This window comes from Petaurus breviceps, unplaced genomic scaffold, assembly GCF_028583685.1.
Source record: "Petaurus breviceps papuanus isolate PSGF00001 unplaced genomic scaffold, PetGlider_PUasm1.0 37, whole genome shotgun sequence".
Taxonomy (NCBI): domain Eukaryota; kingdom Metazoa; phylum Chordata; class Mammalia; order Diprotodontia; family Petauridae; genus Petaurus; species Petaurus breviceps.
In genome coordinates, this window is record NW_027186296.1 from 87,384,132 (window position 1) to 87,456,220 (window position 72,089).

Sequence of the window (72,089 nt, forward strand, 5' to 3'; positions counted from 1 at the left end):
ATAGCATTATATTTTAAAACCAAGTCATTCTGATGCTGCAGGATCCTTATGTACCAATCCCAGATGATTTTTGAGTTGGACATCAATGCTGTAATACCCTGGGGGGCATTGTGATACTCTTGAATGGTGTTTGAGCTGGAATGCACAGGTTTTCCCCTCTACCAAAGCACTGGAGATGATTTGGCTTCTGGAGAAACAAAACTTTTCTGAATCATTAATGCTTTGGTAGGTGGCACCATGTACCTCAGAGGGTCCCAGTTGCCTCCTGAGAAGTCTAGGCTCAGTTTGGTACTAAATCTTCAATTTAAAAACATTCCTTAAGTACTTACTATGTACCAGGCATTGTACTGGAAATAAAATGAAAAGTTTAAAAATCCTAATTTTAAAAAGTCACTATTCTTAAGGAGCTCATATTCTAATTGGGGAAAATAACATTTTAATAACGAGGCAATCATAGGTCAATTACTAGGCATATACACAATGCCTATACAGTAGATGGGATGTAATCTTAGAGAGGAAGCCACTAGAATCTGGGGGGACATGGAAAGGCCTCCTCCAGGCCTCCTGTGGTATTTGAATCAAAATTTGAAGGTAGCCAAGGAAATAAAGAGGCAGTGGTGAGGAGGTGGAACATTCTAGGCATGGGGGTCTGCCACTGCAAAGACACAGAGATGGGAGGTAGAGTATCATGCCAAAAGAATGTGGCATCTTTTTTGAGTTGGACATCAATGCTGTAATACCCTGGGGGGAATTGTGATTCTCTTGAATGGAAGAAATTTTTTTTCCAGGAAGAAAAGATATGGGCACATCCTGTGAGCTCTAAATTCACAAATTTCACACATACACACACACAGAAGCTTTTAAGACTAAAAACCAGTGATTTCCAGGTTATTAGATTAGTTAGGAGATGCCATGAGGTGTTGGCAGAAAATAGCTTTCTGCCTATAGTGCCATCCTTTCCCCAACTCTCCAAAACCAACCCAATCTTTAAGGCCTTGCTTGTCTCACCTTTTCCATAAAGTCTTCTCTGGTTGTATCATCCTTCAGTGGTCTCTCTCTCTTCTCTGAACTCCAACGATACAAATATATAAAAGCTAAGAACTTAATTATATTGTCTGATATTGTTCTCTCTTGTTTCATAAGTGTATGCCATGTAACTAGACTTTAATTCCTAGAAGGAGGGGATCAAGATGTAAACTTCTGTTTGCCTATCATATTTAGCAAAGACCTCGAGATATAATAAGTCCTTGACCTATTTTCTTAAGTAGAAATAGCCCTCCAATAAATTGTGAGGCAGGTTAAGTTGTCTTGTACTTTTACCTCACCAACAGGCTCCTGTTTCTGCACCTCTGACTCCCTACAGATCTTATTAGCGAATAATTAATTTCCCAGTAGATTTGTTATCTGTTCAATCAAGTAACTTTGGAAATTGAGCCAGACGTTCCATAAGCTTATAGAAACTGTATCAGTGAAGGGGAAAGAAGATCTCATGGAGGACGCATGAGGATGGGCCAGTATTCTGGTCCCCTTCCAGTGGACCGCAGCTGTTCTTGCTCCCTCACTAATGAATGTACTTAACCAATGGTTAATTGGTACCCATGACACAAGACCCACCCACTTTGTGGGCTCTGCAGAGTGAGGAAAGACAAAGCTCATGTGGCCCACTAGAAGAGGCCAGCTCCATCCCTGCACATGTTCCTTGCGATGGCTCCCTCTACATTATGCATAAAGTCCTCTTCCCCAACAGAGGCAAGGACCAGAGCTCTCTCCACCTTGTGGGACTACACAGCTATGAAGGATCCTAGATAGGGAAGTAAATTGATTTGTGGCAAAGATGGCCAGTGGAGACCAGAGTAGAGAGGAGAGCATGAGAGGCATAAGGAGACACTGATTTTATCCCTAGTACCTAGAGTTGGAAGGGGCCTTAAAAATCATATAGACCAATCTCCTCATTTTGCACAGTAGGAAACTGGAGTCCAGAGAAGGTAAACTACTTGTCTAAGGTCATACACCAAGATCCACTAACTCAAAACCAACTCTCTTTCCATTCTACCACACTGCCTTTGGACACCTGGGTCAACTTTAAAGAACCCTGGTAGCCCAGGGCAGGACAATGTGTCTGTCTCTTGGAACAATGATATGGACAATGGGTGTGAGTGCTCAGAGCAGACCAAAGTAGGGGCTCTCAGCAAGGTGTTTTGGTGCCCTCTAGCGGGAAAAGGGGAAGAGTTTCGAATTCCCGGCAGAACCAGAGCTGCTGGGACCACTTTCTTGACTTGGACATTATGTTGAGCTTTGCTTGAGCAGAAGGGACTCTCCATTAAATTGTGAAGCACATGAAGTCGTCTTGTCCTTCTACTTCACCCACAAGCTCCCATTTTTGCACCTTTTTTCCCCTACAGGGACCACCCTTCCAGCATCAAACCCCAGAAAGAATCAATACTCTTAACCTCTTCATAGTTTTAAGCTTAAATTTCTACATCTGCAAAACTGAAGAATCCAAAAGACAGATAAATCTCCCCAAAAAGTCTGATTTAGGCAAAGTCTAAGGTACCTCCAAGTTCTAAGGACCACACGTGACTCATGCTTGCTCCCCCCACCCACCTCCACTGCCTCACTTGTTCTCAGAAAAAGATCTACACTTACTCAATCACACTAATATGTGAACAACTGAGAAGGCTTAATGTGTATTCTCCCTTAGGGTGCCTGTATTTAGGTAACAGAATTAGCTTTTGTTTTGATCTAAATCAAAAGAAAAAACCTCTAAAGGGAAAACTTCCGGCATCATTCAGGAAAGAGAAGGTAGGAGGTTTCAAAATCTTCCAAAGGCCTCTGAAGTCATGCCACTCAAATACCTGCCATGGACAGCACTAATCCCAAAGTACCAACCCAACATCAACACTGGAAGTCAGCTGGGTGATCTTGAACAAGTCCCAGCTTTGATCTAGACCTCATTTTTTTTAATCTGCAAAATAAAGGTCCTAGATCACATTATCTCTGAGGTTCCCACCAGCTCTGACATTCTCTGAGATTCTAAAGGGAAAAATAAAACCTCTTTCCATCCAGAAAAAGAAGAATCCTTAAATGGGAAAAGTCAAGATAAATCACAATAAATTGGCTGAAAGTCAGAGGTTCCTGACATTTTTTTCCATAGCAGCTGCTTCCTCCCTCGCTGCTGGGCCCCCAAACTCTCCTCAGAATTCAGCTGACTGGATGCAACTGGATGCTGCACTTGATAAAAAAAAATGCCCATAATTTTAAATACCATAGAAGAATTAAATATCCAAGGTATTTTAAATGTCTAGAAAAATTGGTTACTTAATAGAACAGTCATGTAAATTCGATTTTTCATAAATACGATTCCTTGCATGTGTCTTATGATTGCTGCTTTCCAAAACATCATTTCCATTTTTTCCTTTGAGTCTCAAAAACAACCCTGTGAGTTAAATATGTTAAATAACATTCTCTCCCATTTGACAGATGCATAAACTGAGACCAAGTGCAGTAAAATAACACCTATGGGCAAAGGTCTCCTGTTTCTCAATTCAGCATTCTGGCTACTATGAAATACTGCCAATTTATTGCTAAATAAAAGTTTTTATACATACATATGTGTGTAATCAGCTCCTATCCCATCCCTAGTAAAATGTAAGTTACATTTTTTTGTTTGTGTCCCTTTTTACCTAGCACAATGCTTGGTAGAGAGTACTTGCTTAATAAATGTTTATTTTACTGTGTTCTTTTGATCCTTGCCTCCATTTTCCAGCTTCTACCACAGATAGGTAAAACTTGTACTGATAGTCCCATTCTCTACTGGATCAGGTCCCCTCCATGCACTTCTCAACCATGAAATGAAACCCCATAGAAATCCAGAGAGAGGCTTTTATTTGAGTTCATGTCAGATCCAGAGCAAATAAGCATTCTATGGGGGGACAGAGGTAGGTTAGGCAAGGAATTGGTGCTGGCTACTTAAGCAAGATTAGTGAGACCCTCCTGGGTTAGCATTTCCCTCAGAATGCAGCATAATCATTGCTGTAAGAGAGAAACTCAAACTCAATTCTCTGCAACCCATTTCTAAAGGGCATTTTCAAACACCAAGACCACCCACTGCATGGAAACACTTCCTGGAGGACCTTGTTCCCATTATCCCCACAGCCTCACATTGTGTCCCTCCCTCAGCAGCATGGTGAAGCTTGAACCTGTGCCCTGGGCATTTTCCTGGGTCTCCAGCAGCACTTTGACTTTCCCTTGGCAAGGGCTGAGAGCTAGTGAGGGAATCTTAACCCCATCAAGTGGCCTTAAGGACTGAACATAGGCTCCAAAGAATACCATTACATCACTTGGACGGAATATTAACCTTTATCAAGTAATCTACACCTTAAGGCTCCCAGTGGTTGCATTTAACACTCAACATGTCTCACTGTTCCCTGACATAAGTCATTACTACTCTAGCATATCTGTTTTGCCACAATGTGATTCACTTGTATACTATTCACACGCAGGCACACTATTTTATTCCATTTTCCTATTTCTGCAATTCACCAGAGACTCCTTCATCCTCAGTGCTGATTCATATCCCTTTCTTTCTTTCAAAACTCAGCTTCCCTACTTACTTCACTCTTTTAAACTGAAGCAACTGGAAGATGAAATCCTAGGTCTTATTTTAGATTTGGAATGTCAGAGGAATCATCATCTAGTACAACCTTCTCATTTTTACAGAGTAGGAATCAGAGAGTTCAAATGACTTACCCAAGGTCACCCATTCAAATCAGTAGCTGAACCAGGGCATCTAGACTTCTTGTCCCGTAGTCTAGGGAGCTCTGGGCTCCACTGTATTCAAACAGGCAATAAATAAGTAGCATTATTAAGATTAATATCAACTGCCATTAAAGTCAATCTATGACCCGGCTGGCTGAGTCAGCCTCACAACGTCCAGTCACCCAGGGAAACATTTGATTTCTTGGATAGTTTTACACTGTAATACCATCTGCCTGGTTTGTGCCAGAAAATAATGTGAAGTGACAGCACCACCTTGTGGACAACAGAGGAATATGTATTCCTGCCTCATCAATAGTTACCACTATAGATGCACTTTCCTTCCATACCAGGTTTGCTTTAAAAAATAATTAAAAATCATATTTTAAAGACACATTAGACAGTTATTTGTTTTGCAAATGGAATCAGTAGGATTGTAAAGGCTCCTCTAGTGTAGCTGAGAAAGCATTCAATTTGCACATGACTTCTCAAGAAAGTTCTCTAGAAGTGATATCTTTATTAAGCCGAGGTGCTTAAATCCGAGCTTTGCTGGGTGTCCTTGTGATATCTGCTCCACCTCTGTGACCTCAGTTTCCTCATCTGTACAACAAAGAGGCTGAACTGCGTGATCTCTAAGGCCCTTCCTAACTCAATATGGAATTATTTCCTTGTGCCTTGCACACACAGTTACTATTGAATGAATGAGTGATGAATGAAGCCATTCCTATAACACTGAGGACAATGTTCACTTGCAGATGAGCTGACTTTGAAAATAACTAGAGAATTACTTAGGTATGTTTGCTTGTTTGTTTGTTTTTGAGTTATTGGCTTTAGATACTTAGATTTTTTTTGTGGATACGTGCTTTCCATGGGCACTGCTTCCATGGGTTTAAATAACAGTATATCTGTGTATTCTTATTCTGTAGCAGTCTTGTCCATATCTGTTCATTAATTTCTCATAGAAGATACCTGGGACATCCACCCAACTGCATATCATGATCAGAGCATCATACATTCTTCATCCATTTTGTTTTTCCTGTGTGGATCAGTTGATTTATTTCAAGTGGCCAAGGATCTCCTAGAGAACCCATGGTATTACATGACTTAATACAGTCGACACAAACTCACACCCAAACTAAAGGATCTACTTCCCGCCTACAAAAAAAGTATATATCTGAATTTTCCACAGAATACATTCTGTGATGCTAGTGAATGTGTTTGAGCATGTCTCACTGTCTTATAACTTACTGAACATTAGTAATCCAATGGTCATTGAACAGAGTTATTTCAGTTATCTCTCCTATCAAGAAATCACATGTGACTATAATGCCATGCTAGAAGAGAGTATTTAAGACTGTATTTTCTTCATCAAATTGTTTCCATATAAACACAGGGGAATCCGGTTTTCTCTACACCTTTCAGGCAAATGCATGCATAACTGTTAAGAATCATCTACAAAAGTCTGCCTGCTCCCTTCCCATTTTTTTCATCAGTAAGAAAAAAATCCTCAAAGATTTTCAAGCAATGGAGAAGTAATCATAGGAGTCAATATTTGCTGATTTCTTCTCAGTTCATACAATCATAGGATCTAGGTTGGTGGTAATATGAGGTGTTCCAAAAGCCTCGTTGCAGTTTTAAAAGCTGCACTGACACCCTGTATTATCTGTGACCCGTTCTATTCTTTTGGAAGCTTACTGTCTAAGAGATATCTTGAAAACCAATCTTTGAGCACCTTGATAACCATATCAGCACCTGAATTGATTTTTCCTATGTGTATCTGGTCAAATACATGTCATCCCCATCCTCCTATCCGCTACTGAAATGGCCCTGAAAACACTTTTAATGAGCCAATAGAAGATGAAATCACATCCTCATGAATGCTTCCATTACAAAAAGCAATTATTGTATCCACCTATGAATAATCTTCAGACTATCATACTAAGATCACTTCAACTTAAACTCCACTGAAAAACATCAGAATTAGACAAATAATAAAATGACATCTGAAACACATGTAGCTTTGAGGTTTTCAGAGCACTCCAAACATTTCTCTTTTTGATTCTTGACCTCTAAGAAGCAGTTTGGTAGGGCCAACTCAAATTGGCCAATTGTTAAAATTTTAATTTAAGCATTTAAGCCTCAGATATCAAGCAAACACAAATGAGGGTTTGATTTATTGTTCTATTGATTTCTAAACTAGAAAGTGATGGAGAAATTGTTAATAAAGCAGATTAAACTTAAATCGTATGTGCATTTTTCCCCCTCTTCTGAGTCAGTTGTGACACTTGCCAGCATACCCCTGCCTCTAAGGTTCTTTTTCAACTCTTACGATATCCAGCTCTAAATCAGAAGTAACAGGACATTTCCACTGCTAATCACTAGCTTAAGAAGACAGCTTGAAGGCTGGCACCAAGACAACTTTGTGAGATAGCTAACTTGATTGAAGCATTTATTAAGTATTTACTATATGACAGTTACTATGCTTAGTCCTGGGAATACAAATACAAAAAAAAAAAAAAAACCAAGGTAGTTCCTACCCTCAAGGAGATTACATTCTAATGGAATAGCAAAACTCATATGATAGGGATTGGTGAGTAAGGAAACGTGGAATACAAATACAAAAAAAATGTAGCTCCTACCCTCAAGGAGCTTACTTCCTAATAAGAGAAGAAAATATGTACAGATAGGGATTGATGAGTAGAGAAAGGTGTTTTGGTCTGTAAGGTCACAAAGATGCTTAATTGAGCCATAGAACAATTGATTGAAAGGTCCTTTCTAGGCATGGGAGTATGGGTTTGATTACTATTCCCAGAAGCTAGAAATGGAGAATCCTCACTGATCTGGAGGCCCAACGCCCTAGGGTAGGAGGTAGGTTCTAGTCCTCGGTCCAAGACAGAAGGTAGGATAATGAATTATGACATAAAGATGAACAGATTGGTATATACACGTATTTACATCCTTGTTTTATGAATAAAGAAGTGGAGGATGTGAGGGTTTAAGGGATTTGCTCATGCTCACATAGCTAGTAAGCATTTGAAACTGGATTCACACCCAGGTTGCCTGATTCCAAGCCCAGGACTCTTTTTCCTTTGTATCATCAGTACATGGATGGATTTAGGAACATGGCCTCAACATTATTACACTAAATCCAGGAGCAAAGAGATTACCACTCCAATGATATTGGAGCTAGTCCTTGTTTCCCTTCCAGGTATGAATATTGTCAGATTTGCCTTGAGAAAACTTGGGATTCTGATCTTATATAAGCCTCACTACAGTGATACCTGCAGTTATGCTAGAGACAAGGAAGTAAAAAAGGAGGTACATGTGGAAATTTTTCTCAGATTATCAGGACCAGAAGAGACCTTTAAGTTCATGTAGTCACATTCACTATTTTATAGAAGAGGAAACTGAGGCCCAAGAAGTGACCTTGCTCAAGGTTTTACAACTAAGGAATGGCAAAGCTGGGATTTGCACCATGGTCTTCACTACAAGACCAGTGAGTGGTCTCTTCACTACATGGGAGTGCTACAAAAACTGATGTGTTCCATGTGTCCATTGGGTTTACTCATTCCTTGGAATCCTGTCCCCAGAGCAGCCTCACATACCCATGGGAGCTGCTCTCAAGGTAATTCTCCTAGCTCAGAACCATATGGATGGTTGATAGTAACACTCTATCAGTGCTCTGGAAAAGTATTGATGATGATAATGATGAGGATGATGATGATGATGATGATATTGATCATAATATCTCAGATGATAGAGGTCTGGGCCTCAAATCTGAAAGTTGTTGTTCAGTCATTTCAGTAATGTCCAAGTTGTCCTAACCCCATTTGAGATTTTCTTGGCACAGATACTACAGTGGTTTGCCATTTCCTTCTCCAGTTCATTTTACAGATGAGAAAACTGAGGCAAACAGGGTTAAGTGACTTGCCCAGGGTTCTATAACTAGTAAGTATTTGAGGCAGGATTCAAATTTAGATCTTTTCCAAATCTAGCATTCTTTACACTTCACCACTAGCTTCCTCTGTATTAAAATTCAAAATGGAACACATGATAGTCTGGCCAACCGAAGATAAATTTTTTTTGGCCACAACAATCTGATATGTAATTTGCTGTTGTTCAGTCACATCCAACTCTTTGTGACCTCATTTGAGGTTTTCTTGGCAAAGATATGGGAGTGGCTTGCCATTTCCTTTGCCAGCTCATTTTACAGACAAGGAAACTGAGGCAAATAGGGTTTAAGTGACTTGCCCAAGGTCACACAGCTAATAAGTCTGAGACCAGATTTTAATTCAGGAAGATGAGTCTTCCTGACTCCAAGCCCAGCACTCTATCCACTGTGCTATCTAGTTGCCCCTCTAATATGTAATATCATATAGTAAATTCACAGTAAAGTAGTATTTAGTATTTGTACACATATATGTGTGTGTATGTTTGTGTGCATGTGTATATATGTATATGCATATATATACAAATATATCTTTTTAAAGTTGCCTACATAATAACTCCAAATCAGAATGTAGAATCATAAAGATGAAAAGGAAAAGTCATTCCCAAAGGCAGAAGGAGAAAGTCTCCGAGCACATCAGAGAGGAAGTCTCATTTGAGATGGACCTTGAAAAATTCCAACAGGCAGATATTGATTAGGAACACATTCCAAATCATTAAATATATATTAAGTGCCTATTATGTGCTGGGTGCTGTACTAAGCATAGGGAATGACATAATAAAAAGAAATAAAGATAAGAAAATGCTTTAATATATGCAAGGGGTTGGCAAACATTCTAGTTTAGCAAGAACATGATTTACATGGAGGGGAATTGTCTGAGATAATCACAGATCAGAGATTTAGAACTGAAGGGATTCTTAAAGATCATTTTGTCCAACTCCATTTTACAGATGAGTAAATTGAGACCAGGGGAGGTTAAAGGAGTTACCCAAGGTCACACATATAGTAAGCAACAGACCTGGAAAAGAGAAGTTAATTCAACAATCTATATTGGACAGTATGTTTCCAGAAACACTAATTTTATGGTACTCTTTTAAGCCAATTTCAAGTTAGGTATCAGACACTGGACCCCATTTTAACAAAACCTAATGTAAAAATATTAGGATAGGGATATGAACATAACCTTTAATTTCACTAGTGTAGGGAATTTCAAAGAAAAGTCCCAGTGAGGAGACTCCCTCCCCCAATGCAGATCAGCACCTTCTCTGTAACTTATGAAAAATAATTTTCCATTTTTCCATTCACACAATTGCTTTATGCTTTTCAAAACACATCCACACTTCTTGACTTACTTGATCTTCACAATAACCCTTGATTATAGTTGGACATTTGTCAGGGGTGAGATATAAACCCAAGTCTTAATGACTTCAATGAGTGACTCTCCTAGAGACTTGACATTTTATTCTTTATTTTCAAGACTTTGATTCACACATAGCTTTTCAGGAGTATTCTCACTTCACCAAATGAGATTCACTGGGAATTTTCAAAGGCTTTTACTGCTATACCCATACTGCCCTGCTATGTTCAATATATCCCAGTTCCTTCACGATGTAGGAAAACCTGATTTTCTTTTCTTTCTCAGTCTTTCCCCATAGTTTCTAAAAGATATATTTTGAATCACCAATGAGATTTTGTCATTGGTAAAATGGAACTGAAAAACAGCTAGGCCTTGTAGACTTATACCATGGATCTCAAAAACAGAAGCCACACAACGAACTATGTAGAGCAACCTGAACATGAAGCCATTGACACAAAAATAAGGTGTTTTTTTAAAATTCTGACCACTGCCAAGAATTACACTGAACTGCCTAACTTAGCCCAACTTCAAAATTAATTCATTCTGTATCTTGCCTTTAGGGAAGAGATATTATGCAGCGGGAAGTTAATGAAGCCAGAAGCCTCTTACAAAACCAATTTTAGGTAAAAACTCAGTAGCTTCTTCTATCTAGAATCTGAAACAAACTTTCCATTAAAAACCTTGCCTCTCATGGAGAACCGTAGCATCACGTCCAACCAGAATCTCATTAACAGGAGTCAGTGACAAACATGTTATTCAAATTTTTTTTTTCAAAAGAATTGAGCTCATCAAGGTCTCCAATGGAGGCAATAAAAGGATACTCTACAGGGTTCAGACAAACAGGCTGGACAGCAATCTGAATTGGCCTGATCTGGCCTGGGAGAAAAGGCCTCCAGCCACATCTCTTCCCTTTGCTCCAATAGACATTTTCCAACCCAGTAAACACAGTGATAGACTTCAAAGGGAGGCAGGATGTGTCCTGACTTGCATGGGCTTGATACATCTCCCAAGTTAATACCCTCCATTTTATTTAGGTGTCATTTGCTCACTCTTCCAGAAACTCAGTAGGATGAAACAAGGTAACAGGGCTCTTAGCACCTTTCTGGAAACCTCCACAATCTTTCTGGCAATTTTTAATTCTGAGAGTCTTTTCTAAATCAAATGAATTCTACAAATCCTAGGACTGGGCAGGGATTACAGCAAAACCCCTAATTTCCACACCTTAATGAGAACATTTACTTGAGAACCTTTATTTATAAGAGCCATCATTTGCATGCCTTTATGAAAATATATTCAATCCCACTGGATTTATTAAGCACCTTACTGTGTTCCAGGGGCTGGACTGGGCTCAAGTACAAAGGAGCCAACAATTCAAAAAGAAAACAAAGGTGTATACATTCAATTTTTTATCATAGTTAATTTGTGTAAATTCAAAGGAGAGGTCTAAATAAAATGAGTATTATAAGAGATTTGAAGAGAGAGTTCACTTCCTGAATTAAGGAAGTGAACTTAAGGAAGGCTGAATTAAAATTTCAAAAGATAGATTAAATCCTCTGCCCAAATGACATGGCCCTTCACAAACTGAACTATTGTGGCATCTGGATGAGATAAGAAAGATGTCCTAGCTCAGGCTTTGAGAGACAGAAAGATCCCAAGTATTCAGAAATGTTTAAAGCACTTTCTGCAGTAGCCAAACACTAGAAACAAAATGGGTGCCCATCATTTGGGGAATGCCTGAACATACATAATGGATTACCACTGGGCCTTAAAGAATAGTTTATGAAGAATTCAGAGAAATATAAGGTTTATATGCACTGGTACCGAGCAAAGTTAGCAGAACCAGAACATATTTGCACTAATGCAAACAAAAACAGCACTACAAGGTAAGTGAACTTGGGTTACTTTGGGCCCAGGGGAACAAATGGTGAAACTCTTCATGGTCAAGGTGAGAATCTATGAAAATGGGAACATTGCTTATGCTGTTATTTTGTTGATCAAGTTTAATTAAGTATTTTTATTTGTTACAATGGGGAAGTTTATGAGATGAAGAAAATGACTGTCGACTTTGTAAAGTACAAAAGGCATCACTAAAAAAATTTTTTAAGAAAATATGCTAGACCAGAAAATCAGGAGACAGGGCCCAAACTCTCCAACTTATCATGTTATTTTGCATAAAACCAATCTCTCCACATCTTGGTTTGTGGTAGAATGGAAAGATCACTAGTTTCAGAAACCTAAGAGAATAACTAGTAAGCATTGCCAAAGTGCAAAGCCAGAAATCCACAAAGGTCTGGGGGTTAGAAGGTTTCTGATCCAAATCTACAAACAAGGTTCAAAACGAGGTAGGGGGTGGATGAGAGAGGCAGGGAAAGGTCAGGAGGACACCAACACAGACAAACTACAGCACAAAGGACTTTGGCTACTGATGATTTGCCTCATACAAAGATTCAGCCCAAGGCTGTGATCTCTTTATGGTTGAAGCATGTTAGCCATACCCCTCTCCACTCAGCTGACGCCAACAGAGTTGAGAGCGGATGCAGCTATGAGAATCCTTTTCTCCCCTAATTCTGTACCTCTGTATTTGAGTCTTTGAACCTAAAACTAGTCCTCATCCCTCACTTCTGACAATTGCTAGGATGGGCATTGAAAAAAAAGGCAAAGACAACACTGATTACTTTCAAGAAAACAGTTTTGGTGGAAGCAACTGTGGCTAGGACATGAAAACATCAATTATGAAGCATATATACTTGACTTTAATGACAAAATGGAGAGATGGTGGGAACTAGAATGGAGGAAGTCAAGCAAAGGAGTTTTTTTGTTTGTTTTTTAAGATTAACCGTGTATGAACCTCACAAAGAGGGAAAGCAGAAAAATGCTAAGAAGGGAGGCCAGGTGGTACAATGAGTAAGAGCGCCGGCCCCGGCGTCAGGAGACCTGGGATTGGTTCTGACCTCAGATACTTGGCACCCACACAAAATTACTGGCCATGTAACCTTGAGCAAGTTACTTAATCCCAATTACTTTAGAAAAAAAAGAAAAGAAAAATGCTAAGAGATCAGGGATAACCCTGGGAGGTCACACAGGAGAAAGGAAATATGAAAGGTTTTCACCTTTGGTCTTCCCCATCTCTATATTTTAGCAGTTGTATAACACACTGAATGAGTAGGTCTCCCCCATCTCTATATCCTAGGAATTTCACCTAAGTTACATCACATACTGAACAATTGGGTTTCCCATATTTTAAGCATTTGACCTAGCAAAAACCAGTATATAACACTAAAAATTAAGAAATGCTAGCCTGACTTGTGTCCAAAACAGCATTCTCAAGATGAACTTTTCAGTGATCATTAATGTAATGCCAGCTGGATACCCAGGCAGATAAGACTCCACTGGCATTGATTGACCTTAGTTTCTCACAGCCCTAAAAAGAAACAGGACATTTACAAGCTCTATGAACTGAAAGCAAAAGCCTGGAAGATTATAAACTAGTTTGGTCTTTTAACCCTGATCAACCTGCCCATCCATAAACTGGAGCCCTCTAGCACCACAACACAGGGCTCCATGGTCAACAGTACCACAGTGGAAAAGATGCTAGGTCTCCTTGGGACAAGGTGGTATCACTTCAGGAAACAATCAAGTTGTTGATGACTTCACAGAAAGTGTCCCCAAAGCCTTTTCTTCCCTTTTCCCTGGTCTCTCAAAAATTAGCAGTCTATCCCAATATAAAGGAGGTTAATTTGTAATTTATCATTTAGTGGTGGTCAAAAGGACAGAGCATCAGTCTTGTGAAGGTTAATATCATAGAAGCTTGTTCCCATTTCTTACCTATACTCTGCAATGTCAATGTTTATATGAATTGGACTTTTTTTTTGAGAGTAATGATACCATTAAAAATGAAGTCATACAGGATAGATTATCTCACTCCATTTTTGATGGAAGTTTTTATTCAATGCCAATTGAACAACTGTTAGTAACCACTGGGGCTCCCAACACTTTAGCCTCCCTATCTTTCATATCTGTGTATTGTCTTTAAATATCAGCTCTTAAGTAGTCAAGAGGTACAAATTCAAAACAATCCTTTTGAAAAGCTGAAAATTCTCATTGTATCTTGAATCTTCTGACACTTTAATCTTCTAGGATTAGGACTAGGGCCTAGGCTATTGCATTTGACCAGGTCACTGGTACCCCTTCAAGAGTAGTTACACAAATAAAAGAAATGCACACGTATCAAAAGCTAAAACTTCATTGAAAATGCCTAGAGAGCTACTCCTCTCTATAGTGTGCATGCTACATTTATAAATATAAATAGGATTCGTTTCTGATAAGAGAAAATATATGGCACAATGGAGACATAGCCAGTCTTGGAATCAGGGAAAAAAGTCAAGCCATTTCTGATGCAATACTATATTTGACTATGGGTAAGTTACAACTTCTCAATGCCACAAGGCAACTTGCTGAGACTATAAGTTACAGAAATGCTGCCAATCTGTATTGGTGGAGAACATTGCACACTGGGAGTTTCCAGTGCCAATGAAATCAGACATCACTCAAAAAAAAGGTAACAATTTAATGATTTTCATAAAACCAGGGGAATATGAAGATTTCCAGTGATGTGCTTCCACTCCTCATCCTACCCACCTTGGAATTAAGTAATAGCTTCCCCCCTCTGCCTCTCAAAAATAAAGTGCAGAGTTCCGGCCTCAGACACAACACCCCACCCCCCCCACACACACACACACACACAAACAACTAGCCATGTAACCTTGGGCAAGTTACTTAACCCCAACTGCCCTCCAAAAGGCAATAAATAAATAAAGTGCAGAGACATGAAACACATTGAGATTTTGTAATTTATTATAATAAAACTACTTTTCTGTGCTTCTGACATGACATTTAACAGGCATAGAAATTAGATAACATTTCCAAAGTGGTTTAGTTCACAGACTCACAGTTATTTTTTACATTTTTCTATCAATATTTTTTACAGTATTAAGTTGTTGTTTTTATATACAGAAACAGGCAAGTAGTTTAAAAACTGCCATCAAGGCATTTCAGAGTTCAAGATATTAGAACAAGGTCAAAAATTTCTCTTTCAAAACGTAATGATTAGTTTCTATTAAACTAAACTGCAAGGTACCGAGTAGTCTCTAGCTCCTAAAAAGAACCAAATTGGTCTTTACATTCTAAATTTTCCAAACCAGAATCAATAAAAATCAATGGACAGGTTCCATCCTCTCCCAGTTCTAGAACTACATGTTCACATCAATCTGCATTCAGCCATGCCTACATTGACTTCTAGGTCCTCATTATGAATGTAACTATTTGCCCCAAATCAGAGCAATGGCTCTGTACTTTCAGTAGAGATCCAAAATCTTTGAGACAAACCAACATTGAGATTAACCCTCTAAAAGAAAGGCTTCTCATTTTAGCAACCCAACATCACAATAGTTTTCTGTGCTTATTAACTCCAGGGGAATATAAATTCGTGTGTGTGTATATGTGGGTGTGTGTACATGTGTACATGTGTACACACACCCACATATACACCCATTCTTTGCAACATGATCACATAAAATGCATGCATCACCTTTTGCTTCAGTGTGACTTCATCTTTTATCACTGATTTTTTTAGTGTCTAAAATACAATAAATCTTTTCCAAACTGCTCATAATCTAAATTCATAATAATCTAGATTTAGACTGACAGTATTCTCCTCACACATCTCAACTCTTTCATTCTCAAATCTATAAAGTACTTTCTGCTCTAGTTCAACAGATTTCATTCTATTGGAGGTTTTTGTTGCTGTTGTTTTTAAGAGGGGAAAAAAGTAATTCTTTCCCTCCAAGTGTGAATTACACAGGACACTGTCATTAAGAAGAGTGAAGTTTCATACTACTTGGTCTGTCCTTCACTCACAGTCTTCCCCTAGAGGACATGCACTTGGATTGACATAAGCGCATGCGGTATAGTAAACCATAATAAGGTATTTACAAGCACCTAGTTGGTTTAGCCTTAAATGGAAGCCACCAGCTTTAAGAAAAAAATTACACAGAAGATATCTCCGTTAGCAAAGAGTATGCTTTGGCTACAGTCAAGTGGGATAGAACTCTTGTCTTATGCAGTTTCACTACAAATGAACTAAATGTATTCCAGTAACTGAGGCACTGAATAGCGCATTATTCTAAAACTATCTCTGGTGTCAGAATCTCTGAATTAGTGTACTTTGGTTGAGATTTTTCTTCCTTAAAAAAAGTTTTCAAAGCACCTGTTAATAACAAAAAGCATGCATAATTATGTTCACAGTGAGTTAGTTAAGTGGTAATATCATTCACTTCACTTTCCAAAGCATATGACTGGACTTCTAGAAAAGTCATGGGGGGATGGGGGAGGAGAGTGGAGGAGATGGGACAGAAGGGATCAGAATGTATCAATGGGAAACAAAAAGAGAAGTTATTATTCATTACTCAAAGAAAGCTCAGGTTGTACACAGCAGATCCCTGCTTGAGTGATTGTGTAGTGAACCTTCCCACATAAGCTTACCAGCAAACTAACACAGAGCTAAGAAAGTCTTGAACTGACATTTGAGGAGTTAAAAAAAGGGTAGAGTTCACTGGATTTCCCCAAATCCCCTAAGATGAATTTTAAAAAAAAAGTCTGATTCCCAAGATAAAGCAAAACTAAGGGAAAAGGGAAGCTTTCCTAAGTATTTCTTCCTAACTAATGTAAAGGTGTTTATTCCTTGCTAGACTAGCTGATACTCTGGAAGGTTAAAACATGAATTTCATCATGATACCCCCCTCCCCACCAGAACAGTGGTTTGGAATAGAAAGAGCAGAAGGAGCAGAAAGGAGGTGCAAACCCTTCAGATTAGTTTACTATCAAAATAACCATTTGCTGAGTTTTCCAGAAAGCATTATTAAAGAATAAATTGTGATTTAACTTGGAATTTGACCCTTAAGAAGAATGATCACAAGATTACAGCATCACTGCTGGGCATTTTAAGTGAAAAGTTTTATGTGATGCCAGTTAGTAACATGTATCCAAAATTCCCTGATCTTTCAAGAGATACTATTAAATAGTGTTGAAAACCAAAGTTGTCAATATTAACAAGTCTTGGTAATTTTACATTAAATTTAAAGACAATACACTACATTCATTAGGAAAAAACTCTTAATTTCATAATACCATGGATGAGTAAGTAGCAAGCCATTACAAAATATTTTAATGTCACATTATCCTTAAGGGAACATCAACATTAGTGCAATTAACATACATTACGCTGTCTGCTAACAAATGGCACATGCCCATTACAAACAGACAACCTTTCATAATTATTTGCCACTGTGTGGTATATATAACATTTAACATGGTAGGTTTTGGCATGTAATTTCCCTGTAATTTTGAAGAACCATGCGTTTTTCACAAAGCCAAATGCTGTCCACCACACAGTAGCAGCCCTCCAGCCACAGCACTTTAGGCTCAGATCTCACCCCCTGACGAGAAGTCAAGCTAAGCTATCCACGGCTGGGTGGGAGTCTTCCAAGAAGCACCCAGATACTCCTGAAAGAAGTCCATTCTGGACAATCCAGAAGGTGGCAATTTCCTTCACACTTCAGAAAGAAGTAAAGAGACACAATGCTGTGAAAGGTGCATACCTCATGAAGAGGAATATAAAACAGGAGGTCCTGAACACTAGCTGAATGATCAGTTGTATACTATGGTCAATAAAAACTTAATGGCACTTTTTGCAAAAGTGAAAGATACTTGGCCAGGTCCTTTTGAACTCTGACTACTTGATTTATTATTCCCTGCTATGTTATTTATAGTGATTTTAACTTCTTGACCTAAGCTATAATTTCATTTCATGCAGCTCTAAAACGTCTTCTATAACAGACCCCAAAGAAAACAACACTGATCCCAGGCTACAATTTACATTAGCCCATCCAATTTTTAAAGAGCTTTCAAATAAAAGGTGCATATGTGAAAAATTATATTACTCTATTTTTTTTAAAGATAGTAAAAAAGTCAGTGAATTGGATGATTTTAACTTATTTTTAAAAGCACTAAAATCCTTCTGGATTTGCTAAAAGCACTAAGTTTGCTAAATAAGCTTGGGGCTTTTGTTTATCACTACATTTCTGCAAAAGTCAACAGTAATTAGACCTTAAAAGTAATTAAAATGTAGCTATTCGATAAAATCCAAAATAATTTACTGAGATTTCACTTTTAAATCTACTGATTTTGATTTGCAAATTGAGGCTAAATCCAAGTGTTAACTGTAGGTTATTGTATTACTGTGGTATTAGGATTATCACAAATCCGTGGAGGGAAGAAGGCACTTGTCTTCCAATGGATCCAGTCAGATAAGGTCCTACCACAAAATGGCACCTCAAACTGTTGGGCCAGTGAAATCCTGGAGACTGTGCTGGCCTCACCGCCCCCCACCCCTTGAATTTTTCTCTTTAGGCAAAGGTGCTACCATTCTTCTACAGTACAACAAAGCTTAAAATATATTCCAGTAGTTTCTGCCGGTTACACTGAGGTAGAAAAGTGTTGCTTAGTTCCAAAATTGATATTCTCTTCTGTTTTGTCTCCTTGAAAACCTAAGAGAAAAGGAAATAGATCATGTTATTTTCTCATTTTATATCTCTTTTCCACTCTGGCCTTCCACATACCCTGGGGGCTTGGTCACTTCAACAACCACAAAGCCACCAAAGGTAAAGGAGATGTGAATCTCTGCTTTGAACAATAACAGTTTTGTACCAGTCTGTTACTTTGATTAAATTCAAATGAATTTATGACATGTCAATTACGGTAAAATACTGTGCTAGGTGCTGGGGATAGGAAAATGGAAAATAACATATTCCCAAGAAATCTCCACTTCACCTGTACAAGTATAAAGCAGAATATAAAGCAGACTATGACAGGCAAAGAAGAGATTCGGAAAAAAATATTCCAAGAAAATTTGAGCAAACAGAGAACACTTTCAACTGTGGGTGAATAAACTTCAGGACATAGCCCTGAAAATAGTGGCTTAAAACTTCGGTAGATTCAAAGTTCCCATCATCAGTCAGTCCTACCATCCCTTACCCTTCACTGATTTTACACATAACACTGAATGGCAGCAAGTCTAAGGTAAGGCCACATGGTAATACTCACTTAATAGAAATAGTCATAATTGTACTTTAAGTCAATGTAAAAGCCAAATGTAATTGCTAATTTAGTCAATTTTTTGCATGGTGCTAAAGACACATGGACTTGTTATTTACAAAGATGCCTTAGAAAGAGCATATGAAAGGAGCAAGAATGTGGACCAAAAAAAAATATTCTATAAAATATTCCTTACCCACCACCACCACAAATGTCTTTGTCATCCTGAAAAAGCACATATACCCCCACCCCCAAGCACTGTAGGGGTAGCTTAAGTTATAGTTACACCTAAATACATATGGAATGAAACTGAAAGTAAATTTCCGCTATATCAGAAATGGATACCTACCCCAATATCCTTAAAGATTTTCACTGCATTCTTCACAAGACAATATGTAGCACTCTCAGCTGTGTGTGGAGGGGGAATGAAGACATTGATGAGAAACATGGCATCTATCAGCAGAAACTCAGTAAGGTGGAAGGGAAAGAGCCTTATGTCCTGAGGATCATACGGACTCTGTGCCTAATTCTGCCACTGTTGTCATCTTTCTTGAGCAATTCATGCCCCTTTCCTCTGGGATTCAAGTTTCTTATCTGTTAAATGTATGTGTTGGGGTAGATATCTCTAAGGTCCATCTCTAGCTCCAACAGCCTAAAATCATATTCATAAATCAAAGTATAAAAGTTCTTTTCCTCATTTCTACCACCAACTTCATTTCACAAAAAAATGAATTGACTCACCATATACAGCAACATTCCTTTCTGTTCTAGTTATTAAGTATTTGTGTAACTTCTGCAGATACTCTGGTTCTGAGACAGGGCCACTGAAGTTATGAATGAAGATGGCAGCTGAGCTATAGGCCTCTAACAAAGGCCCAAGGAGCTTTTGCAAGAAAGTAAGGAATTGCTGGTGTTCTTTGGACTGGCTCACCTGGAAAATATAACAGGAAAAATTATCATTTAACAAAAAGTAAACTGAATCTCAGAGGAACATTCTTTGGATAACCATTTAAGACAGCCACTCAAAAAACAGGCTGAATCTAAAAAGGACAAACCATAGTATCTGTCACTTTAAAAAAAAAAGGTAAGGTATTTCTGTACACACAGATACTTACTAGAAATAATCAGCCCTGAAGTAGGACACTCTAAAGATTAGTAACTATAAACAACAATATCTTTTAAGTCAAGTATCCAAAGAGTGCTGGCAGAGGTTATCCAATATGGCGCCCAAGCCAAATTCCAGGACCATGTGATACTTCCATTTCCTACCTCCCCATACTGACCCCTGGAGCCAGTCCTTCTGAGGTTCATGTAAGGGAAGAGATGTGAAATCAGTGACTTTCACAAGCAATAAAGAATGTGATACAAGGACAGGCTTAAATTCAACAGAAGGTAGTAAGCTCCTTGGGGGTGGCCATTTCATTTTTATTACAGAACCCATGCAAAGAAGAATGCCAAGTATATAACAAGTGCTTTAAGAATTGTTTAATGAAAAGAATTAAATTTGTTGCAATTTCATTTTTTGAGCACTAAGTCTGTGCAGGGCAATGTTCTAGAGGCTGAGGGGAAGTAAAATGACAATGATGTTGTCCTTGCCTTCAAAGAATTTATAATCTCTCTGGAAACAAATAAACAGAAAGCAGAGTATGGAAGTTCATATAAGATACAAAGTACTATGGGAATTCACAAAAGGATCATTTTATGCCTGGGGAATAAGGGAAAACTTCAGCACCTAACCTAGGCAGAAATCAAATACACACATGCATACACATACACACACATACACACACACACCAACCTATGTTTCATATTTGGCACATTTACAGTAAGTTGACAAACCCTATTATAAACTAAACCACACTGGCCAGCTGATGTTATGCATAGGGATCTTTCTCTCTCTCTCTCTCTCTCTCTCTCTCATACATACACACACACACACACACAACACACACACACAAAACCTTTCATCGACAAAAAGATTTTATGTACATATTAATCTTTCTGATTTTTCTAATTCTTTTTTCCTTTACACTGATAAACTGCATCACTATTTTTAATTGCACCAACATTACACTGCCACAGACTCCAAAATTTCACTCAAAAATACCTTTAGATAGCAATCTCTCTGCTCTTCACCAAAATCACTATCCTCATCTTCTTCATCACTTCTCCAAGACAAAGGATCGTGAAGTTTCTTGTCCCACGGCTGTTCTGTGAGACCAGGGCTAATGTCTTCTTGATCATCTTGCTAAATTGGAAAAAAGTGCAACAGTCAAACAGAGATCACTAATTAAGCACACACATACAATACAGAAAAATAAAAAGATTTAATATTTGAGTTTCAATTAAATCAACTGACACCTACAGGTTGGTTGATCCCTTCTGAACCCTCTGATCCAGGCTACAAATCTCTCTACTTCTCTATTTTGAAAAAGCTTCCTAGCTACTATCTGGTTTTTTCCTAAAATTCCTATGAAACACTAACCAAAGTGATCAAGTAGTGACACTGCTGAAATAAATCCTTCCCCCCAACTGCTTGTCTACCACTACTCACTATAATATCCCTATCAATTCTACTATGCAGAACTACAATTAAAATCAAAATTAATCAGTCAGTCACCAAGCCAACAAGCATTTATTAAGCACCTACAATGTGCCAGCCAGGAATGTGCCAGCTAAGGAAAGGAGATGCAAAACAAGGCAAAAGACAATCCCTGCTCTCAAGGAGCTCCCAGTCTAATAGGTCAGACAAAAAGTAAACAACTAGGTACAAACTATAAACAGGAGAAACCGGAGAAATTTAGTAGAGGGTAGGCACTAGAAAGGAGAGAGTGGAATTTTAACTGGGACTTGATGGAAGCCTGGAGGAAAAAGGAGAAGGAGGGAGAAAACAACAGGTACAGGGTGCAGTCAATAAAAATGCATGCAGTCAGATGGATTGTCTGGAACAGCAAGGAGGCCAGAGTCACTGAATCAAAGAGTATGTGGGGGTAGGGTATAAAAAGCCTGGAAAAGTAAATGAGGGGAAAGAGGTGGGAGGTAACAAAGGACTCTGAAAGCCAAATTTTGTATTTGATCCTGGAGATGATAGGGAACTGAATAGTGTAGTGACATGGTAGCACTTGTACTTTAGGAAGATCAATTTGATATGGGACAATAGCTAGCAAAGAATGGATTAAGTGAGGGTTTTTTGAGGATAGAGGAGGTATGGGCATGTTTGTAAGCAGTAGGGAAGTAGCTAGCACACAGGGAAAGATTGAAAATAAGTGAGAGTGGGGATAAGAGAGGGGATAATCTGCTGGAAAAGATGGGATTGAATAGTCTCCTGTGCAGGTAGAGGGCTTTGCCTTAGCAAAGAGAAGGGCCATAACTTCATGTGAGACAGGAGTATAAGAGGAGAAAGCTGCAGAAGGGACTAGGTGATATGAGATGAGGACGAGGGGAGGAGAGGAAGTTCTTGAGGAATAGCCTCAATTTTTTCCGTGAAACGTGAAGCAGTTGAGAATGCAAGGGAGGTTTAAGGAAGAATAAAGTTTAGGAAAACTGCCCTGGCATAGTGAGTCAATTAGCAAGGTATCAAAGGATTGTCTTCCCCCATGAGGGCCTAGTTGGGATTATGTAACATAAATCTGTAGTGGATCTAGTCAGGATTGCTCCATTGTTTTCTCTAGCTTCATTCATCAGCATATGAGTCCCTGGGAAGGTAAAAGATGATGGGAATAATTCAAGGCTGAGGCTTGGCAAGGCAAGAGCAGCAAGAGGATGAGTGGGCAAAGGGCCTTAAGATAAGGAGACAGCATAAAGTGGAACTGGCTCATTAAGGGGTCAAGGTGGAGAAGAGAGGAGAAGGGAGCCATGTTTGTGAAAGAACTGAGGGGTCAAGGGATTGATAGGTATGGTGAGGACAAAAACAAGAAGAGGTGTAATGACAACAGATTGTAATCACAAAAGGCAATTTCAGAACTCAGAAACATGGAAGTGGTGCTTCTGCAGATGATGGCAAAATCACACAACTCAATGCACAGCTAAGGCGAGATGGAGGAATAGGCCATGAAGAAATGAGGAAATGGGAGGCTAGGATCTTTGGGGGAGCACCAACAGGTGTTTTGAAGTCTCACAGTATGAGGACAGGAGTTGGGGATGAGAAAGACTGTAAGTCAGGTACTGAACACACTAAGCAAAGAAGAGGAGGGTCCTCGAGTTCAGTAGATAGTAGCTACCAGAATTTTACTGGGTAGTTAAGAAGTGATTCCTAAGGAAGGAGAGGTTACTTAGTGAAAGAACAATCGATTACATTGCATATGTGCAAATGTTATAAGACCACCATGACAGATTCCCCATAAGGGAGGTTGTACCTCACAGAATCTATGCATGGAAACCATTGCTATAGACAGCTATGTGTCCAAAAATGCTACTTGTCAACTCACAGTTTGTCTTTCCCCCCCTTTGCTTATGTAAAATCTCCTACATTCCCTGAACTTTGACATGCAAATCAGCGAGATCTAGGCAGTCACCAAATCAGGGTTTAAGTATCCCTCTGCACTTTGGAGTATAACTCCCTTCCACTAAAACAGCTCCCCCCTCCCCAGGAGCAGATCTTTCCTCCTCAGAAGCACATGTCCCGCCCTGGAGGATACCACTCCCAGGGGACCAAACCTTGTTGGACCAAACCACCCGAATGGACTCATGTCTCTGTGCTCCCCAATATAGCACCACCCTTACATGAGTTTTAGCCTATGGTAATAATGGAGATGTCTGACTCATATATCAGGTTCCCTTCTCCCCTTCATCCCTCTACACTTTTCTATTATCTTTCAATAAAACTGAACATTAGATGGGCTGCCATTGTTATAACATACTATTCATGGCATTCAAACTGTAATGGGTTTGTTTTCCTTGACATCTCTGGCAGGCCCACATGCCTTTCCTTGGGCATAAACCACGTTCCCAGGTATGAAATTTTCCCTTTTGACAGTCAAATCTCTGGCTGGGACTTGAGCATTGAGAGCTCAGTCTTATAAAGCAAGGGTCAAAAGGGGAACCTCTGTCCTCCCAGGATAAATTCCCTCATGCCAGGGAATGTCACAAAACAGAATGGCATATGCATGGTATCTCACCTTAGTAAAGTTCTACAGAATATGGATCACAGTGAGGTATCTTTCATACTGTACCCATAATAATGTAGAAACTAGTACTAACAATCTAAAGTTATTCCAGACTAAGATTTTCCTTCTACATGGTACTACTGATAAGGAGATAATGTAGAAAGTAAATGGTGGAGAGGACCAGGAGCCAGATCCAAAAATAAAGATAAATGATTCATCTTACCTCTGCTACTACAAGAATGCCATACTGTATAAATCTTCCCACTGCTTCATGACAAATTTGGTAAAATGTCTGGCAAGGCTGAAAAAAAATATTTTAGCAGTAAACATTCTGCACATTTTTATCAAAGTATTTTATCAGGTAGCTGAGAAACATTTTTATAGTTTTTAAATGCCACCAGACAAAGCAAATTATATCTTACTCCTAAATGACTTTTTTTTTTCAGAATCACCCCCCCTTCTGCTTGAATATACACTCCAAAAGAAAAAAAAGGTATTTTTTTTAACTCTTCAAGGTTAGCATCCCCCACAGCACCCAGTGTACTTAGGTCCTTACTAAATTAATTTTCTCCCAAACGAATGGACCAGACTAAAGAGCTGCTTAGAATGAATATATACACTATTTTCTTCTGTTTCAGAAAGATCTTCCCTTAGAAAATACTACCTTAAACATCAAGTAGCTATGTACCACTTATGGACAGGGAAGTGAAACATTGAAAAATTTCCACAAAGGAAAAGAAGATAGTCATCTCCAGCCTAAAGAGTATATAACCATTCACCTCAAATTACACACAGAAAATCAGGTACCAGTACCCATGGAATCATGAGATCCTTATTATATCTTATATAAGAAAAGGACAAGCGGCAGCTAGGTGGCGCAGTGAATAGATCACTGGCCCTGGAGTCAGGAGGACCTGAGTTCAAATCCAGCCTCAGACACTTAACACTTACTAGCCGTGTGAGCTTAACCCCAACTGCCCAGCCTTCCCCCCTCCAAAAATTTAAAAAAAAAAAAAGAACAAGAGGATAAAATATAGTCTAGAATGCTCTATGGTCACCAATGGCTAACTGGGGCACAGTCTCTCTCTGAAGGCCATACTTACCAATTACAAACCACCAAAACAAAACAATTCAGCAGATACTTATTTGTGTTCACTCTAAAGAACCTGGTACCACACTGATAAAATAAGGCAATTACTACAATTTGAAACAATTTACATCCTATAAGAACATAAAAGTTTAACTTTATTATTCTGGTTTTCAGTTTCCTCATTTGTAAAATGCTAGAACAGGACTAGACCATCTCTATGGTCAATTCTAGCTTTAATTTATAGTATTATCTTCAGTTATTAGGGAAATTAAAACATTCATTACAAGTCTACCAAGACGAACAGAAAATATGGAAACATATTTCCATACAAAATGCCTTGCACAAATTCACACTTTCAAGGTTCTATAACTTGGAGAACACAGATACTCCTTCCTCTGGCATAAATTAAAATACCTTTCTAATTTAGCAGTATCTGAGAATTGTTAGGCCAAAAAATTTATCACCTTTTCAGCCAATGTAGTGATGAACCCCTCTGAACTTAATTATAATGGTTCTTTTATAAAACACTGCTCAATCAATCGACAAGTATTTATTAAGCACTTAATATGTGTAAGCACTGTGCTAAGCATTAAAGATATAAAAATGGTTTAAAAAAAGAAAGAAAAAAAGTTTCCATCCTCAAGAAGCTTATGTTTAAGTGAAGAAGACATGTAAATAGGTACATGCAAGATAAACAGCAGATCAAGGTTCAATCTCAAGAGGAGCTGCCACTAAGCAATGAGGGGGATCAGGAAAGGCTTCCTACAAAAGGACCTGAGCTGAACTTGACAGAAACCAGGGAAATCAGGAGGGAGGTGAGAAGACAGAGCATTCCAGGCATGGGGGATAGCCCAGGGAAAGGTACAGTGATGGGAGGCCAATTGCAAGGAACAGCAAATAGGCTAGTTTAGTCATATCACAGAGTTCATGTAAGGTAATAAACTCCAGCAAATCTGGAAAAGTATGAATGGGCCAGCTTATGTTAACAGAGGATTTTATATTTGATCCTGAAGGTGAGTTATCATTAGGTTGTATTCAAAGCTGTTCCACACTGCCGACAGAGTCTGAGGTCTGATGGTATGGCCTTCAAAAATCTACAGTCACCACCAGGTCATAAAAAGGCATTTGAATAAGATTTTATTAGAGGGCAAATAAAATAAAACCTCAACTGACAGGTCTTATCAATTAAACCTATTATTTCCACAGCTGTGAACAATGATGACTAGAAATCAATATATACAATGAATTTTGTTAATGTGTCAAGATGGAAATAAGCTACAGTATAAGAGGAAAAAAAATTACCAAAAAGATTGCAATAATCTTTTCAAGAACATTTTCAAGAATAGGAAATAAATAGGAATAGATGCCATGATTAAATATTCACTTACTAGTAATATGGTGCCTTCATTAGAAAGCAGATAACATAAGCCAGCAGCCTTACGGACAAGCTGTTCCTGGCTAACCATGCTGGGCGACAGACCTCCAGTACCCCCAGAGCACCTTTTATTCAGGATGGCATAAAGGCTGCAAGCTAAACAAACAAAAACAAAAATGAGAAACAGGGGCTTGAACTTTCTAAGAGAAACTTAAAAAACCAATATAAGATTAACCCTTCAGGGCAGCTAGGTGGCACAGTGAATAAAGTACCCACCCTGGAGTCAGGAGGACCTGGGTTCAGATCTAGCCTCAGACACTTAACCCAAAAAAAAAAAAAAACCCTAGCTGTGTGACCTTGGGAAAGTCACTTAATCCCAATTGCCCTCCAAAAAGAAAAAAAAAAAGATTAACCCTTCACCCTAATAATATGACTAAACTGGCCAACTGTTTAAGTCCCTAAAATAAGACAGTAACTGCAAACTAATGTTACTTAAGAAAATGGTCACTATAGAAATATTTATTGAATTTTAAGTGAATCCACCCCCCACCACCACCACCACCCCATGCCCTGCCTGCCCTTTGTCAGCTCAGTTCCCACTCTCTTCCATGAAGCTTTTCTTCCCCAACCACTTCAGCCTACACTGGATGGCCTCAGGGGCCCCTTCCAACTCTGTTCCTATGAGCTTCCCCATGTCTGAACTTTGGTTACACATATTATCTGTATTATATACATAGGCATTTCATCATATTCTGCCTTACACTATTGTTTAAACGTTGTGCATGTGTACATTTGGTTCTGTCTTCACAACAAAAATGAAAGCTCTTAGATGGCAGGTCTCCTCTATTTCAATCAGTGCACATCATAGTACTATGTATACATAAATGAATGAAACACTATGTCAGGTTTTTTTTTTAGCCCAGTTTTACCACAATGAGGTATCTAATTATGTTGTTTGTTGCTCTGTTCTGACACTTAAAACTCAGTCTTCCCTAGTCTTAGTTAATATGTGTCATGGAGCTACAAACCCATAATGGCCTCCATGATGAAGACATGTAGCACCCCATTGCTGTAGAAATTAAGTTCAAAAACAGAAGGAATAGTTGTGCTTGGAGTAATGAAGAATTCATCATTTCGGCTGGTATTGGTAATGGTTACACAGTTTCCCAGAAGCTGTATTGCATGCATGACGACATCTTCTGAATTTCCTGAAAACCCCAGGTCAAAATCCCGAGCCAGCACTTCCTCCTTCATAATGAAAAAATCTTCTACCAATGTAGAAAGATCAATTCCCTATGGAAACAGAAAAAATCCTCATCACGATTAAGGCAGTTAATCCTGGAAGAGTCAGGATGCCAAAAAGTATTTAGGAGTGTTCTTGTTTTTGTCAAGTCATCCCTATGTGAAGAGCAACCATTCCCCACCATTAGGACACATGGAAATAGGGCCAAATGCCATTAAAAAAAACAAACCAAGTCCAGCAAATTTCCACACAGCTAGGTCACAAATCAGGCAAAATATAATAAGAGTAGGTCACCTACAAGGCCACAGGTGCCACGACCAACAGCTATTTACATGTCAACGGAATCCAGGTTAAAAATATTTAAGGTTAACAACTATATAAAACCATCTGATCTCTGGATGGTCCTTTCCTCACTTTAAAAGAAACAGAGAAATTTAGTAAATTCAAGTAGTTTCCCAACAATGAACATTAACAAAGAATTCCATGTAACTTCTTCGGTACTAAGAATTTATCATAAACAAAAAGCATCTGATTTCATATTCTGTTCCACATGCACACTTTGCATTTCTCCAAGACTGAACTTCTTGAGGACCCAGAACTTGTTGTACATAGCTTTCATATTTCATAGCACCTAACATAGAGCTGAATACACAGCATATGTTCAATTGAATACGTTAATTGGTGACCAACTGTAACAAATATTTTATAACATCACAGACTTACCTGCCGGTGTCTATAGAGCAGTAAACAGGCCACTATGTGTGTTGACATAACTGCGCATGACTTGTTAGCAGCTAGAAGAAAGGAAAAAAAAGGCTTAAGCTTTCTAATATAACTCAGAAAACATTTGTTGTTGTTCAGCTGTGTCCAACTCTTCATGCCTCCATAGCTGCCCGTGAGGTTTCCTTGGCAACGATACTGGAGTGGTTGCTATTTCCTTCTCCAGTGGATCCTTTTGTCAGGAAATTAGAGGTTAAGTGACTTGCCCAGGGTCACAAAGCTAGGAAGTGCATCAAGCTGGATTTGAACTAAGGTTTTCTTAACTCCAGGTCCAGAGCTCTGTTCAATGAGCCAACAGATACCTCTTAACTTAGAAAACATCTGTGCCTTCAATAAAAAATATTTAAGAATGATAAACAAGCTATTGGCAAATTTATTCTAAGTCTATCACTGACACATTCTGTATGTATACTGGAGCCTAGCTTTAAAATACTCTTCAGTATAGAGAAGAGTTAGGCTTGTGGCAAATCCAGTTCAGACTCCCATCAATAGGGTTTTTTTCAATCTATATACTCCAAAACTGAAGGATGGTCAATAAGAAAACAGTCCCACAGGAATTTATACTCCTCTCACACAGGTCCTATGTGCTCACCTGTAGCATATGTATGTTCTTATATTTCCTCACTTAGTAGATTATAAATTCCCTGAGTCCTGATGCCATCCAATGTTTCCTTTCATCTCCTATAGGTTTAAGAAAGTATGAAGTATATAGCAAGCACTTACTAAATGAATGACAACAATCTACACGTATTTGTGGTTTACAAAGCATTTTCTAATAGCTCGATAGGACAACCTCTAGACCTCAGTTTCCTCACCTGAAAATAGGGATAATACTCTTTGAACTAACTGGTTAGGTACCATAGTCACCACTAGAAAATTAGCTGAACTGAGACTTCAACTTAGGTCTTCTGATCCCAATTCCAATGTTCTTTCCAACAGGCCATACTGTCCCTCCAAAATTATCAATACAGGAAGAGGGTTTACTGGAAGTTAATCCTTCATACGATGCTATTTACCCCAGATTCTCATTTATTTCATTTATACCTCTATCTCTTCACCATTCTTCCAGGTATGCCCTGCTGTTTAAATTGTTTGTGGAATATTACTGTAGTTTATAAAAAAATGTTTGGAGTAGTATGCAAAACACAAATTGTAATTCAAACAGATAAGTGAACATGAAAGAATGGGAAATAAGGCCATTATCAGAAAGTGTTTAAGAAGATGTCAAGTGGATCAAATTAACAGTCTTCACGTAAAAAACAATGGTAGATCAGAAGTTTGTAACATACCCAGTAACCAATTTTTCAATTGTTTTCTTGAACATATCTACTGGCAAATTTCTTTTAAATCACAAAATCCTTTCCATTCTTTCCCAGACCAAAGCTACATTTTAATAAAAAGCAATGTTACTAGCATCATCAAGAAGTCCATTTTTAAATTCTCAAGTTTCAAGTCACCCTCATTTTCTTTACACATATTAATTTAAAGGCTCCATCAAAAGAGTAAAAATTAATACAATGTACCTGGGAAAACTAAAGGAAATATTAGACTTTGCATCCCAAACTAGGGAAAATCACCTATTACTAAAAACACACAGGTCTTCCAACTAAAGGAAAAAAATAGCTTTCCCACATAGATACATCTATCATTGTCTTTTTGTACATGAATAGTTATAATCACACTGGACTATTTTGATGGTACTGCTCCATATGGGGAGGCCCATGAACCAGTAGGCTATCCCCATGCCATCCCAACCCTATCCCCCAATTACTTATGACACACTAATGAACATGTTTAAGCTGAAATAAGGGCTTAGTAAATGTCCTCTGCTCTTCTGATGTGCTCAGAGTACAGCTCAAATTTGTATCATTGTGCCATCAGCAAAGAATCTGTTTTCCTGTGTCAAATAAACAGAAGAGAGTGGAAAGAGAATATTCTTCAAGGCTATTGTATCAGGCCACTCAGCTAGGTATAATAATCCAAAACCGATTAGATAGTTGGTGACTGAGAATTCAGCCACCTGGTGATGTTGGTGGAAAGAGAGAAAGGAGTTTCTTATGGTTATATTTTTATGTGTCTCATAATTTTCTAAAGCCTATTTGTACCCTGTGATAACCTTAAGCATGTTTCCTTATAATAAAATATTTAATGTCAAGTAGACCTAAAAGCTCCAGGCCTCAAGCTAAGTCTGCAGATAAGAGAAATAGTCTGTAAGACTAAGCCCACACAGTTCACCTAATTTAACTTTTATTCCAAGTAGGATGCTTTCAGGAAAAACTGAATGAGAAGAAAAATACTACATTTTTAACACTTTTTATAATTCACATAAAAGGCTCAGTAACTGAATTTATCAAGCTAGAGACAGTTCATGATTCAGTTAGTTGAAAATCTAAAGTTAATCTACCTTAATAGATGTACATGGTAATCTATATGTATAACACAAATTTATAGATGGAACACAAAAACAATTACTAACTTATCAAAAAAAAGCTAGTTCCAAAATCACATACAGAAACATATGAATCCAAGTAAGCCAAATGAAATCAATTAAGCTTAAAATAAAACAAAATACAATTCAGTTTCAAAATTTCACTTACTAAACATTATGTGCTCAGCAAGATTTGCTATTAACTTCCTCCTGAATGGCTCATCATTTACATTTCTGGATTCATTAACTGTAGCTTCTCTACCTTCAGCAGCAGCAGCATCATTAGGTCTGGAGAAAAAAATTTCAGTTTACATTTTTAAATGAATATTTAATTAGTCCCAACTTCAAAAAAAAGTTTTAAGTTTTTTGTTTGTATATCAGTCATGATTATATATGTTATCTGTTCCTAGCATTTAACCCACCCCTCCTATTACCTAAAAGTCACACAAAAACAGCTCATAAAGTGACCATATATGACACTGTATGAAATTCCCATCTTCTTAGAAGCAAGTTAAAAAAGAGTTCATTTGTCTTATACACACTATTAGAGCAAGAAATAAAACACATTTTAAATTACAAGGCATAAGTCATCAAAACCTATGGATAATTGCTTCAAAATTTCTCCCTTCCTAAAAACAAGATGCTTTTCTGCATTAAAAAACTAATGAATCTAGTTTTCAACATTATACCCAATAAATGTAACATATATTTGAAATATCACTATGTGTTATTCATCCCAATAACACTTCATCCAACAAATGCTTGCAACAAGAAGCATGACAATTTCATTAAAACACACTTCAGAGTTCAACAGCTCTGAAATTGTTTCTAAAACAAGGCCTTATTCAATTGCTCTGATGAAAAATCCTGTGAAATTAAAACAGCAAGGTTCTTTTACAAATTGAATTAACATGCAATATGCAAAACCTATTACTAGAACTAATTTAAACAACAAACATAATGCTTGCATAGTCATCTATAGATAATTCATAGATGGTAGTAACTGCACCCTTAGTTCAAGAACATATTCTAGAAATAATAAAACTTTCACAACAAGATGATGAGATGCAAAGTCTTATCTGGGGCCATCAGAAAAATTACAGAGGAAAGACAATAAAAAAATATGTAACCTTTGTCTAAGTTATTTTCATTTCTTTAAGTTAATAATAAGCCAAATATTCTGAAAACTTTACCTTGAAGGAAGTATAGCTGGTAACAAAGCTTGCTCTAAGGAAAGTGGTGCAGGCATAGGTTTCTGACTTTGACTCTCTAAGTATTCCTGTAAAATTACACCATGATAATTCACTCTCATTTCAAAATTTAATTTTTGGTTTTAGAAAAAGAGTTATTAGTTAAGAAAAGGACAGTTTTTCAATGAACTATGACACTCAGCATAATGAGAAATATACCCATCTAGTCTTCCAAAGAACTATAAAAGGACAGATTTAATTTATATATAAAACTAAATGCAAATTAACATTTTACAGTTCCAAATTAGCTCACTGGTTTCCAGCCATGAAAACCTCTGAATGTCTAAAAATTTTATGGGAACCCCAACTGATATTAGCTGTAGTACTGGTTTCCACTTATTGAGAAAATATAAAATTACAATGGCTGGTACAAATTTGGATTCTTGGACTCCTCACAGTAACTTCACACCCTCAATGATCTGGAGCCCACAAGGTTAGGAACCACTGACCTAAGACATCCTCCAAATCAAACTGGAACTTTTCAGCTAACTCATTTTTCCCACTTGATTATCATCACCTACAGGGAATCTGAATTCCAAATTTTTATTATTATTTAGAAAATGCATACAGTATTAAGAGTGATAGCCAGGATAACAACAATTTCACCAATAAACTTTGTAGTACAGGAGTCACATATACTATAATACAAGACTGCAGAGAATTAGCATGTAACCAAATGGAGAAACTACCTTGCAAAGGCTTATAAAAAAAGCTTGGGAAAGCATCTAGAGACATGTGCAACAGGAGAAAGTTGTGGATAGTCTTAATCGCATGAATATTGAAATGCTAGGGATGCTTTATTATCAGGTATGGCACATTAACATATTGTTATGTAAAAGAAAAATAGCCATGGTGAAGGGGTCCCTGACTCTTGGGTTTCCTCCTCATATCCACTACTTGTCTCTCATTCCCATTTCCGGTCTTAGAACAATAGAACTGATGGACCCTCTAACCCAATCTCCTCAGTTTTACAGATGAAGAAACTGAGGTCTACAGAGAGTAAATTACTTGGAGCCGCTAAAAATCATGTGGCTAGGGGAAAAACCATAAGTAGAATCAAGATGTCCTGACTCCTAGCACTCCATCTTGTACTGTAACTTGATGTTCTCACTCACCTTTAAGGAAAATGGCTGTGCAAAGTCCACTCTGACACAGCCAAAGTTTTTACGCAACATCCGACAGACTCCCCTTGCCACACTCCACAAACTTTCATTCTTCTTGGGTTTACCCTGACAAGTAATCAAAAATAACAGTCAAGGACAAAAGGGAAATTGGGCCAAAAAAAAATCGCTTAAAACAAATTTTTTGTCTCACCTAAGTAGCAATTTTGTTTATGAAAGTCAGAAGGGCAAAACATAAAATGGACAAGTTTAATCACATAAAATTAAGGATTTGAACAAACAAATCCAATGTAACAAAGATCAGAAGGAAAACAGTGAACTAGAGAAAAAAATTTTGGCAGAAAGTTACTCTGATAAAGATCTCAGTTTCAAGAAAGATACACAGGAAAGAGATTTATTTAAAAGCGATTCCCCAATTAATAAATGGTCAAAGTTATTATAAGCAGGCATTTTTTAGAGGAAGAAATCGAAGCCTCTGATAGTCAAAGGAAAAAATATTACAACTAATTAATGACTAGATAAACTAAAATTTAAAGTAACTCTGAGAGTGTTCCCCCTCACACCTATCAGACTAGCAAAATGGACAAAAAATGTTAAATGACAAGTGTTGGAGAGGCTGCAGGAAAATAGGCACAGTTGACAAGCAGTAAATTAGTCCAGTTATTCTGGAAAGTAATTTGGAACTATGCCCCTAAAATTTACTAAACTGTGCATACCGTTTGATTCAAGTTCTAGCCATATAAATATATTTATAGGGGGTGGAGTCAAGATGGAAGATTAGAAACAGGACTGCACTCAGCTCCAGGTTCCACCTCCTCCAATTCATGTGAAAAATGACTCTACACAAACTTTGGAGCTACAAAACCCACAAAATGACAGAGAGAAGTTAACCTCCCACTGAAGACAGTCCTGCAGGCCCACAGGAAGGGGCCAGCGCAGTGCTCTGGGGGCCGAGCCTAGGCCTGTGAAGAGCCCAAGGTTTTAGCCTCAGGACAGCCACAACCAGCCACCAGCTGGAGGGACTTCAGATCACAAGAAGTTGTGGCAGCTTCCAGAATTATCAACACAAAGATGCTAAGGACAAAGTGAGAGGTCAGTGCAGTGTGGACTTTGGGATCCGGTAGTTCAGGAGTGCAGTCTAGCCTTTACCCCTTGGAGGGAAAAGCTGCTATGTAGTTGCCGCTGCATGGCAGCTTCAGCTCCTGGCTTGCAGACTGTAGGGGAACCAAGCAACCAGTCTAAGGGGTAATCACTCTTGCTTTAACCTGCTTGGATCTGGATTGTGGTCTAGGGTGGAGGTCCTGGGGTGCATTACCAGCTTGCCAGAGTGTGTGGAGGCTCAGAGAGGACACCAAACTAACAGCTCCAGCAGCCGAGAAAACCGCAGTGATTTGGGACAAAGCTCTCCTGTCTGGTGGCAGAGTCCTACTGTGGCAAAAAGCTCAAAAGTCAAGTAATTGAGTGGCAACATGAGCAAGCAAAGGAAGCAAAACAAGCAGAGTAATGCAACTTAATGCTCCTATTTTGGGGACAAAAGGGATCAGGGCATGGAACAGGAGGAAGACAGCAAAGTCATAACTCCTGCACCAAAAGCTTCCAAGAAAAATGTGAGCTGGTTACAGGCCATAGAGGACCTTAAGAAAGATTTTGAAAACCAAATAAGAGAAGTGGAGGAAAAACTGGGAAGAGAAATAATAATGATGGAAGAAAATTATGAAATGAGACTTAACAACCTGACAGAAAAAAATAACACTTTAAAAAATAGACTTACTCAGAGGGCAAAAGAGGCTCAAAAAGGCAATGGGGAAAGGAATGCCTTAAAAAGCTGAATTTGCCAGATGGAAAAAGAATCTCAAAAGCTCACTGAAGAGAATCATTCCTTCAGAATTAGACTGGACCAAATGGAAGCTAGTGACTTTATGAGAAATCAAGATACTATTAAACAGATCCAAACAAATGAAAAAAATAGAAGGCAATGTGAAATATCTCATTGGGAAAACCACCAACCTGGAAAATAGATCCAGGAGAGAGAATTTAAAAATTATTGGACTACCTGAAAGCCATGATCAAAAAAAGAACCTAGAAATTATCCTTCAAGAAATTCTCAAGGAAAATTGCCCTGATGTTTTAGAACCAGAGGGCAAAATCAAGGTTAAAAGAATCTACCGATCACCTCCTAAAAAAGATCACAAAAAATAAACTCCTAGGAATATCATAGCCAGGTTCTAGAGTTCCCAGATCAAGGAGAAAATATTACAAGCAGCCAGGAAGGAACAATTTGAATATTGTGGAAACACAATCAGGATAACACAGGATCTGGCAGCTTCTACACTGAGAGATCGAAGGGCTTGGAATATGATACTATGGAGGTCAAAAGAGCTGGGATTAAAACCAAGAATCACCTACCCAGCAAAACTGAGTATCATGTTTCAGGGGAAAATATGGTCATTCAATGGAATAGAGGACTTTCGAGCATTCTTGATGAAAAAAATCAGAGTTGAATAGAAAATTTGACATTCAGATACAAGAAGCAAGAGAAGCATGAGAAGGTAAACAGAGAAAAGAAATTATAAGGAACTTATAAAAGTTGAACTATTTACATTCCTATATGGAAAAATGGTAATTGTAACTTATGAAACTTTTCTCAGTATGAGAATAGTTGAAGGGAATAGAAGTGTGTGTGTGTGTGTGTGTGTACGTATACATACATATATATGTCTATATAGGAGGGTATATGGATGTATGAATACATATGTGAGTGTGCGTATATGTTTGTACAAGTATACATAGAGGGCACAGAACCAATTTAATAGGAAGGGATGATACTTAAAAGGTGAAATTAAGAGGTGAGAGAGGAATATAATGAGAGGAAATGGGGAGAGACAGAATGGGGTAAATTATCTCATATAGAAGAAGGCAAGGGAAAACTTACAAAGGAGAGGAAGAACAGGAAGGCAAAAGGGAATGAGACAACCTTATTCTCATTGAATTTGGTTTAGGGAGGGTATGACATACACACTAAATAGGGTATCTCATCCTGCAGAACAATAGGGGGGAAGGGAATGAGAGGGGGGATGATGGAAGGGAGGGCAGGCTGGGGGGGAGGGAAGTTGGAAGCACCCACCTTTGAAAAGGGACGGGATCAAAGTAGAGAATAGAACAAGTGGGAGGTGGGATAGGATGGCGGGAAATATAGTCAGTCTTCTACAATATATCCACTATGGAAATGTTTTGCATAGCTATACATGTACAACCTATATTGAATTGCTTATCTTTCCAGTAAGGGTGGGTGACAAGGGAGGAAGGGAATGATTCTGGAATTCAAAGTTTTAAAATCAAATGTGTAAAAATATACATACTATTATTAATATTATTTTACATGTAACTGGGAAATAAGATATACAGGCACTGGGGCATAGAGATCCACCATGACCTACTGGAAAATCAAAGGGGGTATGGGGGAAGATATAGGAGAGAGACGATTGGAGGAGGGGAGAGCCAGTGGGATCGCTACTTTGGGGTGGTGGGTAGGGGAAAAACAGGGAGAAAATTTGTAACTCAAAATCTTTCAGAAATGAATGATGTAACCTGGAAGTTAATAAAGCATTTGATAAAATAAAAAATAAGTAAATATATTTATAGCAGTTTTTCATAGTGGAAAACCAAGAGGATGCCCATCAACTGGGGCATACATTAATAAATTATGGTATATGAAGGTAATGGAAGTCTGTTGCACTATATAAAATGATTTAATACAGGATTTCAGAAACCTGGGAATGAAGACTTGCATGAACTGGTGCAAAGTTAAATGAGTAGAAGAAGGAGAACGATTTATACAATAGCAACAAGGTAAAAACAACCAATTTTGAAAAGCAAACTCTGTTCAACGCAATGTTCAATCATAACTCCAGAAGACTGATAAAGAATACTACCCACCTTCTCATAAGAGGTGATGAACTAAAGATACAGCCTGAGATATATTTTTGGACATGGCCAACATGGGAATTTGTTTAGCTTCACTATACATATTTGTTAGAAGTTTTGTTTTTCTCTGCCCTCAGCCACCTCCACTCCCTCTCCCCCTCACCAGCCCACTCCCCACCCCAGAAGTAGCAGAGAGAAAGGTGGAATTTGATAATTGAAAAAAATCAATTTTAAAACCCTAACAGTATAACTTGAAAAATATGAAGAACTTACAAAATACACAGTATCTAGAAGTTGGCAGAGCATTTTTAATACTAAACTCTTTTTATGAGTGTGAGTCTGGATCTGTGATTCCATCAGTTTAGGGAACTCCCAGAGTAAGAATTCTCTTCACTGATGAAGTTCATATTTCCCTGGGGCACTAAGATTTGAAGTGACTCCCCTATTTTCATGTACTCATGTACATTACACATAGGAATTAAATCCAGGCCTTCTTAATTTTACAGCTATCTCAAGTTTTTTTGTGACAGACAATAGGGTACCTCTGATAATGACAAACAAAATGTGTGACATATTCTATTAAAAATCACATAAAGAAAAAATTAATACCATATATTTCAAGCTGATGAATAAACAATTTCACATGAAAGAGGAAAAAAAAACAATTCTATAGTATTCTTTTTTTTTTTTACTTTTTGAAGGGCAATTGGGGTTAAGAGACTTGCCCAAGGTCACACGGCTAGGTTTTTGTGAATGTATATGTATGTATGTATGTGTGTGTGTGTATGTGTGTTAAGTGTCTGAGGCCACATTTGAACTCAGGTCCTCCTGACTCCAGGGCTGGTGCTCTATTCACTGTGCCACCTAGCTGCCAATTCTATAGTATTCTGATAGGACTTTATATTGTCCTCAGGTAAGTGGCTGTTTACCTAGCCTTCAAAGGTGAATATGAATGGTATTTGACCCAGCATCCAAATATACAAAACCTGGAATACTGGATTTAGGCCCCACCCTAACCTCTGAATGGAGTTTAAACACTAAATTTCTAAAGTTTCTGAGTCATCAAACATGTGCTCTGATGTCCTTCATTGGCACATCAGAAAACTGGCACTTAACTAAACATAAACAATGTTTAAAGCCTTAAAACTAAATTAGGACCAAAGAAAATTCCTAAAACTGGTATCAAATTCCTTTAGTAGTGGTTTAGTCTCCTTATGCATTCAGAGCTTGTATAGAAACAACTCCAAATAGAAAAGGGAATGGTTCTCAAAATCATACCTGAGACCCACTCCCACTTGAGGTAATTCTATATTCAGTCCCTACAGGGCTGCCACTCCAACAGCTGTGGAGTACAGGCCCAGGAAGGAAAAGCCAGCAGGAAGGAAAAGTTTTCCTAGAAGTACTTCTGACTCTGAGAACATTTCCTCAAAGACTTAATACTACATCTACAGCCAGCTTGGGAAGAAATAAAACACATTTTCTAAAATAAAAAATTCATGGTTCTTTGCACTCATCTCAACTCCTTACAATCTGACTTTTGACTACCATACTCTAAAGAAACTGCTCTCTCAAATGCTGCTAATGATGTCATAAACGACTAAAAATTATTTGTCACCATACTACTATCAACAGTTCATTACTCTCAGTAGGATAAAATACAAACTCCTCAATGTGGAGTTCAAAAAGCTATAAATAACTAGGTTCCAACCTACCTTTTCATTCTTATTTCTTATTTGTCACTTCAAATAAGACAATTAGGTAAAGCACTTTGCAAATCCCAAAGTATTACATAAATTTCTACTATTACTATCATTCATTCTAGAGCTAAACTAGATAGCTACCCATATAAGGCATTCTATCTCCCAACTCCATTAAGTCATAAAGCTGCTATCCATGCCTGAAATGTATTCTCTCGATTTTACATTTCAGAACTTCTCTCTCTTCCTTCAAGGCTGCTCTCTCCACCATGAAGCTTTCCTTCATTTCTTCAATTGTCAGTACTCTTGCCTTCCTTAAATTATCTTGTGCTCACTATCAGTATTTATGTTGAGAACCTACCTCAGGTCTTTATTTCTACAGTGCCTCACACCCAGTGTGTGCTTAACAAATCTGACTTGCAAAGAGGGTGTGCTCAATACTTATTACGATTAACACCAAAAACATTAACTACATTAAAGCAAGCAAGTGGTATGGATGGTAAAGCCCTTCTGATTACCCCCCCCCAAAAAAAACATTCTATTTTTTACCCAATGTTTAAAAGACATTACCAGTTGTTCACCATTGTAATGACCTTCAATAATCCGCTCATAGGAGATTCCAACAGGGATGATCAAAATGTCAGGAATGGTATTGCTAGAAAGAGTGTCCACCACCACAGACAAGAGGCCTGCCCTAGCGTGGGAGGTTCTTCCACTCCGAGAACGTGTTCCTTCCAAAAAGATTTCCAAAAACTGTTGTTGTCGCAGCAGTTCTACAATGTGCTAAGGCAAGAGGGCAAAACAAAAAGTTAAGTCAAAATCATAAAACTTACCATATGCTTTTCTTTTTTCTCAGACCCAAACTACAATTTCATTGGTTTCATTGCCTCACTCTCAATGAAGAAAGCAACCATGAGCAGCTCTGCAGCTTAAAGTCTTCAAGATTGCCTAAAACACTGTGAGGTTAAGAGCTTGCCTAGGTCACTAGATGTCCACTAGAATTTAACCCCTGATCTTCCTGACTGCCAAGTCAACTCTCTGTTCACTATACTAATCAAAATTAATTTATACAAACTAAAACATTGAAAGAAAAGATTCACATACTAGCAGAGTATCTTTAAAGGTAATGGCAGAATAACTTGTCCCAAACTAGCTCTGGGGGACTACAGGATAATAAAATCCCCAGTCAATATTCACAATTCTCAATTTTGGTATGGGGGAAGGGATTTTGTCTGGACTGATAATTACCAGTGGGTGGATTTTCCATTGTGGAAAGCTCCATTTAGCAATTTATACTGGCAACTCATCTGTAACTTATAGTCTTGGAGAACTGACTGAGACAAAGAAATTACAAGACTTACACAATACTAACATTGGAATCATTATGGCCTGTCAGAGGCAAGATTTGAACCCAGGTCTTCCTGGGTCCTCCATTCCTTCTACTATACTATCTCTTCCTTACTTTAGTAAAAAAATAAAAATAAAAATATTTCAAGACAATTTTTAACTTTCTACTCAGGTAATAACTAACACAGTAGCTTTAGAGAGAACACATACTCCATGGAGTAAAGCCCTGTAGAGAGTATCTTTCCGTCCATCTGATGTCTCATCTAGCCTCCGTCGTATGAAAAAGCCTCCAAGTTTACGGATCAGAGTACTAGAAAAATGAAAGAAGGTATATTATTTACATGCAGAAATAGCAACTTCATCTTTCAAAACCCAAATCTTTCAAATACTCAGCATTTAGCTATTTCAGCCATCATAAGAGTCATACACATACATATGTGTATCTGTATATATATGTATATGTGTGTGTATATACACACACACATATATCTTTTGAGCTATTCTACCTATGTAAAAAAATGTTCAAGTGCTCCAGTTTCTAAATTAATATCTCATTTCAATAAATGATATTACTTACTCTTCATCAGTTCTTTTTTTTCTTTTGCTTTTCAGAGGGCAATTGGGGTTAAGTGACTTGCCCAAAGTCACACAGCTAGTAAGTGTTAAGTCTCTGAGGCCGAATTTGAACTCAAGTCCTCCTGACGCCAGGGCCGGTGCTCTATTCACTGTGCCACCTAGCCACCCCTCTTCATCAGTTCTTAGATTATCACTGTTTATGTTAGAGGCTTATAATAATGGATTCCAAATCAAAGGAGCCTATATGTGATCTTTATCGTCTCAAAACTGGCAGTGTGATTTATGCTACACTTGAATGTCAAATCCCTATGCAAGTTCCTATAAAATTCCCATTTGACATAAAGTGCTAGAATACCTGCCTATGGCATATTTTACTACAAAACAAATGTTTAATATAAGAGATCTGTCCAGATGAAATCATCATTAATAACATCTGATCTGGAAAAAAAGTTTTCATGATGTGTCTAACAATCAAAAGTTATAATCTATTTATTTCAACAGTATTATTATAGGGCACTGGCCCTGAAGTCAGGAGGACCCTAGTTCAAATCAGGCCTCAGATAATGGATACTTACTAGCTGTGTGACCTTGTCCAAGTCACTTAACCCCAATTGTCCTGCCTTCCTCCCTCCAAACCCCATCCCCCCCCAAAAATCTATTGTCCAATTAGAATATCAAGTTATTAAGCTACATGCTAATGGAGCAGTTAGGTGGTACAGTGGTTAGAGCAACAGGCCTGGAGTCAGGGAGACCTGAGTTCAAATCAGAACTCCAACATCTACTACCTGTGTGACCCTGGGGGGAAGTCACTTAACTCATTTGCCTCAGTTTCTTCATATGTAAAATGGGGATAATAACAGCACCAACACCCTTGGGTTGTTGTGAGGATCCAATGAGATAACAACTGTAAAGCACGGAGCATGGTGCCTGGCACCTAGTAAGTCTTATATAAATGTTAGCTATCATCACTAATTCATTCAACATCCGTAAATTCACATCCTCTTGTCATCCTATTCACTCTCTGAGCTCCTACAATTTGTATTTCTTTGTGTTCTCTGCAACTGATTAAGGAAAACTCAATGTATACATTTGTTGTACTTTTCACTTTGAAAAGTCAAAGTTGAGGTTTGATGATTCAAAGTCATTTTATTTACTACTTGGCTTTTCTCCACTGATATATTCCCTAAGAAGTTTCACGTTTCTATGCACTAAATATGTTATATAAGAATTGTGCTATAAAATGAAGGGGTCAAAATAAAACCTCCAATTAAACTTGTATAAGTTTTACTTTGAATTTCATATTAAGCTTATGATTCTTACCTGAAAATGGGTATGTTCAGGTTATTGCCAGCAGCGATGTATGGTGCTTTGATGTTATGGCAGAAAAGAATGAATGTGAGTAGCAGATAATCAATATGGGATTTATGAACTGGTAGGAAGATAAGAGGCAAATTCATCTGATTGGAGGGGAGAAAAAAGATGCGCAATTTTAAATTAAAAGGTAAATACAAATGGTAAATCATAGCATAACATTTAGCAAATAAATCAAACTACGCTACAACTACCAGCAAAAATGCATCCTTTCAAAATAGCATGGATGAATTCTTTAAACAATGCATTTTAAACATTGAAAACTGCTATCCAACAAGCTACTAAGAGGTGAAACTAACATCCCATCATATCTAGACTGCATGCAGCTACTGCAGAGACTTCCAAAAATGAGGGATCCCACAAAAAGGGGCACAAACCCTCAAAAGAAAAAAATAAGGACCTTGAAAAATATTTGAAACTAAAAAAGAACCAAAAACCCACTGTTTCAGTAAACATGGGGAGCTGAGGGTAAAGGGCTTACTAAAAGTCAACAAAAAGACTAATCCTCTTACTTCAGTGGCTGCTTTGACCATCTCAAGTTGACCTTTGTGAATCTGAACACTCCAAAAGAAGCTGTTGAAAAGTTTTAGTAGCACCCATCCAGTCAGCCTAGGAAAGAACAAAATGCTAAGATGTTCCTCTGCTCAAATGTCACTTTCCACTAGCTCAGAGACTACTTAAATTAAAGCTATCTACAAATAACTGGCCTATTGGACTCGCATAATGATCAATGAAACCCAGTATGTGTTCATTCACAGATTCATTAATCATAATGGTCATCACATAACCCTCATTTTTACCCCAAAAACCAGACTACCAGCTCATCCCAAGTCATTGGCCTCATGACTGGCCTTTTCCTATTCCTGCAGAACTCATTTATGTAGTATAGTTTATCAGCTAAAAGAGAATCATCAGTCATATGTGACTAGATGTCTACATAACTTAGATCTCAGAAGCAAATACCACCACAGTCAACTGAAATTTGAAGGGAATGTTTAGGTAAACAGAATGATGAATATAGTGTGTTCTTTGATAAATATACACCAGATAAAACATTTTCCAAAGTCCCTTTAATATGTTAACATATCTAGTACCCTCACAGTATCAAGTGTTACTTGTAAATTGACAATTCTCACTCAATGACTTCAAAATCTGGCTACAAAGATGTTTACAGAAACAGAAAAGAGGTAAGCAAGAAAGCTGGGGTAAGAACACAAGTGGTAGTCATTGAACTAGCGTTTTTATGATATTTCAGGGTATGTCAAAATATATTTATTGAGTCCTGTGGGGAAAAGGGATAGGATAAGCTATTGCTTGGAAATACATGACAGTCTTATAATCTCTTTTACATCCATCCTCCCTTTCTATTCTCACAGCTTTCGTGTGTATGACACCATCCTGTCATATAGGTCATTAATACCATTCCTGGTAGCTTTCTCTGAGGTTCTGGCATTTAGACTCTCCACTCAACAATTCATTCTATTCCACTAAATTAATCTATATAATTTTCTTGGGCATAACCTCTATGGCCTATTTCATCATCTTTAAATCAGGTACCAAATAGACCAAAAAAGTCTATAAAATCTCTTCAAACTCTAAATCAATGTTCCTATAACCCAGTGTTACCAAACTCAAATAGAGAGGGATCTCAGCCTATACACCATGTATCGACATGGTTTTCTAAAACCACAAATATTATCTATGTTGTATCATAATTTACTTTACTAAACATTTCCCAATTACATTTCAGTCTAGTTCAAGTACACTCAGGAAGACTGGAGCAAAGGTGTCAAACTTACAGGTAGCAAAACGCAGAGGAACGCAACATGTATAGAAAAATCTATAATGTTAAATGGAATATTAGATCATTACAGAAACAGGTGGGCTTTCAGGAGGGAGAAATAGAAAGGAGGGCATTTTATAGAGAGGGAACATTGTGAAGGCCTATATGAAGATGACAACAGTGAAAATAGGAGCATGGATGGATGTTAAAAGAGATTATAAGGATGTAATGTATTTTCATATCATAGCTTATCTCCTTCTTTTACAACGTTATCTGTCAGTACTACTCCCTTCATATTCCAAGCAAACTGAACTCCAAGCTTTGTCCCTGACATTGTCCCACAATCTCCTACCACCACTATGCTTTTGCTCACATTATTCCCTATCCCTGAAATGCCCTCTTCTTTATCTCTGCCTCACAAAATGCCATCTACGACCTAATGTTCCATTTAACACTACAGATATTTCTGTGAGTGTGGCATCCCACTTTGAGACTGCAAATTTCTTCAGGACAGGAACTATTATCTTCTTCATCCTGTTGTCCCTGACAACTAGCACATGTTCTATACATTATAGGAACTTCAAAAATGTTTATTACTGTTCTTACTAATTCAATTACCTGAAGAGTCAACTCTGTTGACAAACCGTTTTCTTGATTTTCATTACCTGATCATTGCTGGTGAGACATTAGCAACCATTTCTTGGAGAATCTGCTTAGCTCTCTTTTTCACTTTGCTAATAGATTTTGATTGCTGCTGAGCAGAACCATCTCTAGAATTCAATTCAGAAGCTACTTCTTCAATTGCCTCCTGTACTCTGATTGGAAAAAGAAAAGACAATGTAACTACTTCTGAGCTACTTTCTATATCCAACATTTCCTAAAGTACTGAATTCACAAAGATGAAACAATATTCAGAATGTTTTTAAAGAGAGTAACACTTCTTCTGGAGAAACAGAAAGAGTGGCATCCTAAAGTTGTTAAGCAACCACTCAAGATTCTAAATGCTTTGCTTTAGGTCAAATTAATAAGTTATTAAACAATTTAGGAAAAAAGACTGAAGGAACAAAGAAAAGAAATGACTATCCTTATGTAACATATGTACCAGAGGGCTCTAAGGGCAGCTGCAAGAAAATATATGATTTCTCATTCTGAAAGGTTACTGTGCCTCTATTTTATAATTCCATTAGGCAGCACATGGACAAAATGCTAGATTTAGAGTCAGCAAGACCAGAGATCAAATATGTCTCAGAAACTTCTAGCTATGGGACTTTGGACAAGTCACATAACTTCCCTCAGCTTCAGTTTCCTCTTCTGCAAAATGGAAATGATACTATCTGCCTTCCAGAAATTTTGTGACAATCAGGTGAAATAACACGTCAAGTGCTTAGAAAACCTTACTGAGCAATATAAATGCTAATGTTCAGCAAATCTCACTGATTGATATAAATTCTAACTTATCCTTACCACACTGCTAGTATTCATTTTTTAAATTAAATATAATACTTTTTTGTTATAAACATTCTACCATTGGTAATCTAAAGGTAAGACTGTCCACAATAATATTGTTCAATAACTAAGTGGACATCCTACTAGAAGAACTAAATTGTATCAATTTGACACTCTCACTTTACATGAAACTCAGAGGAAGCTGCAGCTAAACAGAAGGATGGTTCACAGATTTTCCCTGTTGAAGCAAGCAAATAACAAAAAATGTATTAGTTATCTGCTACCTGCCAGGCACTGGGGAAACACAGACAAAAGTTTCTGTTTTTGAGGAACTTACCATTTAGCCAGGAGAAACATCATGTACACATCTATGGAAATTAAACAAACGATAACTGGGAGGAAAAACACTAGGTAAGGGGTGGGGCAGAGGAAACATTAGAAAACTTCGTGTAGAAGGTTTCATGAGAGCTGAGCTTTGAGAGATTTTAAGAGGAGGAGTTTCCAGGCACAAGGAATGTACATTTTCACAACTTTTGAGAGAGACAGAATGTCATGTATAAGGAACTTTTGTGTACAAAAACAAGACTGATATGTAGTAAAACTAGAACTGGAGGAGCGGCTAGGTGGCACAGTGCATAGAGTACTGGCCCTGGAGTCAAGACGACCTCAGTTCAAATCTGGCCTCAGACACTTAACACTTATTAGCCATGTGACCTTGGGCAAGTCACTTAACCCCAATTGCTCCTACCTTCGCCCCTCCAAAAAAAGAAAAAGGAAAAAACCATAGAACTGGGGACTTAGAGTCAGGTTGTAAAAAGTTTTCAATGCTAAAGAGTTTATATTTGATCCTTGAAGTACTATGGCCCCCCGAAGTGTACCAAGTAAGGAAGTGATGTAATAAGAGCTATGTTGAAGGAAAATCACCTTTTTAGCTCTGTGGAGAATGGATTAGAATAGGGAGCTTGAGACATGAAGACTAATTAGGAGACCATCTACCTGCATCAACCATCTGCATCCAATAATCAAGAGTTAATGAAGGCCTGAATTAAGGTGGTGGCTATACAGGAGGGAGAAGAGGATGGATAGAGGAGATGTCATGGAAATAGAAAGTCCAAGATTTAGTAATGACTGGATATGTGAGGTGAGGGAGAGTGAGGCATCAAAGACAACATTGAATTGCAAATCTGGGTGACTAGAAGGATGGTGGTGCCCTCAAAAGGAATAGAAAGGTTCAGAAAAGGTGTGAGTTTGGAAGAAAATTAATTCTTTTAGGAAATGTTGACTCTAACCTGCCTGCAGAATATCCAGGTGGAAATCTAATAGGTAATATGAGACTGGAACACAGGAAAGGATTTAGGGCTAGATATCGAAATCTAGGAATCATCAACATAGGGATGATATTTAAACTCATATAAGCTGATGAAGTCACAGAGAGATTAGAGAGATAAGACAAATAAGGGAGGTTAGCAGAGTTAGTTTTATCATGTGACCAAAAGCAACCAAAAACATCATTTGGGACACCAGGTTAATCTGGTGTTAGTGTTTATGATAAGCATTTTCAAAAAGACAATGAAAATAACTGCAGCTTGTTTGCTGCAGAGGATAAAAAGGTAAAGAAATTCTATAAAAAAAAACTCAATTAAGACCTGTCAATTAAATTAACATATACATTGATTCTGAGTAAATTCATGACTTCAACACAAAAGTGGAAACAGGCAAGGATAATGGAAAATGTTGGAAATTATGGATCAGGTGTAAGGAATAAAAGGCCAAACACATGTAAATTACAAACACAAACACCTTCTGCAAGAAAGTAATTGAAAGCCACTAGGCACTGAAAGTGTTGTATGGTATCACAAAAAATTAAATCGTTACGTATTAGAAGACAAAGAATGACTCACTAATAATATAAAAAAGTCATTCTTGCCTCAGCTGTTTAATGTAGACAATCCAGCAACTTGTTAGAATCAAGTTCCAAATAAAAAGACAGAATAAAAATGAGATACAAATATGGTGTACAATTTAAAAAGTAACATCCTAACATTTAAACAAGTTACTCATGACCAAAAACAATGGCATGTGAACAAAAAGACATCAACACTTGCTATAATTATTTTATGCAGGAACTCAGCAGATGTAAATCTACTGCTAAAACGAAGACACCAAAATGGTCAAGAAAACTGCATTAGTCAACTAACAAATGACTTCGTTGAAGAGTGAAGAGATAATGGCAATCAAGGAAAACACGTGTTTATAATTATAGCCTTGCCAAATAAAACAAAGAAAGGCAGTTGTGAATAAAAACAGCTTAAAGGAAGCCTGGAGAGACACTCTAACCAGTCATCACAAGGACAAAGGGGAAGGAAGGAAAGGGAACAAATATTTATTAAGTTCCCTCTATGTGCCAGCCACTGTGCTAAGTACTTTACAAATATTATCACATTTGATCCTCACAACAATCCTAGGAGACAAATGCTATGATTTTACCCGTTTTACAGTTGAGGAAACTGAAGCAGTCAGAGGTGAAGTTAACTTGCCAAAAGTCAAACAGCTAGTTAAGTGTCTGAGACAAACTTTGAATTCAGATCTTCTTGATTCCAGGCCCAAAGCCCTATTCACTGTGCCAACCAGCTGCCTTTAAAATGCCAGACATTTAAGGATTTAGCTGGATGGTGACATAAGATAGAAATGATGCACAAAAATGTTTATAATACTCTCTTCACCAGCAAGGATAGTGGAATCAGCACATTTGGACTCAACATCATAGTCCTGGGATATACTTACAAAGGTGGCAAAAATCACACTGAAGAGAAAGATGAGAAAAGAAACTGGACCAGACTAAGTGTGCATGGAGAAGGCAATGCCACTGGAAGGGCACTGAAGGATCAATTTTTCAAGATAAATGAAGATGGGGGAGACAACCAGAAATCTAGGATCTTTTTATTCGGAAAGGGAAGAGGCAATTGGAAGGAAGACCAGTAATTGACCAATATGCCAACTTTCCCATATAAAATATTTTTATAAGATACAGCATTAAGGGAATTCTTACTGAGGCTATTAAATGAGAACTACCAGGCTTTTGCAAGTAGTATTCCACTGCAAACTTAATATTTACAGTCATCAAATTGACTAAAAGAAACAGAGAAGCAAGAGCTCACTATAAAAATTGCTTTTGTTAACTATAAAAAAGTATTTGATTCAGTTAAGCCTGCCTTAGAGGTTCTCCTCCAATAAGGTTATCTCCCATGCATACCTCAAAATTATACTTGATTCCTTAAAAGATATGAGAGATACCTTGATTGACAAACCTCTGATTACTATTATCAGACAAAAAACACAGATAAAACTTTGCCAAAGATCTTTACCACAATAACGGAGGAAACAGCACAGTCAAAATTGTGAAGGATTCCCTATAAAAGGTGAAGTCCTTCAGTACTCCAGATGCTCCTGTTTGTGGATGATATTATGCAGATTGCATCAGGACTTTGAACACTGCAGAGTCTCCTGGATGAGATCCATAACTACGCAAATGAGTCTGGCCTAACAATTCACCCAGGAAAAGCCAAGAGATGAAGAATGTCTATTTTCTAAACTATGATATGCATTTCAATAAACAAGTTATAGAATTCTTCCACTGCCTATGTGTGTGTATATGAATTTCTTGCACAAACACTACAAATAAACAATGAATGAGACCCAAAAGCAAATACGAGGTGAGCAGGCTGTACTGCCTTTTGGAAACTGCAAAATTCTTTTAATGACCCTGAAACAAAGGCCCATCTTTTTAATATAAATATTGTTTCTGGTGCTGTATGCCTGAGGCATGGAAGACAACTCCAAAAATCCAAGAACAAGTGTCCAGAGGGTCAATGGAAAGGGATCTGGTGGGTTAAACAGGTTACATTAGAAATGGAATTACAAACAAGAAGTGAATGATGACATCAAAAAAAATTGGCCAAAAAGATGAGCTCATTACATGGCAAGAGCTGGGATAATCATTGATAGGCCCATCTCAGTCACAACTATCTTTGCAAGGTTAAAAGCAAGAAGGTCCCCAGTCTGTGAGTGGAAAACAGACAGGAGTTGCCCAGGATGGGAATGACTGAATGACTGCATTCTGCACTATTAGAAGGGATTTCCCACAATAATAACCAATTTTTTGAGCATTACAGCATTTTTTAAATGACCACAAAATGAAGTCCAAATTGTTTTTAAATTACAAAGTAGAGGGAAGGAGCAACATGGTAGAGTGGATAGAGAACAAAAAGATTGAAGTCAAGACTCATATCTGAGACATACTGGTTGTGCAGCCCTGGCCAAATCACTTAATCTCTGAGAGCCCAAGGCAACCTTCTAGGATCATCAGTTACAGAAGAGTTGATGATCAGCATTTGTAGAGGGAGTTTCCTTAGAGGTCCCTACACCAAAAAATGTGACTGGCTCTCTCTTTCAAAAAGGGAGAATAGTGATGGAAGTATATAGTCGACAGATTTAAATCCATTCTATCCCCTCAAAGGGAAAGTCCACTAATCCAAGGAGCAAGCCCCTTAAATTGCTTCTAAATTCTATTTCGATTACTCTTACATTTAATGTCAGAAACAATGGAAAAAGGTTTAATTTTTTTTTTAAATAAACGGCACTGTTAACAATCCTATGAGAGCTCTACTAAGTCAATAGTTTTAAGTCTTCTCAGTGATTTTAGTGGGAAAGCCAGACTTACCAGGCCTGGTGGTTAGTGACTACAAAAATGACAAAATTCAAAAGGAACTAACTACACTAGGAAAATAAATGAGTAAGTAAAAGTCTACTACTCTAAATTTCAGTACAAAAAGTATATATTTTCTAATTCTGATAATTCAACTCCTACCGCCCACACCTTAAAGGATGAATTATGAACTAAAAACTGCATTATCCCACATTACTGTTATGATTACACTTTCCAGGAATTCTGAAAATACACATCTCCCAAACCAACTTGTTTCTGTGATATTTATGAAATTCGCATAATTAATAATCCACAATCCTAGTATTTTGTTCTGTATGCTTACTGCTCCCCAAAGAATCTACTTTACCCTCCATCTGTATTTTCCTTTTTTTTTTTGCTTTTTTGGAGGGGGGAAGGCAGGGCAATTGGGGGTAAGTGACTAAGTGTTTCAAGTTTCTGAGGTTGGATTTGAACTTAGGTCCTCCTGACTCCAGGGCCAGTGCTCTATTCACTGTGCCACCTAGCCACCCCTTCCATCTGTATTTTCTAAGAATGTTTAACAAAACTTCAATAAAGAATAAAAAAAAATCTTGGGACATGATGCTTTATAGAAGTTGGAATGGCCTAGAAATTTTTCTCCCCTTACCTGCTACTGTTCAATACATTTTCAGCCACATTGGTGGCAAACATGCCCTTATGAACATCCCGTTCTTGAACGAAGAGTACATATGAAAGGCGTCTTGCAAGCCATCCTCTATGTCTGCAATATGAAAATAATTAAGTATTCTATTAACACCTAAAACAAATTATTTTAATCATTTTGGTTTTTCATCTTCTCCCCCCAAGTCCTTTCTGTAAAAGTAAGCTTAATTCTTATATTCATTTAAATCTTCCACCTAGAATTGTAATAGTTATAATAACAATCTAATATCTATAATAGTTACCCAAAGGCAAAAAATTATGCTATCAATAGTTATGCAAATTTCCTCATGGGCTCACAACTAAAATTCAAAAATGAATATTTATTTATCCAGAGATTCTTAACCTTTTTTTGTCATGGACCATTTTGGCAGTCTGGTATAGCCCACAGACAGTTTCACAGATTCATGTTTTAAATGAATAAGATACATAGAATCAAAGGAAACTGATTATACTGCAACACAGCTATTTACATTTCTTTTAAAGATCATGGACCCCAGGTTAAAAAACTGATCTAAGTAATTGTCCCTTTTCTTTTACCAAATAAAAACCCCAAAAATGCCACAAAATTTCAAAGTTTTCACTTTCAATTAAGCCTATAATATGCAACACAAATCATTAGGAAAAAAAGAATTATCTTTGTTATTTCAATAGTTATTTTTAGGAAAAAAAAAACTAGTCATTTGCTTTTAAATGAGTCTGGCTGAGTTCATGATCATTCAAATATCTATCATGAGCAGTGTGGTCTAGAATCTTGTTTCTATGTTTCCAAACTGTCAATAACACATTCTGTTAATCTTCCTAACAATTAGTTACTATTTCTGACCATATAGTTACTATTTTCCTCACTATTAATAAATTTATACTGAAAGATGTGGAAGAACACCCAAAAAACCTCAATTCTATGAAAATAAAACATAAAAACCCTATTGTATAAGTGACACTTTCACTCCTTTCTAAAACTTTTTTACTTCCTTCTCTTCCTTTCAAAAGCTTTTTGACACCATCCCAAGCCTCTGAAAAGTAGGCATCACAAAAATACATAATATTCTTCTTTCAGAGTATATTTCTTTATTACTAGTAGAATATTATTACAAGGTACAAAGTACCACCATGCTATGAAATTCCTAGGCAATTAAATTCCAAAGGAGGGAAAGAACAATCTGCCAGGTTATTGTGTGTACCTGATGAAAAAATAAAGTTGGTATGGTTTATCTTAGGCTTTGTCTAGACATTACATAGAAAAATTTGTTATCTAGCCAAGTGTTAAGCAATGTACTTAGGCAGCTGATGCCTACTAGCAGCTAAATACCCAGACATTTCTTAGACAATGGTTTAATGATTCTATTTCTTATTATATCCATCTGGATATAATTGCACAATTTGCACAGTAAAATCCCCGAATATCAGTATATACTTTTAACACTCATATAAATGAGATTCCTTTTCTTGGGAACACAATCTTAATTACTTCTATTAAAAATCAACAGAGATTTTTGTGTATGTACATACATATATATTTCTTAAGGGAGAGAGACCTGAGAAGGAAAACAAAATTTCCCAATAAAAATACTGATTTAACTATATACCATTAAGGTGAGAACTAAATTTTCATAAGATAGCTAAGGAAGCATTCATTTTTTCTTAATATGAAAAGCCACTATAGAAAGTAACTCAACAATATGACCTCATATCAGCTTTTCAGAGGCAGAGAGGTAGTGTAGTGAATAGAATTCTAGGCCCAAAATCAGGAAGACCTGAGTTCAAATTCAGCCTCAAACACTAGCTATATGATCCTAGCAAGTTACTAAACATTTCTTTGACTCAATTTCCTTAACTGTAACAAGGGGATTATAATAATAGCACCTACCTCATAAGGTTGTTTTAAGGATCAAATGAGGTAATGTTTACAAAATGCCTAGCACATAAGAGACACTTAAAAAATGGTTGTTTCTGGGGCAGCTAGGTGGCACAGTGAATAGAGGACTAGACCTGGAGTCAGGAGGACCTGAGTTCAAATATGGCCTCAGATACTTAACACAAAACTAGCCCTGTGACCCTGCTCTAGTCACTTAATCCCAATTGCTCTACCTTCCCTCCTCCAAAAAGAAAAAAAAAAATGGTTGTTTCTTCCCTTGCTTTCAAAGAATTTCAACTATTTTTCAGTATGTTTCACCAATACTCTCATCCTAAGTTATAGTTAATAAAAAAAAGTAAGAATAGTGGAGTGGATTTATTTTATCTGCTGATATCTTTTTCCCAAAAGCCCTGTTTTCTTACTCTTCCACTCTCACTCAATTTTTGCATAAACAAAGCCCCTTTCTTCTCACTCCAACATTCTGAATCATTTCTTTAAATCCACAAGCTTGCTCCATTTGCCTTGAATTTGGAAATAATCATTCCAAGAGTCACCTTACTCAAGTGATAGATTATCACTTTGCATTCCACTAAAAATTAAACAAATTTAAATAAACTAAATCTTGAAGTAAAAATATTCACCCTAGAATAGAACACCAAAACAATACATCAAGCTTCCCTGGAGAAAAAAATTTTTAAAAACTAACACATGTTTAGTAGAAAGCTATTACATGAGCAAATTAAGCATGAAATTTTAAGCAATGTCTGGTACATTAATATGTGATATTTAAGTAATATCATGGTACACTTAATAATAACACCAGTGATAACAACTGGTCCTTTTTAGGTGGCTAGGGTTTTCTCCAAAAAAGTCTGCCTATAAGAAGACCCTTCATTCTTATTAACTGCCAGGAAGTAACAATTAACTAAGGCTTGGTAACTGATTTTAATAGCTCAAATAAGCCTGATACAAATAACAATTTATGTATTTTCTTAATGTGACACTTTACCTTGTATGAGTTTCATTGATATAGATAACATTCCTCAGTCCTAAGGAAGGGATACTTGGGTTGAAAAACTTGTCCTGTGGAAGAAAAATTGAGACACCCCACAGAAAAGTTTAGAAAGTCTACATAAACTTCAATATTTTGCCATGACAATAAAAATATGAAATTCGAGGTTATAATGGTCAAAAGAGCACTATTTCTATTAACAGGTAAATTTGAAATTATTTTTATTTTGCAAACAAGGAAACTGAGATAGAAAAGTTAAGAGATTTGTCTAAATTCTCATGGTAAGTTAACTGTGTCTCCTAGACCTGACTCTTACCATTATACCATAATGCCTCTCTTTCATTAACTTAAACTTTCATTTCATAATGCCTCTCTTTCATTTAACTTTTTAAAGGGAAAGGGAATTACATACTTTAAGGCAAGAAAGGGAAAAGAAAAAGCTGGGACAAGGCCATCAATAGGATATTTAAGATGGACTGGACAGCAAGAGTTGATATTTATAAGTCCCAAGTTCAGGCTACCAATTTAAATGAGAAAAAGTATGTCAAAAGGTCCCCTTTCTTTATGGGTAGATTTTAAAATAATTCAGTGACTTTTCTTCTCAGGTGGGAAAGCTTAAACCTGTATTATTGGAGAAGGTAGTTAAAATTCTTTTATATTACTCCTACAATTCATACATTTTACATTCTAGTCACAATGGGCCCTGTGAAATTTTCCAATCCCATACCGTCCTTCAAAAGAGAGGGCCAAGAGGGCCAATACCTAAGAAAGCTTATCAAGTACCTCCAAAGAAATTTTGGCTCCCAACCGGCTCCAATAGGCAAAGATTGGCCCCTATCTACAAAAATTCCCTATCATTTTCCCTGAATCCAAGGTAATTTGTGTGTTTGAGCCACCCTTGGGTTTCAGGGGAACATAGGAGCTTAGGGATGGATCATTCTTGAGGATCACTAAGGTTTTTTTAGGAAAAGCTTGAGTGGCACATGCAACCTTTTTCCATGGCTATAAATCTCTTCTTTGCTGCCACATCTTTGACTTCTTTTGAGGCCAAACAGACAGTAAATAGAACACTCACACAGCATAGTGATCAATTCACATAGACACATTACAGGCAGTAAGGCATGAACGGCAGCATTTTCCTTCTCAATAAATATCTAACGACAAAGAAGCTTAACAGTTGAACTTAACTCAAATTTCTTAAGAGGCTTTTTCCACAGATTTGGAACACTGTTGCATTACTTCCAGAATTCCTTATTCTGACACATTCTTATATTTTCTTAACTGATCTTTCTAAAATACTATCCCAGAGACTCATAAGTTGTTATACATAACTCCTGTCTCCTATAAAGAATTTGAATGAATTTTACTTTTTTGCTATATTTATTTTTTAATCTTCATCCTGACAAGCAAGTTATCTGTCCAAAGTAGGAGATTTCCCAATACTATGTCCTGCTCCCACTCTACCCCTATTCTACAGTAAAAACAATAGAGACATCTGGGGTAGTAGAGGCCTTAAAGGAAGTACAGCAAAGAGGCTACTGGAAACATTGTCTGCCCTTTGAAGTCATCTCTGTTCTGTTCTACCCTTACAACTTTTCTTGCTACAATGTTTAATACTATTCAATGTCAAATTGTTTTCTCCTTAACCCCGAGTTCTTTCTTCTAAAAACACTCCAAAAATACATATACTATTCTTTCGGGGCATAACCATACTATGAAAGATGAGAAAATATCATTTAACATATTTGACATCAAAAGTGTGGATTATAAATAGAGAGCTAAAAGTGAGTCAAAAATACTAAAACCCAGAAATATCAAATTTACCCCAACTGTAACATAAAACATTTTTCTCTTCTTATCACTAAAAGACTTACCCAACTCTGGGGAGTACACACGTAGCAACATCGTCCCACAAATGGCCTCTTCCTGCTCAGTAAAGTTTCTTTCCACTTTAATGTTGCTGACCGGAAGACAGTGGGTCTGAAACCACAATCTCCCTAGTAAAAATTAAGAGAAAAAGATCTGAATAGCAGAAAAATACATAGCTCCTTTGAATTCTAAGATTTAGTAATCAAATGTAAAAAAAAAAAGACTAAGCAACCTATACATTCATTTACTTTGGTATAAGCACAAATTTTTAATTTATTAAACTATAGTTATACTGTCAACGATGCAACTAGTATAACAATTTTGCTCTTCTGCAATAACCTATTTTCATTCAAATTTTTGTAAAGTCATTGTTTGTTTGATTACCAATTGAAATAAATCTTATGCTTCTTGAGTGTGGGTGTGGGGGGGAGGAATGGCATAGCAATAAAGTTTAAACTTACCCATTCTTCACCTGAGTGTTTGCATCTATTGACACTGTATTCTGAAGAATTTGACAGATAAGAAACATCTATCGTACCAAGGGACAGTGCGGACTCATCCATGACACCAACTTAAAATCCCAAATCATGTGCTATATAAAATAAAATTGTGTATGAGTGAGATATTTTAATATTTTAGTAAAACACTGACTTGCAAATCATTTTTTCCTTGTAAGAATGTCACATGAACTGTTTCAGGGTTTCTAAAATGGTAGGTGAACAGAACAAACTGGTGGAGATAAGCTGCTTTAATGGAAAGAGCTCTGGATTTGGAAATAGAGGACCTTGGTTCTATATGTGTATTCCACTACCTATGACCTTGGGCAAGTTATAAACTCTCTGGGCCACATCTATAAAACAGAAGGAAGAGGCAGTTGGACTAGTCGTCAAGACTGTTTCCAGTTCTAAATCTATGTGGGGGAGAGAATAGGGGGAGTGTAGGGGTAAGTGTACAGATATATGTATATACATATATGTGTGTGTGAATATATATATATATATATATATATATATGATCTCGAGTATATTACTAAGTCAAAAGAATTCAACAGTCTACTGTAAAAAACATACTATGTATGATTAGCACATGTTAAAAATAGATTAATAAATTTACAATTTAGGGTACTCTAAACTTTCCTATATTCACTTGATTATATAAAGGTTAATTTCAAAATAAAGGGTAAAAGTATTTCGTTTTGCTATTTACAAGAATCAATGTTTTCCTCAAAGAAAAAGCTAGTAAATTACGGATACTTAATTTCATAAGCAAATCTTACATCATTATTTTAAGGAGCCATGATTTCACTAATGCAGGGTTACAACCCCCTTCACTGGCTATTTTCATGAGTTATTGTGGCAAAAATAAAGAAAGAAAAATTTTAAAACCAAGTCTAAAGAACCTGATAAGGGAACTCAAGAGAGCTTGAAAGTTACCCTCTCAATTTAGTTGACTATAATCTCTGATTTAGCTATCACAATAACTAAAAGTCATTGTGCTAATGTATCTTTCAAAATGTACACAAATATACCCAATATACCCAAACCAGAAACAATAATGTAAATGTAAATGACCACTACCACTACAAAACTGAAGGCTGTGATTATAATAACCAAACCTGACCCTGAAGAAGAAATAAGAAAATATACCTACCTCCCTTCTTTGCAGAATTTTTTCCTCCTTATTTTTTGTTGAGATGGCTATCTGGGGAGAAGACAGATAATAATTTAGAAATAAAGATAATTACCAATATTAGTGTCATTTCCCTAGACAAAAACATAGTATTTTTTTTAGAACATCTCAAATTTAATTTTACAGATTTCCCAAGAAGGAACCTCCAAGGCCATCTAGTCAAATCCATAAATGACCTCTGCAACATCCCCAACAAGTAGTCACAGACTTCACTAAAAGATTTACAATGAGAAGTTCACAACTTAGTGAAGCACACCATTCCACTTTTGGACAGTTATGATTTCTAGGAAGTTATTTTTTCTTATATTAGCAGAAATTTACTATTCTGAAACATCCACCCAATGGTCCTACTTTTACCCTTTGGGGCCAAACAGAAGGAGTCTAATCTCTTTTACATAACAATTCTTCAAATACTTGAACTGTTACCATGTTTCTTAACTCTTCAATTCACAAGGATAAATATTTCCAGTTCCTTCTATCAATCCAGATATGGCATGACTTTTACACCATCCTGGTCCCTTCTTTATAGCTTTAAGATGCAGACCCCAGAACTGAACACAATAGATCTTTTTCCAATAAGCAATTATATTTGGAAGGCTCTACCATTATGGATCTTCTTATATGACACAATGCAAGAGGAGGAAGTACTGCAACACACACATAAGATACACAAACTTTCTAATTTGTTCTGCTAAATCAGTCATTTTAGTATAGCTCATTTAATTTTTTTTTTAATCCTACATCACAATACCCACAATAATCATTGCCACTTAGTTAAAGCTTACACGGAGGCATCTATCTAAAACAGTCTGACAGTAATCACCCTTAATCCAATAATACTTATGTTCTTAAGTATTTAAAGTAACTATAACAATCTACTAGGAAAGGATAAGAGTAAAAATATACATCAGGCTTCAAAGTTTCTCCATAAATAAAAAGCACAGCATTTGTGTATCATTTATTGGCTCGAGTATGTCCATATAATAATAAACTGAATTTAACAGAACTAAATTGCACGGGTAATGGAGAATTGGACCAAGGAAAAAGCTAGGATGTGAAAGATTTTCTGCCAAGCAGAATGCAAGCTCACATAGGAAAGATCCCAGTTGGACTTCCTTCTAGTTGTTGCACCTGCCTGTAAGTATTTACTAGTGGGAGGGGAAAAGCCTGCAATACCTGCTCTCTAAACATGAGGAGTTGGCATGGTATTAAGACACCTGTACCTTCTGTTCTCACAATCCTTCAATACCTATTTCAACACTAGCTTCTGGGGAAGAAGATATGAAGATTCCCTTTTCTTTCCACCATCAACCTCAATGCACACATCCCACAAATTTTTTTTTTTCCCCTGAAAATACTGCATCACTAGCGAGGTGAAGAGCTTGGAGAAGTTTCACTGCAATTCAAACCCAACCCCTTTAGATCCCTTTCATCCTCTTTCTCCCTCTCTTGGCCCTAGAGGAATTCAGACCCCAACTTTCTCTTCTGAAGAGAAGAACCTCTCTGTGGATGGGGCAAAGATTAGGTCCCCTTTGCAACAAAAGCCAGGGGCAGCTACCACTGAACTTGGGATCCTTCTGGGGCCGCGGGAGAGCTTCTGCACAGACGCCCGTCTCCAGGAGCAAAGGCACAGCCCACCTTCCACGTGCCTCTAGGGGTGACACGAGTCAAAGACACGACCCCCCATCCCCCACCGAGCACCCTGGGGGTGACCCAGGTCAAAGGCACAGACTCATACGCGCCCCTTGGGGGAGACACGGGCTCAGACAGGGGAGGGAAAGGAAGGGTTGCAGAGCCAGAGCCCGCGGCATACACGAAGAAGCCACAGAAGAATGACCGCAGTTCTCACGGGTGGGCGAGGACCTCGCCAGGGGATAGAGGGGAGGAGGGAGGAGAAAGAGACAAAGGAGCCCCGATCCCCAAGCCACGGTGCGGCTGCCAACGTGCAGCGAGCCCGGACCCCGCTGAGTTCCTCCTGCTCCCGCAGACACCCACCAGCCGCGACGTGCCTCGCCTTGCTGCCCGACTTCGGCTCGGGCTCCAGCTGTGGCTGCAGCTGCGCGCTCCCTCTCGCTCCCTTTCTCTCTCTCCGTCTCAGCCGCCGCCGCAGCCGCCGCAGCAGTCGCGGGAACATTAGATGCAGAGTCGCGCCCGGATGACGTCACGAGGCCGAGCGTGGGGCGAGAGAAGAGCGGAGCTCTAGAGCTAGGGGGAGGGGCCAAAGGGAGAGGGGTTGGCGCTCCGGGGGGGGAGTGTGCACTCTGGCGCGCCGCTATTGGAGAACCACTGCTGCCAATCCCCGCCCCCAGCACGTGCTCATCTGTGCCTCAGGGAGAAACTGTCCCAGAGATGAAGAGCTGAAATGACTGACAAAAAGACCTGAGGGAAGCGAGGCCCCATTTCTGTGATTTTCCTTTGATGCTTTTTCTATTTGAATCAGTCATTTCATCCGTGTCCGGCTCTCCGTGACTCCAATCGGGGTTTTCTTGGCAAAGATACTGGAGTAATTTGCCATTTCCTTCTCCAGCTCATTTTACAGATGAGGAAACAGAGGCAAATAGGGTTAAGTGACTTGCACAGAGGCACACAGCTAGTATCTGAGGATGGATTTGAACTCGGGGTGTTCCTGACTCCAGGGCCAGCGCTCTATCCACTGCAATTGTACTGGAAAGAGCACAAACTTCAGGAAAACCCGGCTTCCAATCTGAGCCTAACTGACAAAACTGTTTGACCGGGAGCAAGGCATTTAAATCTTGGTTTCCTTTTCTGTAAAATGGAGAGCCCCTTACAGAGTTGTGAGCTGTAAAATCATGCATCTACGGTGTTCTGCAAACCTTAAAGATGAAGTAAAGTTATATGACTTTACATTTGAAGGTCCAATCCTGGCCCTGCAACTGACTACTGGTGTGACCCCTGCCAAGTCACCAACTCTCTGAGCCTCAGCTCCCTCATCTGTCAAAAGAGATTAGATGGGAGAGGAGGGAAAGGGGAAGGAACCAAGCACTTATTAAGTGCTGCTATGTGCTAGATACTTTACAAATGTCATCTCATTTGATCCTCACCAAAACTCTTCGAGGTAAGTGCTAATAATACTTCCATTTTATAATTGAGGAAACTGAGGTTCAGTGACTTCCCTAGGGTCATACAACCAGGAAGTGTCTGAGGCTGGATTTGAACTCAAACTTTGCTGATTCCAGGCCCAGCACTCTATTAACTAAGGTAAATTCCACATGCCAGTCTGTAAATCTGTGGGCCTATGCCTTTTCTTCATACATTACAAACACTTTAACAACTCCAGTTTCAAAGTAGGATGGAGTATGTGATATTTCTCCTAATAGAATATAAGTTCCTTGAGAGTAGGTATTTTTATGTTTTATAGTTGTATCCCCAGCACATAGTCATAAGCATTGCGTGTTTGGTTAGTAATAGACTATAAGCCATGTATTATTTTTCTTTTTCCCACTATGCCCAGCACAGGATCCTGCATGTAGCATATGTTCAGTAAAAGTTTGTTGACAATAAATAGAAATGTTTTCTTATTAGGAAATAAAAATTACTTTCTATTTATCATCAAGATAGCATAAACTCCTTAAGAACGGAACTTTCTGCATTTTGCCCAAATTGGATCCTTAAGAAATTTGTGCTGATTAATAAAGGTTTACAGACTCTACTGGGCCCCTTTCCCTTTAAATTAACTGAATTGCATTAGAGAAAAATTCATCAGAAGGTTGTAATTATTAGCTTCCTTAGAAGTTTGTTTCCACATCATTTACCTCTAGATTATTATCTAATCCATTATATTGTGAACTCCAAGAGGGCAGTAATGCCTTTTGTCTCTTTTTATATCCACAGTGCCTGGCACAAAGTAGACACTTAAAAACAGTTTGTCGATTCATTGATAGATCAGAAGGTTACAATGAGAGGAAGACTGAGACTCTAGAGTATTTGAAGGCCTTAAGATCTCTCAGCAATGAGAAAGATGTTGCTAAAATAAACATTAAGCCATTGTAGAAAATATTATTGTATTTACCTAAAGCTCTCCTAGACAATTTTTTGGTACAGTCCCTTGCATAGAGACAACAAATGAGGGGTGTTACCCATGGTTGCTTACTTCTCAAAATATTGTCTCTTAGAAAGGTGTTCATAAAATAGACTCATTGCTGAGTCTTGTTCAATACTACATGACCCCCATTTGGGGGTTTCTTGGCAACAATACTAGAGCAGTTTGCCCTTTCCTTTCTTCAGCTCATTTTATGGATGAGAAAACTGAGGCAGAGTTAAGTGACTTGCCCAGGGTCACACAGCAAGCAAGGGGGGGGGCAGATTTGAACTCCAGAAGATGAGTCTTCTTGACTCCAGTCCTGGCACTCTATCCACTGCACCCCCTAACTGTCCTAAATAGACTCCATTGCCCCTAATAATTATTCTTTTTTATACCTGACCACACCTGCTTGTCTTTTATTTTCCAGCTGATTTAGGATGATATTAGTGCCCTGACCTTATTATCTGGGAGGTAAGTTCACTAAATCCCTCTAAGAGAGCTGGTTCAGGAGACTAAACCAGCAAGCAAAAACTATTAATTATGTCTATCAGGTGCTAGGAAATAGAAGATAAAAAGCTAGACCTTGCATTCACAGTGCTTACAACCTAGCAGGGGAAACCATAACACATACAAATATGCATTACTATACAATGAAAGCATAGAAGCCATACAATAAATATAGTAAAGAGTAAAATGAAATAAGGGGGTGAAACTTATGTAATGCTGTATGAATATTACTCTGTTAGGGATAAGCCTTAGATCTCTGATTTTAGGAATACAGAGAACTAGTAACATAGGTCTGCAACTTCCTCACAACTTATAGTTTTTAACTGCCTAAAATACTGAGAAGTTAAGCAATTTGCCCCATGTAATAATAATGGAATATAAAGATCCCCCTGCATTGGCTTGGTTTTCAAATTGATTGTGTTAAAACCCAGAGCTTGTGAATCCCACTTGTGGGATGGACTTGTTGACGTGAAAAGAGAGGGCTGGACTGGGAGGAGCTGGTGACATAAATTTAGAGAGACACAAGAAAAGGGAGAGGCAGAAGAACTTTTTGGAAGGAGCATCTTGGAGGCAGAGAAAGACTGAGAGGATTGCTAAGGGCCAGTTTGAATTGCCCAGGACTTTTGAGAGCTGCCACCCAGAGCTGCCAAGGACTGAGGAGACATGGCTGTTATGCTGGTACTTTGTTTTGATGTTGTTTTGCCAGATCTGTCCACTGGTGAAAGACAGTGCTGTTGTTGCAGAGGTCTTTGAACTTTGCTGTTGGTTCAGAAGCCCTGAAGAAGGATTTTCTTGTTGTATGTTTACAGAAATCCTGGAAGGGGGTTTTGCTAATGTTTTCAGGGGTCCTAGGACTGTTCTGCAGACAGAGAATGAATTAATGAAGACACTGACAATGTATCTTGTGGCCTTGCTAAGCTTTGTCTCCCCAGGAACAATGATTGCTGAGAACTTGCCTCCTGTCAAGAAGAAGAAAAGACCCCCATTTGGGTATTAAATGCTGTGCTTAAGCTTGTTGTAACTCTGGGGTAGATTCAATTGTGATCCAAGGGTGGGGAACTTTTGACTTTTTTGTGTTCTGTGATTAAACAAATGAATGTACTTTACTTATGATTGGAAACTAATCTTCATTTGAGAACAGGGGCTTTGTGATGGACTAAATGAATGTACAAGTCTAGGGGTGGAATAGTACTTAGAAGAGGGACTTTGTGATTGATTAAATGAATATAATGTCCAGGGGTAGGGTAGTACTTGATTAAATCACACTTGGTAAATGCTGTATTTTGAATGATGTCATGTTTTGACCTTCTCTGTTCTTGGTTTGTCACTGAATAAAATGAAGAGCAGCTATGCTGGTATTTTGAACCTTGGGAAGTTGCCTTTGCTTGGCATTACACCCCAGTATCACTCGGTGTTTGTCAGAGGAAAGACTCAAATCCATCTCTTCTGGAATTCCAGAACAAATCTCTATCCACTAGGTTACACTACCTCTCAAGATACCTTTTTACATAGATGAAAAGGAAAAAGGACCTTGGCTCAAATACAAGTCTTCTGTTGTTTCTGGCCTTGTAGCATCCTACTTGGACCTGGGACTTGCAAAGCTACAAAGGATTATCTTGGACTACACTTTGCCTCCCAGTCTAGCTTATCCTAATCAGCAATCTGGGTGTAAAGTTTATATTACCACCTCCTAGAAGGCTGGAGTCCAGAAAACATGCTCTGGCTTTAGGTTAGGGTCTCTCTTACTACCACATAAAGTGACTGTGAGGAAATACTTCCAGTTGAGTCTCAATCATCTCCAAATGAATCAGTGCCTCCATACTCCATTATAGTTTGTGTAAAAAATAAAAAAGAATAGTGAAGTTGGGGAGGGGGAAAGAAACATTGCTACCTCACTCAGTTGGGGTAACAGGGTTTTAATATGTGTTGAATCATAGTAAAAGTCACTACAGGACACCTATAAGAACCAAGGTTGTGTAACAATTATGATGATGATGTAAGTCCTATTGTAACCATCTAGGCTGGAAATGGGGAGAGTAGAGAGCCTCCCTCTCTAACCACACCAGAATTACAGATTGTTAAAACTGGCAGGGACCTTAGAAATATCTCACCTAACCCTGCCAGCTACTTTCTTTGGATTGAACTCCACCATCATCATGCTCCCTCAAGGGGCCTTTTTCCCCCCAACCCATATCCAGATTCATTTTATGTTCTATTTTCTCATGTTAGATTGTAAGCTCCTTGAGAGTGAAGACTGTCTTTTTCTTATTTGTATCCCCAGCACTTAGCGCAGTACCCAGCACACAGTGGGTAATTTATAAATGTTTCTTGAATTGAACTGGGAGTTAGGAAAACGTGATTAAACTATCTATTCACCTTGGACAAGTCACTTAACTTATCTCAGCTTCAATTTCTTCTTCTGCAGAATGAAGATAATAATAGCACTGACTCTAAAGAGTTGTTATAAATATCAAATGAGAGATCATGAATAATGCTTTGCAAATTTTCAAGCACTACATAAATACTAGCTATTATGATTATTACAATTAGTTCAGCCCCTCTGTTTTAAAGGAAAAGAAATTGAAGTCAGACTATAGAAAAGTGGCCTGCCCATCATTATATGTCTATACTATCCCCACAATAAAGGGGCAATATCTCTTAGTCTATAATTCAAGCTATCATAATTCAGGATTCTAAGTAGAAGGGTAGTTCAACAGTATGTTTAAAAAGAGGGAATGGATGTCCCCAGTAATGGACTGTCTGGATAGTGGCAGTCAATGATTCTAGGTCCAGACATACAGGAAATCCAAAGCATAAAAGATTGATAGTCAGTAGAGAATGAATCCCTCTGATTAGTATTTACTGTCAGGGAATTATAGAAAGGAATGTAAAACACTCTAGAGATCATTTAATCTAACTCTCATTTTATACAACTGATTAAGTAGCTATTTGAAAATAAATTCATCAATTTAGAAAACTAGAAGAAATTCCTTTAGAAAAAATATCAAAGGATGACTACAGACTCCAAGGGCAATGGTCATTAGAAGGAGATGGTACACAAGGAAATAAAAGGGGCTTGACTTTGCAGAAAAACAAAACCAAAAAACTGTGACTGGTTGTAGTACTAACAGAGTGTTCTTATTAAAAAGAATGTGCTGATATATAATAGTAGAAACTGCCTATTTACAGAATTCAAAGTCTGTATTAGAGAAAAAAGAACTCTCATTCCACCTGCAATCCAGGTGATTGAGAAAACAGAATACTCTAAAATGCTTAACCCAGGAAAATTAGATCCAGCCTCTGAGCCCAAGAGAAATGTCTTTGAAATAAAATATAGCTCTCCCAATAAATTATTATAATGAACAAATTCTACTGTTGTGTGTATGTGTGATATTTTGTCCTTGGTGACTCCAGGTTTTAAACCACCAGGTTTCAAAGAGAATGAAACTATGATAGGAGCCTAGTATCCCATGACCACTGATTGTCAAGAGTCCTATGGTCTGATACAAACTAACCCAAGAAAATAAGGAAGCGTTCAGAAAGTGTTATCAAGGTTGTCACTGTTGCTGACCTCGTGATACAGAATTATCCTTGTCCAACTTTCTAATGCATGCTAAGACCAGGCAGTTTGCCACACAGCTCAATGCATAAAACTTTCCTCAAGAACTCATCTAACACAAGGAATTCCAAAACCCAGAGAGACCTACAATGAAATCACATGGATAGCTAGACACCACAGAATTTCACCTGCAACAAGGTTTCACCTAGATCTCTTTTCTCTCGCCTTCTAAAAATTCACAATTCAATCATCTCAGTAAAATGGAATGGCCTAGGAACACCAACACAGATGTCTCCGTTCTTGCTACATTTATATGCTATAATTGAATGGGTTTCCCATAAGCAGGAGAGAGTCCAAGATTTTCCCCAGTGCTAGTAGCAATAGCTGCTGCTTTCCTTTCCCCCAAGGTCAGCTGCATCACTAATTGTAATAACATAAAGTCTTATTTTTCTTTGTCCCTTTGAACTAAAGGGGTACTGAAAGGGATGTCAGAGGTTATCTAGTCCAATCCCTAGCCAAAGTATGAATCTTAACTACAACATACCTGACGATTCAGCCTTTTCTTGAAGACTCCAATGGAAGGGAGCTCACTACCTCCCAAAGAACCTATTCCAGTATTTGACTTTTGTGATTATTAGAAAAGTCTTTTTGCTGAACCTAAATTCTCTCCCCTGTACCTCCCAGCTCCACCATGGGTTATAGTTGTTCACTCTGAGGACAAACAGAATAAAGAATAAATCTGACCCATCTTCCACATACCAAGCCTACAGATATCTAAAGACAGCTATCCCATTCCACCCCTACCCCCACCAAGTTTTCTTTATCCACGCTGAACATAGCTGATTCCTTAAATGAATCCTTGTATAATGTAGCTTAAAATCCCTGAGTAGTCCTGGGTATCAACAGTGCTGTTCCAGTCAATATTTGGGCAACCAACCTTACAGCACTAGGACCCACCCTCACCACAGAGAGAAGAGCATTTTCAAGATGAGGATGTTGAAGAAGAGGAGGATAATTGCATTTCTTTGACTCAGAACTTTATCTAATGATTTCAAAATATTTTAAAATGGCATCAGTTAGAACTGATTGGGAACTATGGCAACATGAATTAATAAGCCCAAATTACAGAATTTTAAAAGGAATTCAATGTCTGTTTCAAGTATAGAAATATTGAACTCAATTCAAACCAAGCTGTGACATAATAGGATTCCTAATAAATTAGCTTGTTTAATGAATGAGTCATTTGCAATTAGAATATCAAATTGTTTTGAAGTCAATGAGTGAGTGATTTTCAGGTACGTTGAATCAAAAGTTGATTCTCTTAAAATTGAGAATTTTCTCCTTAAAATCTTGTTTATACTTGCTGATTTACAGAAAAATGACTTGCTAAATGAAAGGGAACTTGAGGCCAATCCACAGTGATATGAATTATACCAATCAGATTCTGAAATTAATGGAATTCAATTAACATTAAATATTGAATGTTACTCTTCCAAATTATTGAAATAGTTTGAAAAGGGACTTTGAGAGACCATTTCCCACATTTTATTTCAAGAAAAAATATTCTTTCTTACTCTAAAATATTTGGAAAGTTCAAGGGTCTACAAATTTAAGTTTCTGAGTTAATTGGCAAGGATATATTCTGTATTATAATGCACATTGTGGGTTCACTCAGTAAATTATGAAGTAATATTTTCCTTTCTCTTTTTCTCTGATGCCCTTGTTTTCTTAAAAATGTGTCCATATTCTCACCTGCAAAACAGAGGTAGTAAGAACTATGCAATCATGTGTCCTGGATGTTGTGAGATTTAAATTAAACAATGTGCTCTAAAGCACCTAAGAATATATTAAGAGCAACAAAAATATAAGATGTTAAGTATTGCAAAAAAAAAAAAGATGTTAAGTATTATCAAAGTAACATGTATAATTTCACAACCATTTATAACCATGATGTCAAATTATTTTTGCAACATTCATTAGCCATCTTGGAACATAGTAAGAGATACTATCAAAATTGGTGACAGGCTTCTCAAATTACATTTGTCCTCAAGATCAATTATTTTGATTTGTAAAGACTTTAAATGTTCTTCCATATTTACAACCTTTTGGTTATGCTCTGATATTTGTTCTTCCTTTTCAACACCTTTGAGATCGCTCTTTGCATTTCCAAGTATTCACCACTTTATTATTTGCCAATACCCTAAACTGGTTTCTTTGTTTTGTTTTGTTTTGTTTTGTTTTAGAAAATTCTATCTTTTGAAATTCTCCATTGAGCATTCTCATTTTCCACCTTATGCCTTCCTTTAATTCTTCTCCTTAAGTTTCTCAACCATCCTGGGTATTTATATGGGAGTTCTATTCTTGTTTCTAGAGATAAGGGCACTCTACCCCTTTATCTTTACCTTTTTTTTTAACCTTGCTAGCTCTTTCTACTTTAATGAAGTATTATGCCATTCTCCTGGAAATTTCTCCTCCTTTTCCTTTAGGTCCATATCACATTATTTAATCATGGTATTAAGTCTTCTTGGCTTCTTATTTTTTATTCAATCTGCTCTTCCTGAGAATTTCTCTCTTTTTACCTTCTTTTGTGTTGTTATTTTATGGGGTTGTTTTTTGTTTGTTTGTTTGTTTGTTTGGTGTGTTTCTTTCTTTTACATTCAATGAAGGGGAGATGGACTTAGATGTAAGCATTTACTCCACCATGTTACCTAAAGAGTCCTTGCATAAATATTCTGTAGAATAGATAATAACCTAATTACATTTAGATTCACACTAGTGGCTTAACTACTAGAAAAAAACACGGTTTCTAATTTGCCTTATGACATAAAGAATAGCATGATGAATTTTCTTCATGGCAATGATAGATATTGCATTGAAACTACCTGCTATGTCAGTAGTCCCACCTTAATAAACAGCAATAAATCCTAATCAGGTTCAAATTTAGCAGAATAGCAAACTATCATCCCTCTACTCAAATTCTGCTGAATAGCTTTTATTCCAGAGAACAGAGGACACTGGAAACTGACTGTCTTAATTCAGTGTTGGCTGCATGACTTCATTATGTTCACAGTCCAGACATATACAAAAAGACACAATTACCAGCTATTCAACCAGTAGAGGACCAAATGGGTTATTATTTAGAGAAGCTGAAACTACTGACATGTTGGACTTAAGTTGACACCTAGGATTTCACAGTAAAATATCTAGTTATTTGAAATATGTCTAGAGTCAATAGACAAAATAAAGGGACATTTGGAAATCTTAGTCTATAGAATGGATGTGACTATATCAATAAGATTACAAAGAGAAAGTCTTCTTTAGGAGAGACTCATTTAGTTTAAAGTGGTAGCTTTAGTGGGCTTTAATATCTCTCTGGAGCAGTTCAGTAATACAGTGTAGATCACCAGGCCTGGAGTCAAGAAGACCTGAGTTCAAGTTAGACCTCAGACACTAGCTGTATAACCATGGGTAAATCACCTAACCATGTTTGCCTCAGTTTCCTCATCTGTAAAGTGACCTGGAGAAGGAAATGGCAAATCACTCCAGTATCTTTGCCAAGAAAACTCTAAATGGGGTCACAAGGGTCTAAAATAACTCAACAAATATCTTCCCAGATGTAGTATAGTGTCTAAGTACTTGATAAATTGTATCAGATTGGATTGGCTGATGCTTTTCAACTTGAGTCTTCCTTTATAAATTCAAGCCCCAGGAAGACAATCATCATCTCACATATGGCAAATTACATTCTATAGTTGCTCTGCCAGTTACAGACATGCAAACATCCTCCCTTTGATACCATTTCAAAACAGATTTTATCTTGTTTATGGGACTGAGAAAATTTTAAAGCATATTTTAGAAGGTGATCAAGTTTGATAATGTACTTTTTTTTAAAGCAATTGGGATTAAGTAACTTGCTCAAGGTTACACAGCCAGGTGTTTCTGGGTGGGTGCTAAGTGTCTGAGCCCGGATTCAATCCCCAGGTCATCCCGACACTGGGGCTGGTGCTCTTACTCGCTGTGCTAACTGGCCGCCCCTGATAATATACTTTTAATAACATCATAGTCAGGAAGAGAAAGAGGCCCATTACTGGGGGGGTGGATTTTCAAAACACAATTAAATAGTTTTCATTGGCCTTGTTTCTTTTATATTTTAAAGACTAGATAGGATTTGTGCTTCTGCATTGCATAGAAAAATGGTGTTGGAGACACTTGTGTAATCAGCTCCATTGGAAAGGTTCCAGTTTTTATTAATTCTACCATGTGTGATTCATACCTAAACTTGTATACCTTCAAAATAATAGCACTATTATCATGTTATGTCTACAGAACACCAAAACAATAGTTCATTTTAGAGGGAAGAAAAGAAAACACACAGCAATTACATTGAATGTTGAGTGTTAGGCAAGCAAACCAAACAGAATTGTTTTAATTCTCTTCTTTAGGTCATTGTTTCAAAGTCAAGCACAGATAACCTAAGACTATGAATCTCTTGTAGATTCAACAAAACATTTAAGTGCCCAGTGTACTCCTTATGACTACTATGTATTATCTAATCTACCTTCATAGTGTCTCTGACATTTTCCCATCTCTTCTCCTCTTCCTACCACCCTAATCAGAGATACTTATTGCCACTCACATGAACTGTTGCAAGAATCATGACCTCCACTCTTTTCAAACCCCAAACTGTCTTTTATATAACTTTTAGGACAATTCATTTTATGCATAAATTTAGTCATGTAAATCTTTTAGAAGCATATCTTTAAATCTTATCTTTCATTTCTCTAGAAATATTAGGATATAATATTTTTTCTAAAGTTCTTTCCAGTTTCCTAGGGCAACTATCACCCTTGAAAAGGAGGCTGATAAATTGAGGACAAAAAAAAAAAGACCTTTCATTGTGTGAATTGATCAGAGGGTAATCTCTCTTATTCTCCTGAAGTGATTAAACTAGAATCCATACTGGGGAAGTACCATCTTCAACTCTACTGGAAGCATTCCTAGCCGATTATTCAATTTGGATTTTCAATATAGATTCCTGGGAGGAATCCCCTTAGGTTACCTGAGGGGAGTAAACCTTGGAGAAATGGGATAGTGACATGGTTACTCAATTCAGGAACATCAGCTGTGATTATATTTTAAGCTATCCTTTCCTCATTTGAAATTTCTATAAATGTTAACTTAATCTCCTTGGGATAAAGAGCTCCATCAGAAAGTTGTATACCAGTTTGGATATCTCCTTCTCTGAACCAGAAATGGCTTGGATTCAAGTTGACTCAGTTTAATTTTAAAAATTTATTTCTGATATAAGAGACTAAATTGCAGAGAGAAATAGTAACATTTGTTTTGTTTTGTTTTGTTTTTTCCTCAGATACTGCTCAATAAACCTTTATTAGCTCCCTATTGTTTGCCAGTAAAGTTCAGACTCCTCTGCCTATCATTCAAAGCTCTCCATAAGCTGGGACCATGCTTCCTTTTCAGTCTTACTTCATATTGCTTCCCTCCCCACTTAGAATGGTCCAGGCAAACTAGAGTTATCTCCGTCCCCCAGAATCTACACTATCTTCTCATACCTCTCTTTGATTTAGCTGCAATTTTTTTGGTACATCCTTTTCAACTGTTGAATTCATGACCATCCTTTAAAACCCAATCCAAAAACCTTCTTGGTTCCTCCCAGTTGGTAATGACCTTCCCCCAAGACATCACATAGCATTCCATTTTGCAACTCTCAAATGCACTTACTCAACTTGGTATATTTCAGTCTGCTGTGTTTGTATCATATCTCCTTCTATACCTCAGGATCCATGAGGCAGGGACTATATTTTCTCTAAAGTTTGTGGATCCTTTACACTTCATTCTATATACAATTAGTATTTTAAATTTCTTTTATATTGTTGGTAAGAAGTACTGTTCTAGTGAATGAGAAACTGGCTCCAAAACAAGACCCCCATTTCCTGGAGGGGAGGCAGACCAGGGGAGAAGTAAGTAAATCATTACAAAATGTAACAGAATATGAAATGCCATAAGAGAAGTATGAATAACAATTTAACAATTCATGTCTATATGGCTTTTAAAGATTTACAAAGTGTTTTCTCAACAACACAGGGAAGTGGTTAATGTGAGTATTATTTTAACTCTTGGTGAGGAAATAGAAACACAAGAAAATCAAATGACATCCTCAGGACCACATAGCTAGTATTGGAGCCAGGACTTGAAGAACAGTTTGAAGAACGGATAATGAAAACCACTTTCCTCTTCAGTAGAAATGTGGGAAGATGGTGGGAATAGAATGTTGGTATACTGTCATCAGAGGTTTCCATTCAAAGGATTTTTGTTAACAGTTTTTCTTTGTTACAAAAAAAGAGATTCAATGAAAAGGAGTTTATTGAAAAATGGTATGTAAAA

At 37.5% G+C, this 72,089-nt stretch overlaps 1 protein-coding gene across 2 annotated transcripts; it reads right to left on the bottom strand.

The window, feature by feature from the left end:
* Window positions 1-14,893: 14,893 nt before the first annotated feature.
* GPAM (glycerol-3-phosphate acyltransferase, mitochondrial) lies at window positions 14,894-59,744 on the bottom strand. 2 transcript variants are annotated; one of them, XM_069098957.1, is made up of 22 exons: window positions 59,575-59,744; window positions 57,541-57,587; window positions 56,352-56,482; window positions 55,896-56,018; window positions 54,019-54,092; window positions 51,099-51,212; window positions 44,967-45,116; window positions 43,031-43,127; window positions 42,468-42,604; window positions 40,782-40,881; window positions 39,795-40,007; window positions 33,598-33,711; window positions 32,426-32,511; window positions 31,402-31,520; window positions 28,748-28,818; window positions 27,810-28,074; window positions 26,795-26,937; window positions 24,540-24,617; window positions 21,319-21,459; window positions 19,953-20,142; window positions 19,561-19,619; window positions 14,894-18,664 (listed from the first exon to the last, which is right to left on the bottom strand). In XM_069098957.1, exons 3-22 carry the CDS (start codon window positions 56,451-56,453, stop codon window positions 18,548-18,550), a joined length of 2,493 nt encoding a protein of 830 aa, XP_068955058.1. In that variant the 5' UTR covers window positions 56,454-56,482; window positions 57,541-57,587; window positions 59,575-59,744; the 3' UTR covers window positions 14,894-18,547. The 2 variants fall into 2 exon arrangements, with proteins under 2 accessions (XP_068955058.1, XP_068955057.1); XM_069098956.1 differs by having other exon boundaries at window positions 57,541-57,591.
* Window positions 59,745-72,089: the final 12,345 nt, after the last annotated feature.

What these genes read in the sequence shown, in the direction of transcription:
- GPAM (XM_069098957.1), bottom strand. Translation starts at nt 56,453, where the DNA reads ATGGATGAGTCCGCACTGTCCCTTGGTACGATAGATGTTTCTTATCTG. An exon ending in CTGAACATACCCATTTTCAG is followed by an intron (nt 40,882 to 42,467) that starts GTAAGAATCATA and finishes TCATTTTTCTAG; the next exon opens with TACTCTGATCCGTAAACTTG. An exon ending in AGAGAGATTGCTATCTAAAG is followed by an intron (nt 20,143 to 21,318) that starts GTATTTTTGAGT and finishes TATATTTTCCAG; the next exon opens with GTGAGCCAGTCCAAAGAACA.